General features: G+C 38.5%; 1 protein-coding gene across 1 annotated transcript; it reads left to right on the plus strand.

Moving 5' to 3' along the window:
* Positions 1-2,845: 2,845 nt before the first annotated feature.
* Positions 2,846-55,458, plus strand: GCLC (glutamate-cysteine ligase catalytic subunit). The gene is made up of 16 exons (XM_049776852.1): positions 2,846-3,017; positions 28,688-28,800; positions 29,751-29,933; positions 36,092-36,205; positions 37,734-37,792; positions 37,902-38,035; positions 46,183-46,257; positions 47,148-47,264; positions 48,492-48,630; positions 49,062-49,174; positions 50,030-50,122; positions 50,380-50,484; positions 53,282-53,363; positions 53,446-53,549; positions 53,630-53,750; positions 54,928-55,458. The coding sequence occupies exons 1-16, from the start codon at positions 2,868-2,870 to the stop codon at positions 55,137-55,139; spliced, it is 1,914 nt and encodes a 637-aa protein (XP_049632809.1). The 5' UTR covers positions 2,846-2,867; the 3' UTR covers positions 55,140-55,458.
* Positions 55,459-72,089: the final 16,631 nt, after the last annotated feature.

The following is a 72,089-nucleotide window of genomic DNA, read 5'->3' on the forward strand; positions in this document are numbered from 1 at the left end:
ACTTAGTCTTTTAAGCGTCCTCGCCCCTTTTCTCTTATTAAAACCAACCTCTTCTAAGAAAGATCAGCTCCTGGTATTAGGAAGAAGTGCAACAAGAGCAGGAGAAAGTATGTGCTTCATTATACTTAATTTAGGGTAAAGCACTGTTTCACTCAAGAAATGTAAAGAGAGACAAATGTGAAGTATTAAATTTACTATTAATTCTTAGTATATACAAAAAATAAAATAAGCATGCACTTTCAGATTGTATCTTAACACATTCCAAATAACAAGTATATCAACATGCAATGAACATAAAATTAAGCTGCTTACATTTTTACTAGTCTGAATTTTGAGTGAATATCATACACAGTACATCTCCGAGATCACTTAAATATTATTAAGAATAGTCCATTTGTATATAGATTATATAAAATCAACAACTAAAAAAAGTACATTTTTCAAACCTGTTCTTAATTCCTTCTTTTCCAGTAACTGAATGGAATATAAAATTGTAAGTATATATTAAGTAATAAAAAGTTCTCATAATTATCCATTATGTAAAGTGTCTCAAATTATCCATATTGAAGATGCTCAGTAGTCATGATGACTGCTATGAACAAGTAGATGCAAATATGACATTAAGACAGAAGAATAAAGGGCTGAAGAGGTGGCATAAGTGGTAGGATTTTTGCCTTGCGCGTGGCTAACTTAGGACAGAACATGATTCGATCCCCAGGCATCCCCCATGGTCCTACAACACAGGAGAGATTTCTAAGCGTTTATAGGAGTAACCCCTAAGCATCACTGGGTGTGGCCCAAAAAGCAAAAAAAAAAAAAGACAGGAGAATAATAAATAATCTTCTGGATTTGTCACTTGCATGTAAAAAATTATCAACACTTTCATCACCTTTTTCCTTCAACTTGTCATTCACACTAAGCTAACATTTGTATGTAGCACTTTCTAAAATTACAAATACAAAATGCATGAATTTTATTCCAGAATAAGTCACTAACGTGGAGATTTTCTTAAAAAAATTTTTATCTAATGTAGAAATAGAGGCACATAGCAGATCGACAAAAATTAACAAATTCAAGGTACGAAAGAAAAAAATCAGATAGAAAATTGCAAGGAGGAAAAGAGACAAAAACAAAAACAAAGAAACAAACAAACAAGAGAAAACCAAGTTCTGATGAAAGTGGCCAGGAGGGTCAAAGAATAGGTCCAGTTGCTGGGTTTGTTAATCAGCTCTGGACAAATTAGAATGCGACACAGTATTTATTTTACTTGTGTACTGAGACTTGAAATAGATTCTGAACTTCCACCATTTCTTCTCCTGTATTCAACTCTCACCTTCTTATGGAAATCAAATATGAGATCTTATGTATTCATGTCTCCAAATCCTGAAATGAACATATCTTGTGTGAACATATCTTGTATGAAGGGTACAGGAGAAGGGATTCCAGCTATTATGCCCCTACATAGTAGCTGAGTGCTTAAAAGCACTATAAAACTATGTGATGTGAGGAAAGCAGGCAGAGTGAAACATGCCTGATGTTCGAACATCTACTTTGTGCATAACATTGAAACATAATCCAGTTATATGCTCCTGTGGAAATCAACAAATGATTAAAAAATAGAATTGGACAAAATGTCATCTGAATTAATATTAATCTTATCACTCTGCGTTTCTCACCCTATTTATCATAAATTTGAGACCCTTCTCATGTGAAAAATAAGATGGTGGGCTCTTCATTAACTCAAATAACCAATTAGCTTCCTGAATTCACTCTTTGAATTAAGAAAAAATGATTTCGGGTTAAGAGCGATAGTACAGCATATCTGTTCTGATATCTATTCTGAATATAGAATTCAAGTCCCATGTCCAGCACCTCCCTCCAGGAGTGATCTCTGAGCCCAGAGCCTGGAAGTAAGCCTGAGCATCAGTGGTCGGAGCAAGGAAAACAAAAAGAAACAAAACGGATTTCTGGGACAGGTGAGATAGTGCAAGAGTGCAAGCCGTAAGTCCTAAGTCATGAGCACAGCTTGTTGTGGTCCGAATGTGTAAGTGTAAGCAAGCCAAAATGAAAAGAAAAACGTCTTGCATGCGGCCAACCCTGGACAGACCCGGGTTTGATTTCCGACATCCCATAAGGACCCCTGAGTCCGACAGGAGTGACTTTTGAGCGCAGAGTCGGGACTAACCTCTGTGCGTCGCCGAGTGTGGCCAAAGAAAAAAGAAAACCGGGTTTCTGTACTATTGTGCTTGCTTAAAACTAGGCCCTAGTCCCGTCCCCGAAGCCCCACCCACTCTCCTCCAAGCCGAACCGCGTTTGCCCGCGCCTCTCCGCGGCTCCCAGCCACGCCCCCGCCCTGCACCGCCTCCTTTCTCCGCCCCCGCCCTGGCCGTGGTCTATAAAGCCCGGAGCGGCGGATCTCGCCCGGAGCAGCTGGGGAGGAGCGGGTCTGCGCTTGCGCGGTGCGTCGCGGGTTTGGTTCCCAAGTAGGAAGAAGCCGGAGCGCGACCCCGCGGAGAAGCTAGAGCCGCGCCGCCTTCTCGCAGGTCTGGAGCCGGAGTGAACGAGGGCCGAGGTCCCGCGCCCCGGCCCGCTCCGTCTGCCCTCCTCGTCCTCTGCCTCAGACCCGCGTCCGCGCGGCTTGCGGGAGCCGAGCTCCGCGTCCTGGGAGCGACGACCCGTCGCTGAGTCGGCGCGACGCGGGCCCGTCCTCCTCCCTCCGCGGTCCCGGCCCGAGGGCGACCCCGCCCGGGTGAGCGGCCCCGCTCCGCCGCCGCCCCGCCGCCGGCGCTCTCCCGACAGTCCGGTCGCGCCCCGCGCCTGCAGCGAGCGGCCGCCGGCAGCGCGGGCAGCGCCGAGCCGGGGCGGCCATGGGGCTGCTGTCGCAGGGCTCGCCGCTGAGCTGGGAGGAGACCCAGCGCCACGCCGACCACGTCCGTCGCCACGGCATCCTCCAGTTCCTGCACATCTACCACGCCGTCAAGGACCGGCAGAAGGACGTGCTCAAGTGGGGCGACGAGGTGAGCGCCCTCGCTCGGGCCGTCGCCGCCTCCCCGGGCTCCGCTCCCACTCCGCCCCCGGGCGCTGCGGGCTCCGCGCCCGCTCCCGCCCCCGCGCCCGCGCCCCGACCCGACCCGACCCGACCCGGCCCGGCCCGGCGTCCGGCCCGGTCACGCGCGCATTTCATTTCGGGCGCTGTTTGGTGCTTCTGGGAGTTAGTTCTCGGTGGGGTGTCGCTGCCGGCCGCCCCGACCCTCTGGTTTCCGCGTCTTTGCCGTCCGTGCCAGGGGAAGCAGTTGCCCTGCAATGGTTTGTATTAGGAACCAGGGCGTCGGAAGAGGGTCACTCTAAAGTGGTTTAACTTGACGCTCCCGATGTTTACTCGCCTCCCTCAAGCTCCACCAGCACAGGTCAGGGCCATATCGAATCGAATTCAAGTTCTTTTCATACAGGGACGGACTTTTCCTGTCCGGCTTAGTTTTTGTTTTTCTTGTGCTGGAAATCTAACCCAGCTTGGTGCTCTCACCTTTGGTGGGTAGGATTTCTGCGCTTTTTTGCGACCTAGAGAAGATGTGATCTTTTAGGGTGGATCTTCACACCTAACCTACTGACTTCCTTTCTCTGGGACAATTCAAAGGAATATTAGGTTATAAGTGTCACGTGATATTAACAAGTTTCGGAAGTCTGAACTTTGTTTTGGAAATTTTATATATTCATTACTGTCTGTATTCCAGAAATTTTTCTCTCCAGGATTAAAAAAATAATGAAGACTATCAGTTTCTCATACTTCGTAAAATTATGTCACATTTTTATATTAAGTTGTGTGATATGTGTGTGGGTTGATTGGGTCACATGTAAATGACACATGTTAAAGGAGGCTAAAAGCCACCCAACTTTGAAATCTATCATGGAAGCTTTTGTTGAGATGAGTCTTCGAAAACTTAAAACTACTTCAGGAGCCAAAGAGATAATTGAGCTAAGCTAATAGGGCATTTGTCTTGCACAGTCTATCCAGGCACCCATTGCAGTTCCCCTACCCCATTAGGAGTCATTTCTGTGTACCCAGCTGGGAATAAGCCCTGAACACTGCTGGGTATGGCCCCCAAACAAACAGATACCCAAAAAACCACTCCATTATTCACATTATTGTTCCTTGCATGTATAGGATCTCACTTTTCTAACTGTCTACTGAATAGAACCTTCTACCCTAAGTCAGGTAGCTTTTGAGCTTATTTGCATTCAAGAAGCCTTGGGGAAGAACTGAAACAGACTACGCAGATAAACTGAGGGAAGGGTGTGGTGGGGAGTGTGGCCCTGGAGATGATGGCCTTGCCAGAAAGTGTTTTTGTATATGATATGTTGAAATGTGTTGGTGTGATACCAAAATACTGCTCTTTGTGGGGAATTTTGGTGAGTACTTAAAGAGCTATGAAATTGAATTTAAAGGGGAGCCTTCGAACCTAGGTATGGAAATTTGGTTGGAAGAAGAGTGTGGCACTGTAGAAATAATCAACCCTAATTAGATATAATTCCTAGATCAGAAAGAAACCTTTCTGATACATTTGAAGTTCTACTGTGTTATATATATTAGGACTGCCAAACTGCCTGCAAAATCATGATCCTCAATTTCTTTTAAAAATGGAAGTATTGGACTTTGTGCTCTTAGATCGCTTACAACTTGAATTAGGATTTGAATGAGATCTTTTAATGTACACGTTACAAAAACCAGAATATTGCTGTGGTAAATGAATATTCATCTCCACATAGTTTGCTTGCTACTATAATCGCAACACAAAATGGGTTGTATTGTAAAAGTTTAATAAGAGTACTGGTTTGGGGGAACTCAAAAACCTTATAAGTGGGTAGGTTCCTAAATTAGCTTATAGATGTGTATTTTACCATTAGTGTGCAAATTTTAATCTTAGCTACCACTATTTATGCTATTTTGTGAGAAATAAGTTATAATTCTTAGGAGCCAGGAAAAATTTTCTTTTGTCTCATGATGGGTCCCAAGCAGGAAGAGTGTGGAGAGAAGTAAGTTGGATATTGGAGATGCAGTAAATAAGCACTTTTCCCTTCACAGCTCACATGCAAGTTTTCAGGTACAGATTTTATTTATAGTTTGAGACAACTTTAGGAAGTGCATGCAGAAAAGGCAATAGCTCTTCCTTTGGTATTTTCCTAATAATCACTCTTTTTTACCAAACCTCCCAGGCCTTCTCAGGTAGTTAGTGACAGAGACATTATTGGATTTAAAAATCTGTGATTTCAGGGTCCATTTCTTAAACACATTATATGAGATTTTGTAGTATTCACAGTGCATAAGTTTTCACCAACTCTTCTATTAAAGAGTTTAAATTGGATACAACAGTTCCATATGCAACATGGCAGAAAACAGTAGTTGAAAGCAAACACATTTTTTCTAACTTTATTTTAACACAGTGTTGTGGCTCTTAAAGCCAAAAGGTAGCTTGTCTGCTTATTAGTAAAAATCAATGTAAAGTTTGAAAGGAAATAGAACGTTTTCAGTATTTATGAGTGTGTTATTATGCAGAAAACAGATTAAATTTATTGAAGGATGGTGTAGTTGGCATATTAATCATTGAGTGTGAAGTATATATATGTGTGTGTGTGTGTGTGTGTGTGTGTGTGTGTGTGTGTGTGTGTGTGTGTCTGTGGTTAAGAAGTCCTAAATCACTACATTTGGGTCATAAGGGTCAGAAGTCCTAAGTTCAATGCAGAACAACCCCTGAGCAATACTGGTTGTGAGACCCCCAAGCCTCCCAAACAAAACCCCTAAAATAAAACTGCCTAAGTGACTGCTTGAAATGTGTGGTTTATTAGAATCCTGTGACCAAAATATTATAGTTCTGAACCATATATATATGTGTGTGTGTGTGTGTGCATATATATACACAACACACACAATGAATACTAGCATAGTTAAATCTAATTGAAGAATCTATAACGAGGCAAATTGTTAAATCTTTTAGTTTAGTCATCTACTTAATGAGAACAGTGTCCCTTTTAAGTTCAAATAGTGTTTGTGAAATGGTTTTACAAACATCTTTTTAAAGCTTAGGCATAAATGAGAGCTTAAAATGTTAATATCAGTCTATCTTTTAAATAATCACGGTTTTGCAGGGGTCCTCAAACTTTTTAAACAGGGGCCAGTTCACTGTCCTTCAGACTGTTGGAGGACCAGATTATAGTAAAAACAAAAAATGAACAAATTTCTATGCACACTGCATATATCTTACTTAGAAGTGAAGAAACAAAATGGGAATAAATACAATATGTAGCCCACAGGCCGTAGTTTGAGGACCATTGTTTTAGAGGAAAGAAGCATTTCACAAATGTGTGTAAGAAACACAGCACTGCAGGTAACTTGGGCAGATTCTTTTTATTGATTTGAGAACCACAATCTGGTACTTAGCTGCCAGGGACTAAACCTAGGAGGACTGTGTGCAGGGCTCTATCCTGGTACTATCTATCCAGTCCCAAGAAGTTTTTTTTAAAGAATACATGGTTTTGCATCTGGGCCAACCTTCAGCCATATTGTCAGTCTGTTTAGATAAGTAACAAATCTAGGAGTTTCCCCAATTTTTGGATTAGCAGACCTGTGCTAAAATCTGTTGCTTTCCAGTTAAATATAAAATATGTGGTTTTTCTATATTAGGTAATGTCAAAAGTGGAGCAGAAATGAAATGGTCTTTACATTTCTGAAATGCCATTTGGTAGCAGTTCTTACTCTAGGGACTCTACAGAAACTGGTCATTCTCTAAAGATTCCTTAGTTGCCTTTAACCTTGAGGTGCTCTGAGTTGTGGTAATGGCTTCTTAGGTAAGTGAATGGCCAGTGATTGGCAGTCACAGTGTGAGGAACAAGCTCTGGGTCTCACCCTCTGAAAGCTTAGAAAACACATGGAAGCCTGCATCAGTATTTTGGAGATGGTGGGTTCTAAATGGTGGAATAATTGCTGGAGAGGCTATACTTCCTGCTTGTGACCCATTATGGGACAAATGAAAATTTTTTTCTAGGCTTCTAAGAATTATAACTTATTCCCACAAAATAGCATAATTAGAGATGGTTAAGATTAAAATTTGCACACTAATGGCAAAATACACATATGTAAGCTAATTTAGGAGCCTACCCATGTATAAGTAGACAGACCTGGAAAAGCTTGTGTATGAGCTTGCTGTGAGTGTGACTGGACAACCTAGTGCCTACAGATAGCATGTGGTGGATGGGAACGATAGCACAGTGGGTAGGGTATTTGCCTTGCATGCAGCCGACCTGGATTCAGTCTCTGGCGTCCCACATTTTCCCCTGAGTACTTCCAGGAATGACCCCTGAGCTCAGAGCCAGGAGTAACTCCTGAGCACCACTATCTATGGGCCCATAACCAAAAATTAAAAAAGAAAAAAGGTAGTACTTGGATCTTAGGTAGAGAGTGAGATAGTACAGAGAAGGAAACATTGTTGCTCAAAAGCCCTTGATGAGTAGGGGAATAAACATAGAGTGGGACCCGAGAAAAACTGGTGTAGGTGGTAATGTAAGCAGAAAGAATGGCATATTTTTGAGAGGTGACAACTGTGGCTCTGCCAGCACCTCTTTCTTGTACTTAAGGGCAAAAATTGATTTCTGGCCAAAGTAAACCGGTTGAAGTCCATTTGAGAATTTTCACAGTTCATTAGGTTCTTGGTTATAATTTTCAACAATTGAATTGGGAAAGCAAATGAGTTTGGATCACTACTAAGTAGTATCTTTGTGCCTACTAAGTTACTAAATTTTTGTTTTTAGAAACTGATTTTAGTGGAGTGACTGTCATAAAGTGATGACCCTTAAAGATTACCTTTCTTGGACAGAGGGAAACATGAATAAGTCTCAGGCTTCTTAACAGATGAACTCATTTGGACACATCTTTGTTACTGGAAATTTTTGTCATCTAAATTGGTACATACTTGGAGAATTCATACAGCGATAGCTCTGTTTTGTTAGTTTTTAGAGAGCTTATATACACTTTTTCCCCCTTTAATGTTTAATTTCAGGTTTTGTTGGTTAAATTTATTTCTACAAGATAACCAGAGAACTCCAAAATCTCAAAAACCCGTTGTCTTAAACTTTTTGAAGTTCCTTCTTGAACTGGATACTGATTTAGTAGAACTTAAAACCCAGAAGCCATGGAGATAGCTCAAAGTGCTCTCTGGCTCATTGTGTCCCTGCCAAATACCACTGGAGTAGCCTTGATGTCCCAGCACTGCTGGGCCCAAGCAATGAATCATCAGGCCTGCACAGCAAAGCCAGGGATCCCCAGCCCCTCCTGCAAGGGAGGGCTTTCAAATTAAAAAATATTTTTTAATTTAAAAAACAATTTTCTAACCAGGAAATTTTTTTTTTTTTTTTTTGGTTTTTGGGCCACACCCGGCATTGCTCAGGGGTTACTCCTGGCTGTCTGCTCAGAAATAGCTCCTGGCAGGCACGGGGGACCATATGGGATACCGGGATTCGAACCAACCACCTTTGGTTCTGGATCAGCTGCTTGCAAGGCAAATGCCGCTGTGCTATCTCTCCGGGCCCTAACCAGGAAATCTTTAAGGTCTGGGCTTTGATGATTCCTTTTGATGATTCCTTCTCACCCCTCTGCCCCCCAATTCATGATGAATCACACATTGATATTAACTTAAGAGTTAGCACTTTTCACCAGATAGTCTGATGTGAAGGGTGGGTGGGTGGGGTTTGAAGGATGACTGAGTTTGGAAGCCAGATTGGCTGGATAAGAAATTTTCTATTTAAATATATATGTATGTATGTATATATAAATGAATATATGTGTGCATGTATATATGTATAGAGCATGTATATGTATACACACATGTGTATATATATTAATGAGCTGGGGTACACAGATTCATATATTTTAGCATCTGGAGAGATATAGTTATTAAGGTCTCTGTGTAAGGTACCTGATAGTTCTCTGAAACCTTTTTGAGTTATGGATTTTGGTAGTGTACTTAATAAATTCTAGAAAGTTAAAAATTTTATCTTGTAATGAAGTCCGTGCTCTGAGATCTGGAAGTTTCAGATGATACTTTACTTGGGGGTCATTCTCTCCATTTCTCTCTGTAGGCTCACAATTTACAAAATTGGCTTCCTGGAAATATGTTTTCTCTTCCACACAGGTGGTTGTACCTGTGCTGTAATGGTGGTCTGCCTGTGCTGTTGTGGTAGTCTGCCTTCTTTACCTCATTGCTGCCATTACCGTGTTAAATTGTATCCAGAGTCATGATCTGTTGGCTCCACTACTCAGATAAAGCCAGAATGAGGAAGTAAACAAAATTCCTCTATGTACAAAGTTCTTGCACTTTACTCCCATAAGTGTGTCTCAGGCCCTTGCCCAGAGATCATTCATGTTGTACAAAGTTCCTGCATACTTGGTCATTAAGTTTCTCAGCTCAGGATGAACTACCAAGAAAATCAATAAGGCTATCTGAAGTGAAACTGGTTCTTTTAGTCTCTTTGTATTGCTTACTCATTTATATGTGAAATGTTTTAAAAGAAATCATGGGGCCAAAAGGGATAAATGTTGGGTGAAAAGTCAGTGCATTTAAATAAAAAAAGTTTTGGTGGTGTACTGTAATATGTTTGAGAGTTAAAGAAAATTTGTCTATTTTTCTGGATTTCTGGAAGAATTCAATTACATTAATAGTAGTTGTGATTTATGAGGGATATTTTCCCCTTTATAGTCCAGAGGATGAAATGAAGGCACAGAAACTAAACACATTTCAGTTGTCTGTTAACAGCAGGATATTTGTGGAATGAGAAGAGAAATGAAGACTGCCTTGAGTAGGTTAACTGTCTTGTGTAATTTCTTGGAGTTCCTAGTGTAAGTGTTAACTCTTAAGGAAGAAACAAAGTGCAAAATGTGCCACTAAGCTGGCTTTGAGCAAAGATTTATTCTGAAAAGAGTATTTGACGTGAGGGAGACCTATGGGAGCTAGGTCTTCCTCCCAGACTGGTGCTGGGGATCAAACTCAGGTCTGCACACATGCAAGTCAAGTGTTCAACCACTGAACTATGTGGTTGACCCAAAAAATAGCTATTTCGAAAAAAACTTCCCAGAGACAGAAAGTGCTGTGCAGGCCTCAAGCCATAGGTTGAATGCAAAGTAAGGCTAATAGGCAGCAGTGTCCCTGGAAGGAGGATTTAAAGGGGAAGGCCTTGGGAGTTCTTGGAGAGAAAGGTGCTCTTGGAACTTCTGGTGTTCTTGGAGAGGGAGGAGTTTCAAAGAAGGAATGGCTTGATTTTCTTGGCCTAGGAACCAGGTCTGAATTGCAAGGTATTTTATTATGGTCACTTTCACTTTTGATTACAAGGAGTACCAGAAACAAACCGCAGGGGAAGCAGTATTTTCATGTTATAGTACTCCCTTCCTGTGAACAACTGATGTTTGCATATTGACATTGTAGTTAGCCACTTTGCTGTATTGGTTTATTATTTTTTTTTTTTTTTAGGAGCTTTTTTGTGGAACCTAGGGTCCTCAGTGTGTATAGGGTCATCTGCAAATAGAGATAATTTGACTTCCTCTTTTCCAATGTGTATCCTTTTGACTTCTCTTGCTTAATTGCTGTTGCTAGAACTTTTAATACTCTGTTGAATAAGAGTGGAGATATTGGAAATCCTTGCTTTGTGCCTGAGCTCAGTGGGAATGCTTTCAGTTTTTTTTTTTCTTTTTTTTTTTTTTTCTTTTTGGGCCACACCCAGCGGTGCTCAGGGGTTACTCCTGGCTGTCTGCTCAGAAATAGCTCCTGGCAGGCACAGGGGACCATATGGGACACTGGAATTCGAACCAACCACCTTTGGTCCTGGATCGGCTGCTTGCAAGGCAAACACCGCTGTGCTATCTCTCCAGGCCCGCTTTCAGTTTTTCTAAACTGCTGATGGGGCCTATGTTTTGTTGGTGGCCACAGCAAACTTCACCACAGGTTACATGAAGATCTACCTTCTCTGAGAAGACTGTTTGGGCTCAGAATCAACCTCAAATGCCCTCGTTAAAAGTCAGCTGATGGGGGCCGGAGAGATAGCATGGAGGTAAAGCGTTTGCCTTTCATGCAGAAGGTCATCGGTTCGAATCCCGGCATCCCATATGGTCCCCTGTGCCTGCCAGGAGCAATTTCTGAGCATGGAGCCAGGAGTAACCCCTGAGCACTGCCGGGTGTGACCCAAAAACCACAAAAAAAAAAAAAAAAAAAAAGTCAGCTGATGGGTCTCAGAGCAGTAGCACAACTGGTAAGGTGTCTGCCTTGCCTCTGATAGCCTAGGATGGACCGAGGTTTGATCCCCCACATCCCAGATGGTCCCCCAAGCCAGGAGCGTTTTTTTTTTTTTGTTTTTTTGTTTTTTTTTGGGTCACACCGGCAGCACTCAGGGGTTACTCCTGGCTCTATGCTCAGAAATCGCTCCTGGCAGGCTCAGGGGACCATATGGGATGCCAGGATTTGAACCACTGACCTTCTGCATGAAAGGCAAACGCCTTACCTCCATGCTATCTCTCCGGCCCCCAGGAGCGATTTCTGAGTGTATAGCCAGGAGTAACCCTGAGCGTCACTCAGTGTGGTCCAAACAACACCCCAAAAGTCAGCTGATGTAAATGCTGAGCCCCAGAATTTCTAATGACATGACCTGCCGTGTTTTCTTCCTAGACTAAATTCTCTTCCCCTACTCTCCTCCACCTGACCCCCTAGATGCCACCTAAGGAGGGAAGGGAATGTTGGCTTCAGTGTCCTGTTTCATCAAGGACTTGCTGCTAGATTACTTTTCACTTTTTCTGGTAGAGTTCCTTAAATTTTGTTTATATGGAAATTGACAAAGGAACTTCATAAAATCCTTTCTTCTATAATGAGTCCCCTGAAAACCTTGTAGCAGAAATGTGAGCTTGTAACCATTGTAAATGCCATTTAAAGATTAAATATTAAATTGTTAGGATTTATATTAATCGTTATCTTAAACTTCAAATGACTCAACTATTCCTCTATATGTTTAGTATTGCACTAGCTACTTACATCATTCCTAATTAAGATGCTTTATTTTTATTGGCCTGATTTCAAATGAATATAAAGCATTTTGTAAAATCGCCCCCCCCCCCCCGCAGTATCTCCAACCCCAGGGGAACGAGTCCGAATCAGTTCGTGCATGAAATAATCCTAACCAGACTGAGGGTGAAATGTGTTGTCTGGCAGTCTTCTACCTTGTATGGAAAGCCAGCTGTCTGCCAGAACTGTCATTTTTATTAAGTACAGAGACCACTGCTGGGTGGGGCAATAAAAACAAATAGCTCAGGCTATCATGAGCCAATTCCACTCAGGTTTACAAATAAGACAATCTCTGTTTGGGGGTGGGGGTAAATCCAAGTTGTAAACAAACGTACAAAGGAACCAGTCATGATCTTTATTTTAGGTAAAATAAGGTGTAACCTAACAACTGTTCCTCCTTTGTTCAAAAAATTGAGAGGGGTCTATAAGTTGTGTTCTGTTCTCCACAAGAGGCAGGAACCGCAGATCAGAACTTAGAGAAGTGGTTATTATTTTGCACAGGCACTGTAAAAGTTGGCTCTAATAACATCAAAGCTTAAACTGTATACATCATTCTCAAAACCATCTTTTTTCATCTTTGTCATATATCTCACAACACTTTTTTTATAGACTCCTCTGAACATAAACATTCTGCAGATACACTTAATTTGAAAATTCTTAAACAGTAAACATTTGAGTACTGTGTATATGAGTTTAGAACATCTGGATTCCTTTTCCATAAACTTCCCTAAAAATTCATAAGAACATTTCTGCAAATATATATAATTTGAAAATAAATCTGCTAAAACATTCTTATAATGAGCACTGTTAATAAGAGTCTGTAGTATCCAAATTTCTTTTTCCATCTATTTCTGTGAACAAAGAGATTAGAACATTTTTGCAGACATGATTTGAGAATAAATTGCTACATACTAAACACAATCAAACATGAAGCAATTGGAAAATATTCACTAGGATAGTTGAGAAATTTTAAAACAATTAACTATACCATATACATTTCCCAGGAATTATGCAAGCTGATATTAAACAACTAAAATTGGATACAAAATTTTCTGTCTGCAGTGGGGCATAGAACAAAACAATAGCTCTAAAATATAATACAAGTAGAACACACATTTAACCAGCAATATAGTGACTGATACAAATAGGGACAAGAGATTAGCCCAGAAGAAAGTTAATTTTTTGGATGTAACCCAGGTATAGGAGGTTCTGAAAGCATCTTCTCTTCAGCTGAGCTTGGATCCTCTATCTTCTCCAGCATTTCACATTTGTGCAAACCTGCATTAAATAATTGAAGGGTTGTGTCCAGATAATTCCTAGTAATGCTATGTGACACTTATTGGCTATATAGTAGTCTTTTGAATGTGCTTCTGACTTTGATATTAATGACTGGTATTCTAGTAGGATTAAATTTTAACTGTGTATTTTGAAAGAATGCTAATTTTGATTTGTAGGAAAAGTAGTACATATTTTAAATACTTTACATGTCTTATAAAATGATTGGTTATTTTTATCTGGTGTGTTCTTTCCATACTTAAAGTAATAGCTAATAGCATATAGCAGTGTCTCTAGTCTATTACATATAGGGAGTTATAATTTGTGTACTAAGAATAGAGCCCTGTGCTGAGTGTTCCACAGTCCCCGGAGGGAAAGGAGAATTCCATGCCCCCTATCAGGGTAGGAGATGCTGGTTGGGTAGCAATTCCCCAAAATAAATAATCCACACAGATATAAAGGTTTTTACAACCAAGAAACTCACAGTGCAAGCTGTTCACCCACAAGCCAGTTGCTTCACAACATGGAACCACAAGCCTAAATGGCAGCTCAGAATTTGTTGAGATCAAAAACAAAGCCCCACTCCCCAAGAGGAGGGGGGAAAAGCCATATGAAAAGGCAATGAGGAAACAAAACCAACAGAGACCAATTAAGATATGAGGACTAATTTAAAGGAAACCAATGGAGATACATATCAGGACTGATCCAAAGGTCTACATCTCCCCCTTTTTAAATTTTTTTTTTTAATTTTTATTGTGGCCAAAGTGAGTTACAAATCTTTCACGGTAATATTTAGGGCCCGGAGAGATAGCACAGCAGCTTTTGCCTTGCAAGCAGCCGATCCAGGACCAAAAGTGGTTGGTTTGAATCCCGTGTCCTATAAGGTCCCTGTGCCTGCCAGGAGCTATTTCTGAGCAGACAGCCAGGAGTAACCCCTGAGCACCGCTGGGTGTGGCCCAAAATAACCACAAAAAAAAAATATATATATATATATATATATATATATATATTTAAGGTACTTAGTGATAATGATTAAGGGGAATTTCCACCACCAGTGTTGTCTTCCCTCCATCCCTTTTCCCAGCATACATCCCACTTTTTCCTCCTTTACCCCCCAGGATATTACTGTAACTGGTCCCCACTTGTACAGCTTGTTGTAGATTGGGTATTGATTCTGTTGTCTTTGACTTTGGGTTTGCTGTTCAAGTCTGATCATTTTTTTTATTTCACTAAATGTTCATATGACTGTCTAGTCCTGCTACAGTCCATTTTTCCTCCTCAAATTATGAGGCTGAGCAAGATAATTTCAGTAATGTAGTTCTGTTCGAAGTATAAGAAATGAAAAGGGGAAGGGAAAACAAAAACCTTAGAAGGAATCGTCTAGGTATTATAAATATCAAGTTAGAAGAAGAAAGGGGAAAAGGTAATAAAACAACACGAGGAAAAAAAATCAACGAAGCCGTAACAACAAAAATAATAGTAAGCTAGGACCTTTCTTATGGATCCCACGATAGGTTCTGCCCAGACCTTGTTTGTCTAAGTCAGTCTTCTGTCGTTGGCAATTTTGGTTTTTGCATAGAGCAAAGACTGACATGTCTTCTAACTTTATCCCCCATCGTTTTATTTTTTTATTTTTTGTGTGTTTTTGGGCCACAGCCATTAGATGCTCAAGGGTTACTCCTGGCTAAGTGCTCAGAAATTGCCCCTGGCTTGTGGGGACCATATGGGACACCGGAGGTTCGAACCGTGGGCCTTCCTTGGCTAGCGCTTGCAAGGCAGACACCTTACCTCTCGCAGTGGTCCTCAAACTATGGCCCGCGGGCGACATATTGTATTTGTATCTGTTTTGTTTCTTCGTTGCAAAATAAGATATATGCAGTGTGCATAAGAATTCGTTCATAAGTTTTGTTTTTACTATAGTCAGACCCTCCAATGGTCTGAGGGACAGTGTACTGGCCCCCTGTTTAAAAAGTTCGAGGACCCCTGGGTCTAGCGCCACCTCACTGGTCCCTCATCCCCCTTCTTAATTCTTATAGAAATATAAAACAAAATGGAAATAAGTACTGTATATACTTGAGTATAAGCCAAAAATTGTGCTGAAAAACCCGAACTTGGCGTATACTCGGGAGCGTATTCGGGTTATACTGCATCAAATGCATGTAGTCGTCTTCTGTCTTCTGCTGGAGAGTACGGTGCTTCAGCTCAGTCCACAAGTCGCAGCTGAACTGAACTGTATGCTACTGAACTATTTAACCCACATTATTCTGCGCTTTGTATTAAATCGACAGCAGTGATAATGATATCTGCAAACTCAGTGATGATGACCCTCAAATCAGATACAGTTGAAGATCTGTTTGGATATACAGATGAGGAAGAATCCAGTTTTGAAGGATTTTAATCTTTGTGATTTAGCTTGATTATGCTACACTTTAAAGTTTTAAAGTTATTGTTGCTAGTTACCATTTTTTTTAGCAATAAATATTGAAAAACATTTAAACCTACTGATTACCCAATTATTGTAATTGTTTTGGGTATATATTTTTATTTTTGAAATTTACCAGTGGCTCCTGCATTTTTCACCTCGGCCTATACTCGAGTCACTAAGTTTTCCCAGTTTTTAGGGTAAAATTAGAGGGGGTCAGCTTATACTCAAGTATCTACGGTAGTAGGCCCTGAAAAGGCAATGGAAAAACTAAAACTAAATAAATAGCTATACTTTTCATAAGCACATGCATAGGAAAAATGAAAAGAAAAAACTTCAGGCTTAAAAACAGGTGTCCTTACCCAAAAACATAAGTCAAGGAACGAAATACAGGTTCCAGACAAGAAATTTTACAGCCCCCAAAGTTTTTACTTAAAGTTCCCAAATAGTTTTCCTTTAGATGATAAAGCCAGGATTTAGAGATCAAAGTTCCAGTAGATTATGTAGATCTTATGAAGCAATGGAAGTGTCACAAGGTAATTTCCAAATAGAGATCTCAGGAGGTGATGTAAGGAAGACAAGATGAAGTAGATTTCCAAGTCAAAATCAGGATGGCAAGAAAGCATGTTAGGGCAAGAATATGCCACAGTTCTGAGCTCGTTCCTGGAAGATGGTTGATTCCTGGAGGAAGTGCAGAAAACTATGACAGTTCCGAAAATAAGGTACAAGGTTCAGGGGAGTTTGGTTCAGGGGAGTTTGGCCAATATCCGAGTGGTGGGAGCTTAAGTCAAAATACCAAGACAAGATGTTTCAGGTGGAGAACCTTGTTCTTTCAAGAAAAATTTGAAGTCCAGTGAGAGCAGGTTCCAGTCTCTCATATTCTGCACTGAGGTTTGGGGACTGGTCATTAACAGTCTTCAGTCAGATTGTAAGGCATTCGATGTCTCTTGTTACCTTTTGAGGCTTCAGCAATTTTACTGTTGCCTTCATTCTCTTGTGGTCTGTGTTAGATCTGAGGGAGGGTTTGCAGTGACAGGTGTCTGAGTTTTCTCATTTCTGAGTACCTGATTCTTTTTTTTTTTTTTTTTTTGGTTTTTGGGTCACACCAGGCAGTGCTCAGGGGTTATTCCTGGCTCCAGGCTCAGAAATTGCTCCTGGCAGGCACGGGGGACCATATGGGACGCCGGGATTCGAACCGATGACCTCCTGCATGAAAGGCAAACGCTTTACCTCCATGCTATCTCTCCAGCCCCTGAGTACCTGATTCTTAACAAGGCATAGTGAAACCCAGAATTTCTTGGCAGAGTTGTCATCTATGGAAACATAATCATATCCTCTTCCTATAATGAGATTACAAGCAATCATTTATCATCAACTTAAATCCAAATAGGAGTGTGAAATGGTTTTTGCACCTGAGCATTCTCTTTAAAATGTCTCTCAGGAGCTGTGTAAGATTCTCTGTGGGGTAAATTCAAGTAATTTAATGAAACTAAAGTTAATAATGAAAGGTCTATCCATGGCAAGCTTCTTTTACTGTATTTTAATATTTGGGTTTTTAGAGTCCTGTGTGTCCTTTCTACTATGTCTAGTCCAAAATAAATATGGGGAATGCCTTTGATGTACTTAATTTGCCACTCTTTACAAAAGAACCCAAAAGTTTTACTGGGGCCATTAATGATTAATGGCGGGGCCATTATCTGTCTTAATGCAATATGGAATCCCTATCACAGAAAAACACTGCTGTAAAAAGGTACAAACTACTTTAGTTCTCTTTGAAGACATAAATCAAGACTATGTGTCCACAACCACCTGGAGTGGGATTTCTTCAGGGAAAAAGTCTGTATGAATAACACCCATTTTCAAAGTTCATTAGTCTGTAAACCTCGAGGGTTTGCTCCAGCTACATGATTTTCTTTTTATTTAAAGGTGCACAAATGGTACATTCCTCTACTATTTGCCTGGCTTGCCTCCATGGAATATGATAGTTCACAAGGTAGGCAGCAGGCATTTGTATGAAGTACAATGAAGGAGTTTGAAATATAGCCATTGCTAATCTGCAGTTTTATTCTCCTGACATTGGTCCTGGAAGACCTAACTGGGCTCCTGTGTGAGTGATCAAGATGAGCTCACATCGTTTCTGAAGAATATACTGCTATTGCTTGAGTAAATCCTGTATTAACTGGTTATTGGCATTGAGGGAGGCTATAAGTATACCCAACTACTTAAGCACTTACAATGTTACATGGTCCTATTATGTGGGAGTGCAAATCAATCAGGGTGGCAAATTCCACCTGTTGAGCAGACTTGTAATTTGTAAAAATCATTGTTTTTAGTGAAGATCTAGATATACGCCCTTTTCCGGTGATGATCCATGGATATAAAACACTGGGGCATCAGGTATTGGTGAGGACCGAATACATTTTAAAAAATCAAAAAATGAGTTTTCCTGAAAACATCCCATGCCTTTACTGTGGGGTAATGGGAAGAAATTTCTCCTGAAACGTCTTAAAAAGCCCTTTGAAGAGGTTCCCTGAGAGGTAAAATTGATTCAGTTTCTTTTTTAGGTATTGGCAGTACTATAGTGTCCGGATCAAAACCCAATAAAGAAACTGTTCTGAGTCTTGCTTTGATGATATGGGCAAATATTAGTTCTAAATTGAACACCACAGTATGAGATTGCTTATTATGTAAATAAACCCATTCCAAAGGCCTAGACGGCTGAATGATAGCAGCTGTAGGAGAGTCAGGAGTTGAAAATGCCAGAAGCCAAACCTTCTCTCCAGGTATAAACCTCAAAAGATAGGATTTTTGAAGTCTGTCCAAGAAAATATTTAATTTTTTCTGAGCTTCTGGATTCAAGTACCTTTGGCTATTCAAGGTGGGTCTCCTCCCAGGGTTTGGAAAAGATAAGTCATCTCAAAATTTGAGATACCAAGGGATGGACAATCCCAATTCAAGTCCCCCAGGAGTTTCTGAAAATCAAGAGTTCTGAGGGTTTTCTGATATATGGAGATCTTTTGAGGGCATACTGAAGTTTGACCTAATATTGACCCAGATATTGGAATGGTGGCATGGTCTGGATTTTTTTCTATTGCTATTTTTAATCCTGAAGCCTGTAAACAGTAACAAATGTATACAAGTTTTGGGAGTCGCTGAATAGATAGGGCTAACAAGATGTCATCAGTGTAATGACTTATTAGTGACTTAGGATCTTTTCACAAGCAGGGCTGAAGATCTTATCCACACAAAACTGACACATCGTTGTGGAATTTCTCATCCCCTGAGGGAGCACTTTCCATTTGTAACAGCGAGTTGGGGCCTGACTATTGTAAGATAGAACAGAAAAGGCAAAACTGGATTTAATTTAAATCTGGATTTTAAAGCAGTCTTTTTAATCTTTTATTATCAAGTGACAATCCTTTGGGATGACTGCAGGTCGGTAGGCCAGTCTGCAGTTTACCCATGGGGATCATGGATAAGTTCACAGCTCTAAGGCCCATTAAAAGTCGCCATCTCCCTGATTTTTTTATATTACAAACATAGGCGAGTTTCACTGAGAAAAGGAGGTTGCAGTATGTCCCAATTTTAACTGTTTATTCACTAATTTATTCAGCACCTCTAATTTATTAGCTTTTCGGGGCCACTGACCTGTCCATACCGGTCATTAGATCTCCATTCTGTCTTTACCGGTGCTATATCTGTAATGCAGTGGCCTCTAGTAAAAATTTTGAGTGTCTAAATTAAAAGGGTAGATTGGGATTTGCTGGAGAAAGAGGAATATGAAATTCTGCACATAGCTGCTTATGCAGGTCATGTCCCCATAAGGTTAAAGGAACTGGGCCCACATGTGGTTTGATTATAGCCCGATGTTCCTCAGGACCTTTGCATACCATGAACCTTGCACTTTGCTGTGAAGAGTTCAGAATTTGCCTACTCCCTCCAAAGAATATGTGATTTCTTGAAAGAAGCCAGTTTTGGGGCCAATCTTTTAGAGAAATTACGGTAACCTGTGCTCATGAATCTAGAAGACCATTGGATTTCTTGCCCTGAAGTTCAAGGGTTGGCATAGGATTCTTATCCTTTAGCTTAGTAATTAATCCTAATAAGGAATTTGTCGATTCTCTGGGGTTGGTACTGCCAAAAGTGCCAGTTTGTTTTCTGTTTTTCCAGGCAACAATAATAACTGGGCAATTGCTTACCCCTTTTTGAAAGTCCAAGTTACTGGCACTGTTAAAACCACAATAATCTCTCCAAGAGAATCCGAGTTTATTATTCCTAGATGAACAATAATGCCTTTAAAGTTAGACTACTCCTATAATCAAACCAACTGTGTCTGGGGGATGGGTCCTGTTATTCCTGTTTTCAACTTATAAGGACATTGGCCCAGAATGACAGTTATATCTTCAGTGTAAATAATTTCAAGGGCACCACTATTGGAAGTCGTAGGGTTGAGATCATTTATGCAATAGTGTTTTCTTGGGCTGGTCTGGGAGGCATAATCGTTAATGGGAGGGGGTCCCTTATTTTGAGGGGCCTGGGACTGGCCCCTTTTTCATTTTTCCTGCATAGGTTTCAACGGAGACAGTGAATCTGATTCCAAGAGGCTTTGTTTTGACCTTTCCCTGGGTAATTTGCATAACGATTTACAGGTGAAAAAACAATCTTTGGCCCAGTGGAATCCTCTAAGAACACATTTGGGGCAAAGTCCAGGTTTCTTCACTTTCACCTAGTTCCCTGATGGCTTGCTTTGTTGTTGCAATAGTCGTCACAGGGGTTTTAAGATAGGGGATTGAGTTATTCCTACAAACCTCCAGGAAGCCCAGTACTGTCTTCTGTCTCCCTGCTGTGCTGCAAAATCTCCGGACAGGTTTCGTTTGCATTTTCAAAAGCTAGAGACTTTTTGGAAACTTTCCTAGTAGCCTGATCCTTCATTTGTATTTTAAGAGCATCCTGAAGCCTCCTTATAAATTCTGTATAAAGCTCAAAATTACCCTGGGTTATTTTGATGTAACGTCCTATTCTTTTACTGTATCTATTATTCTCAAGTCATTAATGCAATGTTCTTTATAATATCCAAAACAGCATCGGGTAATACTGCCTGATTTTGTGCAGTAGAGAACTCATTTTCCCCTTCAGCATCTTATAATATAGTCACTCCTGATACCTTCTTTTTTAGTATTATCCGGGATAAAGAGCTTGGCTTTAACCCCATCCACATAAGTCTTTTTTCCATTGAACATGCTGAGGTGTTGTCAAACATAAATTGACAACTGTCTGAAAATCATGGAGAGTCCAAGCTGCTTTTTTCACACCAAAACTGAAGAAGCTGAATGCAATTACGCTGAAATTGGGCCATAATCAGAACATGCCTTTTTAAATTGGGTTTCTTGATCCATATCTAGAGGTATATAATAGATTGGTTCATTTTCCTTAAGGAAGGGAACTGAGTCCAGGTTATCAATATTACTCCTGCGAGGGCTCTGTGGGTGCAGGGAGGATGGGGGTGTTAATTCATCCTCTAGTCAGCCCCAGAATGTAAGGCAATAACTAACCTGTGGGCTTGATAATGGTGGTTGTAGAAATCGAAGCTGAGTTTCTATTTTCTAAACCTTTGACGTGGGCCCTTGTTTTACAGGATCAATATCTTTATTTCCCAAAATGAGGTGTTTCAGAACTCTTATGCTTTTTATCCTTTAACTCTTAGCCTATACATGTGCCTAACAGGACAATGCTCACAAATATTGAAATTCCAGCAATGATTATGAGCATATTCGGGAAGGAAAAAGTAGTATTGTAATAGTATAATTTCATTGGTATTTCAGACCACAGCCAACTTAAAGCCAAACCAAACAGAACCAGTCTTTCTACAAAAAGGTGGAATTATCCACATCATTCATCCAAAAAGAACAGACAGGATTTTCCAGAGAGACATTTCACTTTCAGATGATGAAGTTCCTATTCTCAGCAACAGTTGTTGTATAATAGGTTGAGCATTCCACAGTTTCCAGAGGGGAAAGGGGAATCCCATGCCTCCTATCTGGGTAGGATAGGAGAAGCTGGTCGGGTAGCAATTCCCCGCTATAAATAATCCACACAGATATGTTTTTGCAGGGAAGAAACTCACACTGCAAGCTGTTCACTTACACCACATGGAATCACAAGCTTAGACAGCAGCCCACAACTCAGGCCTCCTGACTACTAGCATTTGCTGAGTTCAAAAAGAAAGCCCAACCCGAAGGGGAGGGGGAAAAGCCAGATGAAAAGGCAGTGGAGAAACAAAACCAACAGACACCAATTGAGATTCATATGAAGACTAATTTAAAGGCCTCTATTTACAGAGCTCCAGTGTTTATTTCTGCTACTTCCAAATGGTATGTTAATTACATTAATTTGAATTAGTCATTATTCAACTAATTTATAATGCTCTTTGGGTATATGTCTTTAGAGAGGAGTATGTGTATGTGTAAGTATGCAGAAATGTTGGCTAGAGAAAATTGTTGCCTGTAATTGGCATGTAGCCTAGATGCTATTCAGTTAGGAAAACAGTTGAAATCATTGGATTCTGGTGTGTCGTCTTAGACTCTGGTTTTTGTCATTTCTTATGACTATAATAAAGTTTAGGTTAGGAAAATAATCTAAAATAGTTAATGTGTCTTGGTTTTTATTTATTATTTGGGAATTTTTTATCTTGATAATTTATTACTTGATTGTCATTGCACAACTACTATCATTGCATGAACTTCATTTCAGTTCTGGTTTGATACACAAAAGTTGAATAATATTTGAGTGCTTGTATGAATTAAGATTGGAGATCAGTAAAATAAACTGAGGTGGGGGAAGTAAAAAGCTAAGAGGTTAAAGAACCATTTTGAGGGCTTAGAGTGAGAATACAGCAGATAGGTCACTTGCCTTGCACTTGACCAGCTCAGGTTTGATCTCCAGCATTCAGTGTGGTACCCAAAGCCTACCAGGAGTAAGTCCTAAGTACTGATGAGTGTCACCCTAAAACCATGGAGTGAAAGAGAGCACAGATGCAGAAAGATCAACATAGAGAATGATTACTTCAAAGCACTTTAGTTTGTATTATTAGTGCTGGGGATTTAACCTAGTCCCTCATATATGCAAAATCAGTTCTTTACCATTGCGCTACATCCCCAGTCCAGTTTGGGGATGGAGTGAGAGGTGGGCCATACCTGGCTATGTAAATAGGAGTAAACCCCTGTGGTATTTGGGGAGCCATGTTATGCTATGGATTTGAATTTGGTCTGCAAGGCAGAAATGCCTTACACACAAAGTGGACTAAAGTGTGTATGTACTATCTCCCTGGCTTCCCAGCCCAATTAAGTTTCTAACTGAACTTACATTTTATCAAGAGGAACTTTTTGTTTCTCTTTATATTAAAATATATAAAATGAGGAAATGATTTTATGGAATAATTTTTTTCTTTAAGGCGTTTGGTTTGTTAGCATTTTAAAAAATATTCATTTGATATACTCACACTAAGTTTAAGGTAATCTTTTGCTACCCATGTTTTAAACTAGAGATTTTGAAAACTGAAGATTTTAATTATTTCAAAAGTAGGGTATTAACAAGTTATTGTAACTTTGCTTTTTTGATTGCTACTAATATTCCTCATATTGCCCATTTTGATGGAGTATGCTAAGTAGAATCTTAGTCTTTCTTTTGTAACCCTGTTATCTAGATAAGAAAACTTAACCTCATCATAGATGATGCCAGACAGATGTCTTGAAACTGGTGATTCAGGAGGAAGTACCTTCTCTGACTGGGACTTCTACTGTTACTGTCCTTGGTATAAGGGTTGTGCCTCACTTTCTATTGAAATCTAAACTGTATAGCTAATACATTTCACCTTTTGGGGTAGGTGGTCGTGGGTGGGAGAGATTTTGGTCTTCTCCTAGTGCTCGGGATTATGCTGTGAAAGGGATCCCAGGTTTACCTCCACCACCACCACCACCACCATAGGAAGCATTGACTCTAGCCTTGTTACCTCTAATGCTTTTTTGATGTATTTCAGTTTTTATAATATATTGTAAGATCCTCTCCATAAAATGGAGGTATAATCACTCCATTGTCAATCAGTGCTAGAATTTATCTCTTCCTCATATAGATTATGATAGTTGGTTTGGTCCTCCCACCCCTTTTAATTGTATGCTGTATACTGTAGTTCTAGCTGTATACTGTAGTCCTACACTGTGAGACTATCGGGAGTAGGTTCAAATCACTGCTCCAACACTGTGATCTTGGGCAGCTTACTCAGTCTCTCTGAGCATCTGTAACCTTCCCTAAAATGATAGGGGATATGCTATTTTGCTGATAGATTTAGGACTATTGTGTGAAAAGTTCATGACATACGCATTTTCATTATACTCATTTAAAGTAAATTTCTCGTGCATGATCTTTTTTTATATATGCATACTGAAATTTCACAAAGGCTTTTGTTCAGTATTTCCTCTTCAGGTGACAAGAATATATGGATGCTATCTGAAAATATATCCTTAAAGTTAAAAGCATGTCCCAGACTCTGCACTTATTGGCATTAATATTTGGGGGGTGGCATACATTGCAGCTCTCAGGGGTTACTTCTAATTATTTGCTCAGAAATTGCTCCTGGCAAGCTCGGGGGATCATATGAGATGCTGGGAATCGAACCCAGGTCCTTCTGGGTTGGTTGCATGCAAGGCAAATCCCCCGGCCCCCTTGAAATTAATTTTAATTGTATAGATCTAACATTTCTGGCTCATGTATGAAAATCAAGCTGTCTTACCTGTTTCTCTCAGAATTTGGGGCCAAGCCCCAAAGCATCATATATATTCAGTGCAGCTCCTATAAAGATACCCATGATATTTTTAAAAGAAATAGATAAAACACTCCTGAATGGGGCCAAGCAATAGCGCAACTGTAGGGCATTTGCCTTGCAGTCTGCTGATCCAGGACGGACCTCGGTTCCATCCCCAGTGTCCCATATGGTCCCCTAAGCCAGGAGCGATTTCTGAGTGCACAGCCAGAATAACCCTGAGCATCACTGGGTATGGCCCAAAAACAAACAAACAAACTCATGAAATTCATATGGAACAATAAATCTCCACAAATAGCTAAAGCAATCCTTATGAAAAATAAAATGAGAGGCATTATTTTCCCAAATTTCTAACTCTGCTACAAAGTGCTACTAAAACTGAATGGCACTGGAATAAAGACTGGCCTTCAGATCAGTTAAATAGAATGTCCTGGAACAGATCCAAACAGTAACAAATTGTGCTGGGAAAACAGATCAGCTATGTGCAAAAAATCAACTCAGACATTTTTCTGTCACCATGAACAAAAGTCAAGTTAAAATGGATTAAAGACCTTGATATCTGACCTGAAACCATAGGTACATAGAGGAAGACATAGGAAGAACTCTCTGAGATACTGAAGCTAATTGTAAAGAATTCACCTCCCACCTGTTGCTTCACAGGAACACCTCGGGCCAGACAGGTGGTTTTTTTTGTTTGTTTATTTTGTTTTTCAGATTGGGTTTAATAGAGAAAACTGGCAGGAAGAAGGTCAGTGTTCTTAGAGCAAAGCCTTTGGAAAATCTAGCCAGGTCCCAACCAACAAGGACCAACACAACTACCAATAACAACCACAATAATACCAGTTAACCCTCACACCCTCTAGCTATGGTTTTTATTTCCCCAGGCAATTGATTCTCAATTAGAGACTAGTGTCTGAGAGATTTTTTTTCACTGTTAAAAGGATAAACCCCTTTTTTGGGAGTGATATCCAAGAGCTAAAGGCATCTTCAGTGCTGTGGAAGTGGAAGCAAAGATAAAGAAATGGACTGCATTAAATTAAGAAATTTCTGCATGACAAAGTAAATGATGACTAAGATACTAAGACTGCCCATGGATTGGGAAAAACTGGTTACCCAAAACCTATCTGATAAAGAGATGACAACTAACATGTATAAAGCACTGGTAGAACTTAACAAGAAAAAGTCATCTAACCCTATCCAAAAATGGGGATATGAGATGAACAGAAACTTTCTCAAAGGAAGGTTGAGGGCCAAAAAGGCACATGAAGAAATGCTCCATTTCATATCTATCGCGGGGATGCAAACCAAAATAGCAGTGAGATATTCTCTTACACCACAGTCTGGCACACATCACAAAGACAACACATCACAAAGACCAGCCAGTGCTGGTATGGATGTTGGGAGAAAGGAAATCTCACTGCTGATGGAATTCCAATCTTCTTGAAAAATAATAATGACATTCCTCAAAAAACTAGAAATTGAGTATCCATATGACTCAGCAGTACTGCTCCTGGAAAAATACCCTAAGGGCCCAGAAACACAGTACAGGAAAAACCATTTTATAATGCACTCTTATGTTCATGGCAGCACTGTTTACAGTTGTCAGAATCTGGAAACAGCTCAAGAACCTGAAAACAGTTGAGTGATTAAAGAAACAGTGGTACATCTATACCAGGGGTCTTCAAACTTTTTAAAGTGGGGGCTGGATTACGGTCCCTTAGAGAGCTGGAGGGCTGGACTATATGAGCTACTAATTCCTACTCACACTGCACATATCTTATATAAATAAAATGAAAACCATTTATAAATAAACAGATCACGCACCAGTATTTCAATGGGAACTGTGGGCCTGCTTTTGGCTAAAGAGATGGTCAATGTCCGGTTCCATATTTGTCACTGCCAGCTGTAACTAGTAATGCTAGTGGGCATCAGTTAATCTTGATTTGGTTGGAGATTTCAGATGTTTCATTCTTGAAAAAGTCTGTTCACAGGCATAAGTGCTACCAAAGATGGTTACCATTTTGAGTGCATGGTTCCTGATATTTGGATATACACTGAGTGTATATGCTGGCAGGTATCTTAGCAACCAAACAGTGCTCACTGCTGGCCGGCCGGATCAGATTCCTCTGTGGGCCGCACGTGGCCCGCAGGCCGTAGTTTGAAGACCCCTGATCTATACAATAGAATACTATGCAGTTGTTAGGGAAAAATGAAGTCATGAAACTTGCTTTTAGATGGTTAGACATGAATATTATTATGCATCTCCTAGATATATTAAAAATATGAGAATAATACCCAAAGACAATGGAAGTTATGGGGATCATGCAGTTAGGGAAGAGAAGGGACCACTATGAAAATGATAGTTGGAAATGACCACTCTGGACAGGAATTGGGAACTAACTGGAAGTAAAGTGATAGGCATGATACCCCTTCAGTAACAGTATTGCAAACCATTCAACTCAAAGGGCACAAATCCCATTTTAAGGGCTTTGCTTTCTTCACCTGATACTATTCACTCAAAGGCCTCTTTTCTACCAACACAATGGAAAATTAGGACTTCAGTAGTGAATGGGAGGCAGGACCCAAAGATTTAATCCTAAGTAGCAGCTAATTCACTGTGTTCAATAGTTGAAGTTTATGCCTTATTTGCAGGAGGCCAAGGTTTCATTCTGTTACTGTGACAGTGGAAGCTGTGATCCTAAATCAAAACAAATAAGTTAGTTGAAAAAAATTCTGTTGCATGTAAACCCACTGTTACATTTCCTATGATTACTAACATTTTCCCCCTTTAATAAAAATACATCTTATTTCTGAAATACAAAACATCTCTATGTTTATATGAACATTGAACCTATTTCTGTGATAGGGATGGTGAACTCAGATGCCTGACTAAAACACACAGGTACATATGTATTAAGGAATTGGCCATTGTAAATAAAAAAAATCAACCCTTAGAAAAAAAGGGTCCCTTGTCAAATCCCACAGAACTGGAGCCTAATTTCTGGTTTCTTGCCCAGGCTTGCTTTTAAGACAGAGAAAATGGGTTTACATGTGAAATATGTAGATAGTGGATGTATTATTAGACTTAAAATATGTATACATTTTATGTACTGTGTGTAGAACATACATGCATATATATTATAGTAAGCCAAGCAAAAATATGCTGTCTTCGTGGGGAACCAGTTTGCCACTTCTTTGTCTTGGTATTTTATTGCAGAGAACATTTGCCTGAATGATCGAGATCCACATTTTTATGTGGATAATGTATGTTTTATTTAAGTCATACATACATACTTAATGTTTTATTTGAGTCATACATACATACATGCATACATACTTACATTCTTATGTTTACACCAACTATCATTCAGAGCATGTAATTTGGGGTAAAAATAAAAGGTGCAGATTCTACTTGTATTTTGCCTAGAAAAGTCTTCTTTTAATATTTAACTCTTGATTTTTATCCATATTCCACCAGGTGTTATAAAAGGATCCTGCATCCTACATTTTATATGGCTATAGTCTGGGGAACTAGTTCTAAATTATCCTTGACAGAGCGAAAACAAATTGTTGAGCTACCTAAAATAACTCATTAGCATTGGTGTGTTCATGTGTATGATTTAATATGTAGTAGGAATTATAGTGAGATTATTAAATAAGCTACCAACAGGTATAAATCTGTCTTGTTTAGAATGCCCAGATAATTGCTTTTGTAAACTAATATAGTAAGCCAACTAAGGATATTAATTTTAAAATGTAACTTCTTCTAAGTGTAGTCTTAGCTTGTAAGTCTTAGCTGAGATAACTTTGTAAACAAAAATTACAAATGGACATCTTGGCATTTCCATGGAATATTAACAGAGGAGATAGAAGGCATTGTGGAACTGAGTCAATATTGCCATTATTGACTTTACTATTTTCTTTAGTTTTTTATAGTATGTAAACAAACTTGTCTAACATACTGTAGGGTAACCAAATGTGATTATGTCTCAAGTTACTATGTTCCTTTTCAAACTCCACATTCTCCCAAAGGTTACAGTGATCTTGAGTTTAGAAGTTTAAGGTTTTTTTCTTTATTTTCAATAGGTGGAATACATGTTGGTATCTTTTGATCATGAAAATCAGAAAGTCCAGTTGGTCTTGTCTGGAGAGGAAGTTCTTGAAACTCTGCAAGAAAAGGGAGAAAGGACAAACCCAAAGTAAGTCAATTTTTAAATTCTAGTGTGTATTAAAGTACTTAGAATTATTTAAACTTAATATAGAACCCATACTACTGAAATCACAGGCCATGGTGCCAGATAAAAGAATTTGACTGGCTGGATGTCTTTAAAAATATTCCTTAAGTAGACAAAGAGATGAAGGGAATAAGTACTCTGCAGTTTATTTTTCTTCTCACTAGAAAGTTTTTAAGACTGCATTTGAGTTTGGAGCCCAACACCAAGCTAAAAAGAGCTCTTTTTAAAAAGTTTTTTTTAACTTAGTTACTGTGAAATTATAGTTATATATTTATGATGTATTTTAGGCATAAAATGTTTCAACACTGATCTACCCACACCTATACCTCACACCCACCAATATGTTTTTTTTTAAACATTACTGTTGCTGGTAGGTTTTCTAACACTAAAAGAATTCTAAGGCTTAATCTCCTTTCCCTCATATAGGACTTGCTTGCTTTGCTTGAGCAGTAGTAGTATTTTAGGGTTTTTTGTTTTGTTTGTTTTTGGGTCACACCCTGCAGTGCTCAGGGGTTACTCCTGGCTCAGTGCTCAGAAATCGCTCCTGGCAAGCACTGGGGACAATATATGCCGGGATTCGAACCACCTTTCATCCTGGATTGGCTGCATGCAAGGCAAACACCCTATGGCTGTGCTATCTCTCCAGCCCTATTTTTTTTATTTATTTATTTATTTATTTATTTATTTATTTATTTATTTATTTATTTATTTTTAAGTATTTGGGACCTAGGACTTTTACCCAGATGAATACCTACAGAAAAGCAAACTATCTCTGCCTGAAATATAAAGAGATTCTTCCATTATATTTATAACTAGTGGGTTCTAAAAAGGCTTAAATGAGCTTTTAAAAAAAGCTAAAAATGGAGTAGATTACAGCAAAAGAAATAGGGAATGACATTTTATGTTTTTTATAGCCATCCTACCCTTTGGAGGCCCGAGTATGGAAGTTACATGATCGAAGGGACACCTGGACAGCCATATGGTGGAACGATGTCTGAGTTCAACACAGTTGAAGACAACATGAGGAAACGCCGAAAGGAAGCAACCTCTTTATTAAAAGAAAATCAGGCACTTTGTACAATAACATCATTTCCAAGGTTAGTTCCTATAAAGTATGATCCTGCAGACATTTCAGAGTTTATGACTTTAAAGAGAGCAAAATCATGACCACCAATTCCCATATAATGCATATACTTTATAAGCTGTAGGTGATAGAATCTGTGAAGGTAAATGAGGCCAAAATTGCACCCACTTCTCTTTGGATGGTGACCTGGAGCACTGTGGTGAGAATATTGATCTGACTTGGTGGGAAAGACCAAAGGGACCATCATATCTGGAGAAGTACGGTGATGCTTCTAGTTATAGCGATGGTGAAGGAAGCAGAAACATCTGATAACAGTTTCAACTTTGGAAGAAGGAGCTGTGTTGAACTGTCATAGGCTGCTTTTATCACTTGAGTACAGTAGTTGCTTCCTTATGCATACTTGCAAAAGATGTATTGGTAGCAAATCTGAAGGTCGCTTGTTGGAGAGCTAACACTTTGAGACCATCTCCAGTAAACAAAAAGTGACAGACACATTTGGATTGTATCCTGAAAAAAAAAAAAACTAGTAAAAAATATTGTGAAATTATGTATGTAGCTTTAGTGAGTCATATTATCATAAAATTATACCTGGGATCTGTATGTAGATAGATAGTTTTACCAAATAAACATAACTTTCTCAACATTCAAAGCCTCCTTAGAGATTGGTATTCTATTATAACAATTTTTATATTATTTCCTCTGGTATCTGTAATAAACACCAACCACTCAGAGTTCTACCATTAAAACTGGGAATGATTTTAAAAATTTAATTAAAAATATGATCAACAACGTTATTTATAGTTAAGAATTAGACTTATAATGTTCAAGCACCAATACCACCAGCAGTGTCAATTTCCTTGCACCACTGTTCCCAAGTACTCACACCCTCAACTTTCAACTTAATATTACATATTTAAAAGCTTGGTGGTTGTATTTTGGATCTCATGTTTTTCAGTTCCCTTATTACTTCCCTTCCTCATTTTCTTCCTTTCACTTTCAATTTATTTCCTTCTCCCCGTACTCTGGTCAAGAGTGATCTAGGTATTCCTTTACTACATTACATTTTCTATTCTAAGTCATAGATAAATGAGATCATTCTGTGATTGCCTCTCTTTTGGCTTACTTCACTCAACATAACTTCTAGTTCTGTTTGGTTGCATGATTCCTTCATTCCTTGTAGTACCACATAATAATCCATTTATCTGCTAATCTGTTAGTGATTGTAATAAGTGCTACACTCAAAATGGTCTGTCATCATATTCAAAATGGCGTAAAAATTTTGAGTGAACATTTTTGTGTCTTTGGAGTAGATATCCAGAAATGGAATTGTTGGATATATGGCATCTCAATTCTAAATTTACACTGGGGGACGGAGGGCTGTAATATTTCAATATTTGCAACTTTTTTCTTGTAATGTATCAAACATGCAGAGAAGCCTCATTTTATGATTTCCTTCCTTCCTTTTGTGAAATCCTCTTCTCCCTTTCTGATCAAGAGAAAAACCCAGCTGGCTGAGTTGAACACTTGGGTTGGAAGAGAGTTGGTGTGTTCCTTTGCTCTGATTTTTTTTTTTTTTTTTTTTTTTTTTGGTTTTTGGGTCACACCTGGCAGTGCTCAGGGGTTACTCCTGGCTCTATGCTCAGAAATTGCTCCTGGCAGGCTCGGAGTACCATATGGGATGCCGGGATTCGAACTGCCATCCTTTTGCATGCAAGGCAAACACTCTACCTCCATGCTATCTCTCCGGCCCCTTACTCTGATATTTTAAGGAAGAAATAAAACTCAGGATTCTGATGTTCACTCAGTCTAGCATGCCTTCTTCACACCAGACCCATGTGTCATGAGGGAAAAAATAGTACATTATCTTCTTGGACCTAATGATAAAGAGGAATCAAATACCTATATACTCGAGTATAAGCCGAGTTTTTCTGGCACAAAATTTGTGCCAGGTTATTTGATTCAGTGCACGCACACACACTGAATCAAATACACAGTTTCCAGTCATCTGCCTTCTGCTGGAGGGGATGGTGCTTCAGTTCACTTGAACTATTTAACCCAAAATATTCAATGGCACATTTAATTAAGTGAAAAACCCACTTAAGGCAGTAAAGTCATATAAATAAATGTTTATAAATCCTGAATCCTTAAAATCAGGGATTTTGGAGTATAAGGAGTCAGGATTTTTAACCATACAGTGCTTTATTGTCTAAAATGGCTTATTTACTTCATTAAAGTTGCCATTGAATAGTATGGGTTATTGTGGTATGTTAATGGTATACAGTATATTAAACAATCATGTACTGTAAATGTAATCATGTATTTACTTTTTATTTATTTATTTACTGATTCCTCAATTATTGTAATTGTTTTTGGGTATTTTTATTTTTGAAATTTATCAGTGGCTGCTGAATTTTTCACCTCGGCTTATACTTGCATCACTAAGTTTTCCTAGTTTTAAGGGTAAAATTAGGGGGTTCGCTTATACTCGGGTCAGCTTATTACTCGAGTATATATGGTAGCTACAGACTCAGTTTCTGAATTTAGGGGCAGTGCTGTGAGGCTGAGATACAGAGCAGAGACAGTGGGCTCTGGATAGACCTTTTGTGTGATAGAAACAGTCTTTTAGGAAAGATATAATAGAAGTTAAACTTTGGATCATAAAGGATATGGGAGAAGGAAGAGTGTAGGCAGAGGTCCTGTCTGCCAGTCTTCTGAGAAGTAGATGAAAGATGGCCAGTGTGATTGAGAATGAAATGGAAGTATGGGATAAGGTGAAATAGGGCAGTTAGTTGGGGGGCCAGATCATCTTAACTAAGAACTTCAGTTGCTCTCCTAAAAGTAGTAGGAAGCTTAAGATGATAAGTTTGGGGGCCGGGAAGGTGGCGCTAGAGATAAGGTGTCTGCCTTGTAAGCGCTAGCCAAGGAACGGACCGCGGTTCGATCCCCCGGCGTCCCATATGGTCCCCCCAAGCCAGGGGCAATTTCTGAGCACTTAGCCAGGAGTAACCCCTGAGCGTCAAACGGGTGTGGCCCAAAAAAAAAAAAAAAAAAGATGATAAGTTTGTACTAGTAGCATCAGATTTTAGTCCATCACTTTTCACCAGTGTGACCACTGTGATTATAAAATGAGTACTGAGGCTTATTTGCTCCTAGTGTGTATGTTCCCTTGGGTAGATGATTGGCAGATTGGAGGAAGATGGGTGATGGAGGAGGCACCAAGAGACAAAATGATCAGACCTGGGATGGAAAGAAGAGACATCGGGTTCTTGCCGTAGGCAATGATTATCAAGGCTCAGAATCTTAAGTCAAGAAGTAGGTTACATATGTTATTTGAAAACTTCCTTTGAACTGGAAAGTACAGTATCTTAACATCTTTTTTCCTCTTCAGATTAAGAAAGGTATTTTGAAAAAAACATTTGTAACAAAGACCAGAAATGTTTTATCTTACTAATTTAAAGTTCAGAATATAGGGCTAGAGAAATAGTACAGTGGACAGAATGCATAAATTGTGGGAGACAACCAGGTTCATCCTTGCACCATAAATGGTCCCCTAAGCCCCAACTGGAGTGAGTTCAGAGCCTTGAGTAAGCCCTGAACACCACTATGTGTGTTCCCAAAACAAAAAGTAAAAAAATAATAAAAAAGGTCAGGAATATATGTTATTGTTTGCTGGTGGGAACTGCAAAGGAATGGTTCGGTTAAACTAAGTGTAAGTAAAAAATTTTTTTTTTTTTTTTTTTTTTTTTACTGTGAGAAAGATTCCTTCCAGAATAGATGACTTTTTAAAATCTTAATATTTAACTTCTTAGAAAATTCTGGAGAGTTGAGAAAAGTAGAGGATTAGTTGTTTGTTTTTTCTTCTCAGTGCTAGAGAACTTTATCAGGGAACTGAACTCCATGGCTGAGGTAAACACTTGGTTTAGAAGAGAATTGGAGCTTTTATTTGCCCTAATATTTTAAGGAAGAAATCTGTAGATTTAAGTATGCATGGATTCGATACCTGAGCCAGATCTAGCCTCTCAAAAATAATAATTTTTAAAGAAATCTATTCTCTTTTATAAAGGGATGGCATTTTGGACTAGTAAACTGAACAAGAACAAATTTTATTCATTTATGTGAATCAACCTTATATACATACTAATTGATATGGAAAGTTTTATTTTGGAATCAAAGAGGAAAGAAGTTACACAGTTTAAGTACAGAATCTTGCTTTTGAAAAGTTCAGTTCCAATCATGTTAGCCTTAAAGTGCTGTTTGGTGACATAGTAACTACTATATTAGCCTGTTGGCCAACCCATAACTCAAAAATTTTCATAAACATTTTCTCACTACAGAAAGCTCTGTTTTATGGACTACATCTCAAAGAAAAACAGTCCTATACATTTCTCATAGGCGTTTCCCCCTAATTTTTATTATAACACTGTGATTTAACAAAGTTGTTCATAATACAGTTCAGCCATTAAATGTTCAAATTCCACCACTCGTGTGACCATCCATTTGCCGGTATCCTCAATCTTCCCATATCTACCATAGCCTGCTCCCATGCATACACAACAAAACTTCATTTTGCTTGTTATAGCAAAATGGCAAATGGAGTTATCAAAACTTAAAATGAACATGTCAATTTGATTGTTGTCACTCACTACAACCTCTGAAAGAAATGGCCTAGATCCTTGACTTAATCTTATCAAACTTCCAAACCACCAAATTTGTTTTAGATCTCTAAAACCTAGACCTTGTGGGATGGGAAAGTTACTAGTATTCTACCAACCTCAGTAACACAGAAAACTCAACTAGCACCAACTACAGCCCCTTAAATCCATGCCTGAATTTTCATCACATCATTGCCTAGAAAACACATTCTCATTCCCTACATCCAACCTGATTCTGATTAACTAAGAATTTTCCATATTTAAGTTCACCCTCCTCAAGGACTTTTAAGGTTATTGGTAAACTAAAAGTGAGGCATATAGCTATAAGAATTTCCAGGAACATTTAAAGCTGGGAACTGTTTTCTAGTTAAGATCAACAAACTCAGTTCACAGATAGATGTGGGCTTCCAAATATGTACTTTATTGTTAAAAAGGAAAGTGTTGAAATAAAGCTTGGGTTATTCTTGGCTTACAAGCCCCAAGTTTCCAACCACTGACAAGAACTCCCCTTGTTTTGCTTTTGCAAATTTGTTAGTCTTAGTCTCCCATGTAGCATAAGTAATAATGATCACAACGTTCTTAACTAAGGTTCCAAATGCTCTGGAATTTGAACTTGATATTTAGGTATGTGTACTGAGCTTCAGCTCTTCCTGTAGGCCAAATATAAGATAACAGTGTTTAGTTAAAAACTGAGGGAAATTTCAAATGGATGAGGACACCTACAGGGATGCTGCCTGCAAAAAGGAAAAAACAGATCTCTTTTAGATTAAAAATAAAAAAAGCTTTTAAGAAGGCTGGAAGGACAGGAGAGATAGCACATTGTGTATGGTACTTGCCTTATATATGGCTGACTTGGGTATGAGCTCCACCAGGAGTGATCCCTGAGTGCTGAGCTAGGAGTAAACTGTTACCTCTGTTGGGTATGGCCAAAAACAAACATGAAAAAAGAGATGGGAACAGTAGTGGTATGCAGAGGTTAAAAGTGAGAGTTTAGAGCTAGTAAAAGTTTTCTGGGGAAATTGTAACCCATGATGGGAACAGTAGTGGTATGCAGAGGTTAAAAGTGAGAGTTTAGAGCTAGTAAAAGTTTTCTGGGGAAATTGTAACACTGATATACCAAATAAAGAACTTCCATGCTATGCTGTTGCTTCTTATTAATGAAATGAGTAAGTAGAATGTTTAAGGTAGTGTTTAAGGTATGCTTAGGAGGTGTATGAGAAGTTCTCTGATAAAATTAATAAAGGACTGGAATCATAAAAGATATTTGTAAGGAAGGGTGATTGTGAAGGGTCAAAATAATCAGGAAACATTTCAATGGTAGAACCTAATTCCTAAAAGCATTTTCAATTTGTTTCAGATTAGGTTGTCCTATAAGGGTGATTGTGAAGGGTCAAAATAATCGGGAAACATTTCAATGGTAGAGCTTCTGAAGAGGGAATCATAGCCAAACTGTTCTTATGAGTTTTGTGTGTATACAATGAAGAACCTAATTCCTAAAAACATCTTCAATTTGTTTCAGATTAGGTTGTCCTGGGTTCACATTGCCTGAGTTTAAACCTAACCCAGTTGAAGGAGGTGCTTCCAAGTCTCTCTTCTTTCCTGATGAAGCAATAAACAAGCACCCCCGTTTCAGGTGAGTATGGTGGTGTGTTTAAATATAAAGATGTGCTACATTTCAACTTTCTGTCCAGGAGTCTTGATTGAGCATTCAGTGAACTTCATGGGTCCTTTGTAATCACCCAAAGAAGATAGCAGACATATATAATAGATACATATATCCTCAGTTACCTTGAGGCTGTTAGGTTTCTTGGTTTCTTTGGCAGAGATGAAGGTGACTAAGGTGAGAGATGTTGAGAGATGTTCTGGCCACACCTGATGATGCTCCAGGGTTGCTTCTGGCACAATATATTGGGGAACTGTGTTGTGTTGGAGTTAAAACTCAGGTTGTGTGTATGTAAAGCAACCACCTTAATCCTGAACTATGTCTCTGGACCCTGCTTATTGTTTCTTATCTCCCAAGTTTGATCTGCTCATTTTCCAAATCACCCTTAAGCCACATCCTTTCCTCTTTTATTTTTAGTTTTTAGGGCCACACATGGCAGGAAATGCTGTGCATGCTGTCATTTCCTGTGTTATCTTTCCAGACCTGCCTGTCTTTTAATACTGATTTTCAGACCTACTTTTGTAAACCCCCACCCCCCACAAAGTTACAACCAGTATCTGTGACCTTCTCATCCCAGTCTATAAGCCTCCTTATTATGAGGAACAGTTAGGAGCAGTTAACAATATTGCCCAATAGAATCTTAACACAAGCCAAAAATACAATTTAGTAGTCTAATCTAGTAGTCACATTTAAAAAGTTAAAAACTTAAATTTTAAAGTGATTTACTTAATCGTACTCTTAAATTTTATTTCAATAATTAATCAGTATTTTTTTAATTTTTAATAAGAAACTTTTAATTATAATATTTTAGAATCTGGTATTTTGGTTGAAGAGATAGAACAGGTTAATAAGTCACTTCCCTGATATGGACCCATTTGAGACTGAGTCCCTAGCACATGTGCTTATCTGACCAAGAATAGTTTTGAAGCACTGCCTGGTGTGGCCCAAGACCCTTCTCATTTTCCCAAAAACTTGGTATGTATTTTCTCCTTTCCAGGCATGGTAATTAGAATTAGCCACATTTCAAGTAAATGCTCAGTAGTTACAGTGTACTTGATAGCATTTAGATTGGATAGTTATCACCCTTTAGAGAGTAAATATTACTGCTGCAGGTTATGTACAGGGCAGGAGTAATATAGGTAGTGAGGCTAGAAATACCAAGAGAAGTAAATGCCAGAGTTGGACTTTGCCATTAACATGGAAATGTTACTAATGCGGGCGAAACTAGACAATAGCAGACCTCAGGCACCTGAACCTGGGTTTGGTGAATGACTAGAATCAGAGCTAGAGTAGAGAACAGCATTCTCAAGAGCTAAGCCCTCAGTATTAATAACGCAAAGACTTTTCAGGAGAATCCCTCATCTTTTCTGGATCCACATACACTCTCTATGGAGTGAGCTAGAAAATTATTTTGGAGAAGTATTCATGTATGTGATCAATTTCTTTTGCATGTTAGTTCTTAGGTAACCAATTTATGATGTTTGGTTGTCTGTTTTAGTACCTTAACAAGAAATATTCGACATAGGAGAGGAGAAAAGGTTGTTATCAATGTACCAAGTAAGTCTATCAGAGAGGTGGCAGGGTCGGTGGGGAGAGCTAACCTTTAGAAGTTTGATTGCTTTACTCTCACCCACTTCCTTTAACGTTTTTTTTTTTATTAATACAGTATTTAAGGACAAAAACACACCATCTCCATTTATAGAAACATTTCCAGAAGATGCTGAAGCAATGAAGGCTTCTAAACCTGATCACATTTACATGGATGCCATGGGATTCGGGATGGGCAATTGCTGTCTCCAGGTATTATTTCTAGTAGAGAGAGGCCCTGTGTCCTCCATTCCAATTGCCTAAATTTCCTTCATGTATTCATGTTTTCTTTCCTAAAAGTGATCTCATTTTCATCAGTAGCCATGCTGTTGACTGAATGGTGTTCATTGATATCACTGGTATATCTATTAGAAAACTAGTAAAGTCTTAAAATTAGAAGCACTCTCATGACAGAGGATTTACAGAATCTATTGTTCACTGCAAAAATATACAGTTGGTAATTAACTTAAAATATGAACTATTCTGTGGTTATGGCATCCGCTATTCTTATGCAAGGGATGCCTTGCTGTTTGGGCTGTGTGGTGCTTCGGATACCCAGGCTCTCCTGAGTAAAGTTCTGTGCGGAAATTAAACCTAGTTAGGCACCTGCCATATGTGTGTTCTGACTGTCCTGCCTCCCAGCCCCACCGTTCTCTTTCTATATGATGAATGTTTGCTGCCATCTAGTGACAGTGCAGCCTGGAGGTTGTAAACATTGCTCAAATCTCTCTCTCTCTTTGAAATTGAGCTGATGGATGCATTCCAGGATTCTTTAATCTACATTAAAATTTTACACTCATTAACATCTCTATCAAAAAATGAACACTTAGGGGGCCGGAGAGATAGCATGGAGGTAAGGCATTTATTTGCCTTGCATGCAGAAGGATGGTGGTTCGAATTCCAGCATCCCATATGGTCCCCCGAGGGTGCCAGGAGTGATTTCTGAGCGTAGAGCCAGGAGTAAGCCCAGAGCACTGCTGGGTGTGACCCAAAAATCAAAAATAAATAAACGAACACTTAGGGTCCAGAGCAATATTACACTGCTTAGAGCATTTTCCCAGGTCTCCCAAACACTACCAAGAAAAAATCCTGAACTGGAAATTCCACTGGGTGTGGCCCCAAACCCCAAAAATTTAAAAATTAAATAAACATGTAGTAGCTTGTATTTGCCTATTTCCCTGGCTAAGTTACATAGGAGATGGCATAGCCTTTCTCTTTTAAAACTGCCTGGCTCTAATCAGATGACAGTGGTTTTATCTGAGCTTACTGGGATACTGGAAGCCTTGGAAGGAGAGTGGAGCAGCACAATGGCTTGGGCCAGGGCTTGGATTCTTGCTGCTCTGGTATTTGGGTAACTTCCATCACTTCTTTTGGCCTCTTTTTCTCAGTAGTTGAAAAAGATTTATTTTTGATCCCCTGCCTGGTCTGATCCTAATCTAATATGTATTCAGTTGTTTTGTTTTTTAACAAGTAATTTGTTTAAAATTGTTAAAGCTAGCAATAGAGTAAGGACTGCTTAAAATAAAAATACCAAATAAAAAGCTAAAAGGGGGCCTCATGTGGGGTTGGAGACATAGTAGGGTGGGTAGGATACCTATCTTGCAAGCAACCAACCTAATTTTATCCCCAACATCACATGCTCCCCGAGCAACACCAGGATTTATCTCTGGATGTAGAGTCAGGAATAAGGCCAGAGCTCAGCTGGGGGTGATCCATTAAAAAAGGGAAGGGGGACTTTTGTTATTAACTCAAGAGCTTTAGCCAGTTCTCCCTTTCTTTGGCTTATTAAAAATCACAAGAAACGGTATAAAGCCTGACTCCCTCTATGGAAGGCTCCCTGGACCTTGACTTGGAACTCTTAAATAACAGCAACCCCGTCCAGTACATCATTTCCAACGGCATTCACACAGTATGTACATCTTGCATGTTACTATATATCAAGTGAATACCAGTCAAGTTTTCCATGCTAAAATATTTCAAACCATTTTAGCCATGACCAACAATATTTTTTCAGCTTTTCTTATTTGGTATTATAAAAAATATATCTCTCAAATAACTAGGCCAGCAAATGATCCTTAGAATTGGCCACATTTCATAAAAAAAAAAAGAAACCTTTAAACTTTTGACTGTATATCGGCTTACCTATCTTAATTGCAAATGTTTCTGAAGCAAACCATTAAGCTCTAGAACATTTGTACAATGCATGACTTTAAAATTATATCAGTGCTATTGGAGGATTGACTGCCCTTTGTGAGTTAAATATTAAGCCAGTCTTTGCCACAGATAGCAGAGTTGCTTCATTTTAGAGTGATTTATATAATAAAATAACATTTTATATAACATTTATATAAATAAATATGCCGAAATAGGTATCTCACCTATTGTTTATAGAGATATTTTGTTATCAAGTTTAGACTTTGTCATAGTTTTAGGAAAACATTGTTTTTTTTCTTGATGCCATGTCCTGCACCAAAACTAAGTTCAAAGTATAACTGTTAATTAAGTAGCCTTTACAGAAAATTAGAACTGTTTCCAGTGTGTAGTTATTATAAATGGCCTCTTAATACAAAAGACTATTATCCTTCCAACCCCCCAGCAAAAGAAGCTGTTTGTTTTGCTTTTATTTGGGAGGGCGGGGTGGATTAGTTTGTACAGTGCTCAGAGATTACTCGGGTAGTGCTGGGAAAGTACCATATATGGTGCCAGGGAACAAACTAGTGTTGGCCATATATGCAAGGCAATTGCCTTAACTCCTGGACTCTCTCCTGTTTTTGCTTCTTGTAAGTAGTTGTTTTTAGAATAGTTGTATTAAATATCTTATCTTTTTATCTGTTTAAAACTTAAAAAAAATTGGGGTTGTCACACTTGATGGTGCTCAGGGGTTACTCCTAACTCTGCTCTCAGAAATCAGTTATGGCAGACTTGGGGACCAGATGGGATGCTGAGGATCAAACCTTGGTGGGCCACAAAGCAAACTTTGGTGAATTTGCCTGGTGATCCCTTGGTGGTCTGCAAGAGGATCAAATCCTCGTGGGTACCAGATAAATACCTCCTGACCTGCTCTGCTATTGCTCTGGCCCTAAAACGTAACATTTTTTATCACTACTTTGTTTACATCTGCCCTCCATACATTCTCAGGTAGTCTCTGTTGTCTGTATGCCCTGGATTGTCTTTTTATTGTGTCTCATCATCAGCTTATGTGGGAGGTAGAAATAATCTCCTTTTGACTTCCTTTGCTTCACATTTTACTTGTTTCCCGCTAGTTCCTTCTATTTTGCTGCAAATGACAATTTTTCTTTTTCTTTTCATAGCTGAATCATAATTTGTTATACATGAGTAATCACATCTGTTTTAGCCAGTCATCTCTAAGCAGGGGCTAGAGCTTCTTCAATATTTTAGCTATTTTTTAAATATATTTCAGCTATTTTAATAACACTGCAATAAATCTAGGAGGGATGTATGTTTTTATTTGTTTTTGTTTTCTTCAAGTAGATCCTAGATACTCAGTAGTGAAAGTGCTGGATAATGCATAGTTTGAGTGCTAGCTTTATAGGGTTTTTTCCAAAAATGGTAGTACCACTTTCCATTCCCCCAACAGTACATGCTGTATTTTCCCCATACCTTCCCAGCAATTAAGTGGTGATGTTATTACTACTTTGGATAAACACCATTGTCACAAAAGTCTTAATTTGCATTTCCCTGATAAATCAGGGAGATTGTGTATATATTTAAAATATGCCTCCTAGATTCTTTAGAAAGCACACAAATTGCCCATTTTTTAAAATTCATTTTGTTTATGGGGGTTTGGCGTATTTTTTGTGTGTTTTTGTTTATGTTGCATGCATTTTTTAAATATACTTTGGGTGGTACTAGCAGTATTAGTCATCAGAATAAATTCCATTTGGTCATGGTATATGAATTAGTTTTTCTAATATTTGGTTGAAAATTTTGATATGTGTTCTTTGAGATAATTGGTTTGTAGTTTGCACTTAAGTTTGTAGTACCCTTTTCTGGGTTTGGTATCCAGGGTAATGCTGGCCTTAAACTATGCCTGGAAATATTTCAATATTTGGAGGGTAAGAATCTGAGAGTAAGAGGCCTATAGATTTTTGTTTCTGTTTTTGTTTGACGGCCACACCGTCGATCCTCAGAGTGCAGAGCCAAGAGTAACCCCTGAGCACAAATAGGTGGGCCCGGTGGGGGGGGGGGGGGGAAGGAAGAAAAGAAATCAGGACCAAAGCTCTAGTACAGTGGTAGGGCTCTTGCCTTGCATGCACCTAACATAGGTTTAATCCCCAGCTCCCCATTGGTTCCCTAAGCCCTGCTAACAATGATTCCTGAGCACTAATAGATGTGGTTCCCAAACAACAATAAAATTATCTCTAGATTACCAAATTTTTTTTCATCCTTTTCAAGTCATCCCTACCCTGGATAATTTTATTTAACATTACTTCTGATTTATTTAATATTACCTCTGATATTTCCTTCCCACTGTCTCTCTTTGAGGTAATTGCATTTCCAGCATCCTGGCCTATTCCAATTCACTTTGTTCATTATTTAGTTGAAAATAGTAATAAATTAGATGAGCCCCAGGAGATTTTTGAGCTCAAAGAGCTCAGAAATATGGTTTACCTAAGTGAGCCACTAAACAATAAAAAAAAAATGGGAGGAAGAGGAGAAGTGAGAGAGTCCAGTGTCATTACATCATTATGCCCCAAATCTGCCTAATTCTTTTGGTTTTTTGTTTTGTTTTGTTTTTGGCCCACACCCGGTGACACTCAGGAGTTACTCCTGGCTATTCGCTCAGAATCACTCCTGGCTTGGGGGACCACATGGGGTTTGAACCTAGGTCTGTCCTGGATCAGCCGTGTGAAAGGCAAATGCCCTACTGCTGCGCTATCACTCCGTCCCCAGATTTGCCTAATTCTTAGATATCTTACTTTCTGTACCTGTGGAGGCTTTCTGGGTTAGCATCCCATGTTCAGGACACAGTCTGAACCTTACTTGGAGATTATTTTTTCTGATTTGCATATACAATTTATTTTTATTTGTTAAAGAAAAATGCATCACATAGTTGACATAGTTGATCATAATACATTAGTTTTCAGATAAGTGAAAGCCAAGTTATTGAAAAAATGAAAGTAAAAATAAAAAATTAAGAAGATTTAAGAAAGAGAAAACAAAAAGCACAGTACAAGCACATTTGTAAAAATTTTATCTCCAGTTAAGTCATTAATACAATGGCAGGATTAGTAAGCTCTTGTTAGCTGTTCATTCTGTTAAATTGGTGTGTTCCTATAGGGATGACAGCGTCAAACAAATGAAGTTGTTCCAGAAATTTATAGCACTATTACTAATACTATGACTTTTAGGATTCTGTATTCTGGGTGAGGGAGGCAGCAAGCTTAGCTTTGGAGGGCAGGGTCTTGTCCCATACTCGACTCCCTAAGATGCCCAGCTTCCTGCTATGTGGGCCAGTATAGCCATAATCTTTCATAGTTCGATTTATATCTTGTTCAAGAAAAGAATAAGTCTTAAGGATCTGGCCAGTCTATGACACTTCCTTAGGTATTTTTTCCTCTGGACATTAGCCCTGAAATGCAGCCTGTTAGTTGGACTTTGTTGTTGTTGTTGTTTTTTTCTCATTGGCATAAGTTTATTGTTTTTGATCCTCAGAACAACCAAGCCAAATTAGTTTTTAATTGTTCTTATTTTTGATCCTGTGATTTACAATACTGATTGATATTTAATGATAGAGTGTCATTATAACAATCCAGCACTCACCTCTCTCAGAGTGTCCATTTCCAAACCACCATCTTTTTTAAAATAAATTATTTTTTAAGTAAATTATTTAATTTAAAATAAATTAAGTCTTTCACAGTTTTATTTAAGGTATATAATGACAGTGAATTATATATAAGGTATATAATGCCAGTGGGGCAATTCCCCACCACAGTGTTGACCTCCCACTACCCCTATTCCCAGCATGCATCCCATACTTCCACCCTTTGCCCCCTGGATTGCTCGTCTAACCGGTCCCCTTTGTATATAACATGTTGTACTGTAGGTCTTGATTCTTTTATCATCGACTTTGGGTTTGGTATTTAGGCCTGCTCATTATTTATTTCTACTCAATGTTCATGTAACTGTTCCTGCTACCATCTACTTTCTCTCCCACTCTCTTTCATTCTCTCTCTTTCCCTCTTCTACCCTCCCTCACTCTCTCTTGCCTTTTCTTGCTCTCTTGCTCTCTTCTTTTTTTCCTTTTAGACACTGTTAAAGCCAAAACCTTAAATTACAATCTTACTAAAAAAAAAAATTACAATCTTACTCTTTACTCCACTGGTCACCAGAGCACTGGTCACCAGAGAGAACTTTGGCTCTCTAGTTCTCCTCAGCTTCTTCTTGACAATTACAGTGGTTCAACTATCCACTTTTCTCCCATTCTTTTGTTGTTCAAACTATTATTCAATGTCATGCAGCTTGAAAACTCATTATTATCAATTCCTGTAAATGCAGCTGGTAATGTTAGATCCCAAGATGTTTAGTCACTGGTGAGGTCAGAGTCACTGGATGTAGAAGTCACTGCTGAGGTCAATCTTAGGCAAACAGAATACGTACTCACAAAGAAGCATCTCCCTTCCATTTCAGGAGAGTAGCTCAGTTTAGTACTAAAGTTTATTGTAGGTGGGAAAGAAATATTTATAGTAGGGAGAGTAACTTGGAGAGTAAGGTGTGGACTCCATGTCAGCCAATCTGTGTCAGTAGAATGTGAGGGGATTACAGCAGGGTGTATGCTTCTGTGTTAGGAAAGACAGGAAGGGGATAAGGGAAAGCAGGATGTGTGGTCTGGATGTTAAAACAGAGTGTATGCTTAAGGTGATTAGCTACATATCCCTTTTGTAAAAAAAAATATGAAGAGGAAACAACCTTTTTTAAGAAGTTGCTGGTCTGGTTGTTTTTTTTTCCTTTCCATAGTTTATGGTTTTGGTTTTTGGTTTATTCCTTTTTATTCTTTTTGTACTTTTGTTGCTACTCCCTTATTTTTTTATTTTGATTTTGTTTTGTTACCTTTTTCTTCTTTTTCCCTTCCTTCTTCTAAATGGATGTTTATAACACTTAGATGGACTTCTTGTTTTTATCTTTTTTGTTTGCCTTCCCTTTGCACCCCCCCAATAGTACCAAGACCAGATAGTCATATGTTCATTTGGTGGAAATAAAAAATGATCAAGACTTGAATACCAAATCCAAAGTCAACAACAGAATCAATACCTAATCTACAACAAGCTGTACAAGTGGGGAACAGTTCCACTAGCATTACGGGGAGTAAAGCAGGGAGATGTGGGATGCATGCTAGTAACAGGGATGGAGGGAGGACAATACTGGTAGGAAAGCCCCTCGTTTATTGTTACTATAATCCTTAAATATTACTATGAAAACTTTTTAATTCTCTTTTACCAAATAAAAATAAAAAAATAAGATTTCTAAGAACCTGTTAGCTTTCTGAAATAATAATCTGTACAAAGGAACTAAGCCAGTATAAGCCAGAGGCTTGCTGACCTCCATCATTTTTCTACTATTCCCCCTCAATTTCTTAATTAACTTAAATATATGGTTATTTGCTTAGGTAACATGGCTACTATAGTGCTAATGTTTATGGTGTTGATGGCCACTAATTTTCTCATAGCCCTCACTACTGTTCCAAATTACCTTTAATACAGTCCTCATTCTCCCATCCCACTTCCATTGCTTGACCATCAGTTTGTAGTTTTAAGTCAGAGGTTTGTCATTGTTTGATACGCTGTTCCTTATTTTATCTCTATTCCACAGATGAGTGAGATCATTAGTATTACTCTGATTTATTTAACATGATATCCTCCAGTTCCACGATACCATCTTTTCTTACAGCTGCGTAGTATTTCATTATGTATATATTAGCACAACTTTATTATCTGTTCATCCAGCTAAGTTTTTTCCTCCTTCCTTCCTTTCTTCCTCCCTCCAAGCTTTTTAAAAGTTTTTAAACCAAACTGCAAAGGAGGGGAATATGGGATGCATGCTGGGAACGGGTGGAGGGAGGACAACACTGGTGGTGAGAATGCCCCTGATTCACTGTTACTATGTACCTAAAATATTACTGTGAAAGATTTGTAATTCACTTTGGTCACAATAAAAATTATTTTTTAAAAAAAACCCTGCATTATTATCTTCAAGAGAATGAACATATATACCAGCACCCTCTCTTCTCTAGTCTCTCTTCCTTCTCAGTCTATCCTTGAGGAGGATGCTAATGAATTTGTGTTGTTTTAATAATTTGCAATTCTTAGGTAAAAGTTTTAATACTTTGTAATTTTAAATAGGTAACATTCCAAGCCTGTAGCATATCTGAGGCCAGATATCTGTATGATCAGTTGGCCACTATCTGCCCCATTGTTGTAAGTATAAATTATTTTTTAAAAAATATACTTGTTTTTATAAGGTCTGTGTGTACAAAATTTGCTGTGTGCTTAACTCTAGACCAGTATCTCTGAACCTTTTCCCAATCATAGCCCCTTTCTGACTTTGTTTTCTTCCAGTGCCACTCCCTACTGCATGTTGGGTTCCACCTTGTCTCATGCTTTGGGCCCTCCCCCCCCCCATATTTATATACTTCTCACTTGGAATCCCCTAAGGCCACAATGGCTAACCTATGGCACACGTGCCAGCAGTGGCACGTGAAGGCCTTGCAGCTGGCATGTGGGAAGGTCCACAATTAAGATATGTGGCGTGTGCAGCATAGTTTTTAGATACTAAAATCTTGTTATTAAGGTTTAATTGACGTGCTGGCACTTTTGAGGAAATTCTTTGGTCTTGTGCAGCAGTTTGGACACTCGGGCTCAAAAAGGTTAGCCATCACTGCCCTAGGGGTATCCTGTGATGCTTCAGAGGCCATATAGTCACAGTTGAGTAACACTGGCCTAGGCAAACCTTTGCTAAAAAATGAACTACCCCCTGTAGATCAGTTAGTATAGCATGAAGTGGATGGAAGAAACTATTGTGAGATTTGAATTTTGTCATCAAATAAATCAAAGCAATAGAAATTTAATGTTGCCAGTTTATTTCTGTATTTAAGTGTCAAATCTGAGTGTTTTTAACTATCGCAATGTGTTTTCACAGTATAGAGAGGATGTGTATTTTACCATGATGATCACAAGTACAATAGAAAGTAGAGCTCTGCATAAGTTGTAGAATTAATTCCTCTTAACCAAAAATAATTGCCAGGGACTTCTTTCATTATGTATAGTTATCACTTTGAACTTGTTGATGTGTTGACTTTTGTTTTTAGATGGCTTTGAGTGCTGCATCTCCTTTCTATAGAGGCTATGTTTCAGACATTGATTGTCGCTGGGGAGTGATTTCTGCATCTGTAGATGATAGAACTCGGGAAGAGAGAGGACTGGAGGTGGGAATAATTTTTTTAATAGCCTTTTTTAATCAAGAAGGTAAATGGGGTTAATGTGACTGATAATTTTGAAATTTTCCTTAAATTTTTATCTTTAGAGGGTTAGTCACATGTGGGAAGAGACTACCATGTTTTAAACCTGTATCTTTGTTTTCATAATGTTTGTTGAGAAGTATGTGGGGTATGTGATTTTATTTGAAAGGGGAGTTTGTGTAAATTTGTATTTGTTTTAATTTCTAAAGCATTTTCTACACTTTTATTTGTTTCTGATTTTTAACAAAAGATTTTTTTGTGTGCTATGTAAATTTTTTGTTTATGTTGCTCTCTACTGTGGGGAAAGTGTAATTTGTTTTTATATTCTTCACATATATAAAGGGTTAGATTATTGCCAGCTAACCTCCAGGGCTAGGATTTAGACAAAGCAACTTTTAAAAGCGTTCTCACAAGTGACTCTGGTGTTCTCAACCAGGACTATACTGCTACTGCTGAATATTAATCATTGTTGATTATACTATGAAAAAATTTATACAAATCATTTAGATAGTTTTACACTACCAGGTTTTTTTTGGTTTCCTTTATTTATTTATGTATTTATGTATTTATTTATTTATTTATTGGTTTTGGGGCCACATCCGGCGTTGCTCAGGGGTTACTCCTGGCTGTCTGCTCAGAAAGAGCTCCTGGCAGGCACGGGGGACCATATGGGACACCGGGATTCAAACCAACCACCTTTGGTCCTGGATCGGCTGCTTGCAAGGCAAACATCGCTGTGCTATCCATCCGGGCCCTTTTGGTTTCCTTTTTGCATTTTTTTTTTTTGCTTTGAATCATTGCATTTATTATTATAGCTTAATAATCGCTATGAGTGAAGAAAGACTTTTAAGTCATGCGAGAAAGTGATCTTCAATTATGGCCAGAGTTTTTTAAGAATTATTTTTGTTTTTTAACAAAGGCCATTCACCAGCAGTGGTGAGGGCCAGGAATACAGAGCTGGGGGTAGGTTCAGGGCTTGCATGGGATTGGTATGAATAACAATGTGCTCTGCCACCTAGCCAGTTCTTAGCCCTTCCAGGTATTTTAAAATTGTCATTTTCCTTAGAGATAACTATTTTGAAGGTTCTTATAGTAAATTTGAATAGCTTTATATAATTATTGTACATAAAGTCTTACAGCATTTTAATAGAATCACTATTTGCAGATCATTTTATATGGCTTTTTTTATTTTAGCCACTGAAGAAAAATAATTATAGGATTAGTAAATCCCGTTATGATTCAATAGATAGTTATTTATCAGCATGTGGTGAAAAATATAATGACATCGACTTAACTATCGACAAAGAAATTTATCAACAACTGTTGCAGCAAGGTAAGTGTCTATTTTTTTTTCTAGAGTTGATTTCGTGCCTATAATTTTCAAAACTTTTTGCTGACTCTTAATCTGGTTTCTGTTTTTAGTGTGAAGTGTCTAACTTTTCCTATGAGGCTGCTTGTTCCTAAAGTTTCAAGTTCCAAAACTTGTGAGTTCTACTTGACTTTTAGAAAAAGGAACTTACTTTGGAGGTGTCTAAATTCACATTAGTGCTCCAACAGGCATTTTGTAAGGAGTCAATACAGTTGGAACACCTAGTGTTCAGAGGATAAAATCCTGGGTAACATCAGAATTTTGAGTGAACCAGGCATTTCTAAGCGTTAGGTAACCTTGTTTCAAACTTCCTGAGCTGTCTTTTTCCTTACTGAACTTTGAGAACAGTAGACTCTAAAATTTGACATCACTCCTTGCATGCCTTCTCTTTGCAGGCATCGATCATCTACTGGCCCAGCATGTCGCGCATCTCTTTATTAGAGACCCACTGACTCTGTTTGAAGAGAAAATAAACCTTGATGATGCTAATGAATCTGACCATTTTGAGGTACCTTCTCAGTTTTAAATCCATTTTCACCCTCACCAAATCAGGCAGTTTTCTGCACCTGCAAACAATTAGCAGCAATAGAAGCCATACTGCTTTACATTACACAGTAAAAGGTAAGAAAAAAAGTTGTGTGTTGTTTTTTTTTTAACTACATCCGAAGATGCTCAGGATCACTGCTGGTGGTACAGAGAGGACCATATGGGATGGATGTCAGGTATCAAACCCAGATTGGCCATATTCAAGGCAAGCACCCTACCCACTGTACTATGACTCTAGCCCCAGAACTCAGAACGTTAAAATGGCCTAAAATACCTTTATATTTTATTTTAACTATGTTCTATATTTTTCTTTATTTTTTTCTGGTTCAATAGTGAAAATTTCAAACATTCTACACAAAAATAACATAAGTCATTTTATTGCTGTCCACATGTTACCCAACTTTTGTTCACACTTACTGTTTTGTTTTCCTAGCAAGTCACATGCCAAGAAAATCTTAAATTATTATTTTGTAACTTATAAATGAACAGTCCTCACTAATTAAATAGTAAATCTTAGTAAATCTTTTAGACACATAGGACATTGGTTTACAATAATCTTCAGTAACTATTTAACAAACTTTAATATTTTCTTAGGACACATAGAAAGTTGATTTTGTTTGTTTGGTTTTGGGTGACGTACTGCAGCACTCTGGTTACTTCTGGCTCTGTACTCAGAAATCACTCCTGGCAGGCTTTGTGGACCATATAGGAAGCCTGGTATTGAACCTGGATAGCCTGCATGCAAGGCAAACACCCTACCTGTTGTGCTATGGCTCCAACAACAAAGTTGATTTTATTCCCTGCTCTTCTATTGCAGAATATTCAGTCCACAAATTGGCAGACAATGAGATTTAAGCCCCCTCCTCCAAACTCAGATATTGGATGGAGAGTAGAATTCCGACCCATGGAGGTAAGACGCATACCATTGGCTGGAACTGGCTCAGGGGTAACCGACCTTACTTCCCATAAGCCTTCTGATGCTTTTACAATAACTCTTAGATTAACTGGAAGGCAATAACGAACTAAACTGTATGTGTTCAAAGCTGATGATTTGTTTTCTGAAAAAAGATTGTGAGTGGAAGACTTCCAGACCCAGGCTTACTAATTAATAGGATCCAGATAGTTTATATAGTTGATCAGTAACATCTCCCAACTTCTTGTGTCTAGGTTCAGTTAACAGATTTTGAGAACTCAGCGTATGTTGTGTTTGTGGTCCTGCTTACCAGAGTGATCCTTTCTTACAAATTGGATTTTCTCATTCCATTGTCAAAGGTAAGGATATGTTGCTATACTGATATAGATACCTATACTTACAGTTGCTCATGTGTATATAATACTTATTTTGAAATATGGCCTCATTTAGGATTTGTCATTCTTGAGAATAAAATATTTATCCCACCATCTTATTCTCTTTCCTTTTAAATCTAAGATAATGCCATAGATTTGGGTACTCTTTTTTTTTTTGTTTGTTTGTTTGTTTTTATTTTTGTTTTGGGCCACACCCGGCAGTGCTCAGGGGTTACTCCTGGCTATCTGCTCAGAAATAGCTCCTGGCAGGCATGGGGGACCATATGGGACACCGGGAGTCGAACCAACCACCTTTGGTCCTGGATCGGCTGCTTGCAAGGCAAATGCCGCTGTGCTATCTCTCCGGGCCCAGATTTGGGTACTCTATTGGCAGACTGCTACTGTCCTTATTCAGGCTCATTCAAAATGAGATTTAAAAATGCATTTGAAGTGTCACTATATTTCTAGAGTATTTCAATTCAAAATGGCTGGAGTAAGCTATATATATATTGATTTTTTTTCCTTCAAATAATTTTTTATTAAAATACCTGCAATTTTATACATTCAATACAGTAATATTAAAATTAGGATGAGAGGAAGGTACAGCTAGTAAAATGTAAGAAAAATTAGTGGAATGAAAATTCTTTCAAAAAAAGTTTTTTACTGTTGGACTGATTTGTTAATCATCCTCATCCCAATAAAAAGCCTTCAGTGAAATGCTGATAAGTAATTTATCAGATCAAGAGGTCAAATAATGGTTATAAGCATGTTCACCAAACTCAGACTTGATGAACCTCAGGAAAAAAAAATTTCTTGGTTCAGAAATGTAGGGAAAAAATCTTATTAGAAATGAAAACATATTGATGCCATGGTAGAATTTTATATGTATTTATGCTTCTAGAAATGTTGAGATCACTCCAAAAATCATGTCTCTTCCTGAGTATGGAAAAGAAGGACGGTACCACTTCAACATTAACCCTCTAAGATTCTTTATGTAATTTTTAAAATTTAAGCACTGTGAGATGCAGTTAGAAAGCTGTTCATAATTATCAGTCATACAATGTCTAGCACCTTTCATCAGAGATTTCCCACCACCAATGTCCCCAGTTTTCCTCCCACCATCCCTCCTGTCTGCCTCTATGGAAGACATTTTTCTTCTCTCCCTTTTTTTCTCCTTTTAGACACTGGAAATAATAAACTTCTAAGATTCTTAATAGGAACTTTAAGAGACTTTTGAAGTTTTAAAAGCTTTACTGGGGCTGGAATGATAGCACAGTGGTCGGGCATTTGCCTTAAGCGTCCAATTCAGGACAGACTCGGATTCAGTCCCCTACATTCCATATTGTTCCTGGAGCCTGCCAGGAGTATACCCTGAGTGCCTCCCGGTATGACCCAAACCTTTCCCCACCCCCAAATAAAGCTGTGCTTTGAGGGGATCATTGGAGAAATAGAAAATTCACAAAGGAGAGAAAAGGTTTGGGTTTTTTGTTTTGTTTTGATATCCACTGGTTGATAATATCCAGCGGTGCTCAAGGCTTATTCCTGGTTCTGCACTCAGGAATTACTCCTGGCAGGTTTTGATGGGGGTCATATAGGGTAATGAGGATTGATCTCAAGTCAGCCATGTACAGGACAAGTTCCCTTCCTCAGATACGAACTATACTGTGGCTCTACCCCTAAGGGGAAATTGTTTTGTTTTAATAAAGCACCATGATGTACAGTTATTCAGAATTGAATTTTAGACATTTCGTGATTTTATGTTTCAGTACCCATCCCACCACCAGTATCTTCTGTCCACCAATGTTCTCAGGTTTCATCCCATAACCCTTTTTCCCAGTCTGTCATCTTGAAAGTTACCTTTTTAAGTTCAGTTTGAGTCCATGATTTCAGTGTTGTTGACTGTGTCGTTTGGATATTTAGCTCTATCATTCCTTAGCACCCCATGACCCTTTCCTTCCCTTGCTTCTCATCTATCTCTTCTTCTCTTCCCCTCCACTCCACTCTTTTCTTTCCTTCTCTTACTCTAAGGTCAAGGGTGATCAAGGTGTCTCCTAATGGAGAGTTTTTGACTCATAAATGAATTGATTGCCAGAGCCACCAGGTGGGCGTAGCAGTATTGTCAATCCTCTGCAGTTGGGGGCTTCTCACCTGATCCCAGACCTAACAATCTGCTGACTCTTTCTTTCTTTAGCAGAGTGAGGCAGCAAAATCTAAGTTGCAGGGAGGGCAGTGAACTGCACAGAACTGCACAGAAACTAGCTCTCTACTCTGCATTTCCCTGAGATTTTGAGTTACTGTTGAGTAAGAGAACAACTCCCTGCTTCAGTTTGGTCACCAAAGTGCTTTGAATAGCAAGCCAAAAGAAACTTTTTATGTCCAAGCAGAGCTCAGGAGGGCAGGTCCTCAAAATCTAATGACGTGGTGCTGGAAAATATCCATCTCTATAATGCTCAGGAGCCTCCAGATTGCACCTGGCAGCGTTCAGAACCTTATGATTACCAGAGTCAAATCAGGCTCAGTATGTACCTCAACCCCTATTCTTTCTTCCCAGCCCATTTATTTTATTTTTTTAAGTTAAGCTGCTTTTTAGAGTCTCCCATTGTTATTAAAAAGGACATACTTGTGTGAGGTTGAGTAGATGTCATATAAAAGAAAGTCCTGTTCTTCCATCAAAAAGCATTGGGAAGAAAAGTAGAGTCCTTAAGGGCATGAATCCTTACTGAAAGTCATCTGTTTGGCCAAGAATGTTTTCACTTAGTTTTCTTTTTTTTCTGTCCCCTAGGTTGATGAAAACATGAAAGTAGCACAGAAACGGGATGCTGTCTTGCAGGGAATGTTTTATTTTCGGAAGGATATTTGCAAAGGTATTACATCCTCTTGATCTATAGAGCATCATTGTAAGCCTAACAAATCTCTAAAGTACCATTGTCCCCTTTAACTTGGTAGGTGGCAACAGTGTGGTGGATGGCTGCGGCAAGGCCCAGAACAGCACAGAGCAGGCTGTGGAGGAGTACACTCTCATGAGCATAGATACCATCATCAATGGAAAGGTAAAGGGGTGGGGTATGATAGAGTGTTCCCCAGACAGCCTTCAGGGTAGACTATTTGTTAATGTTCCCTGCTCTCACAGGAAGGCCTGTTTCCTGGGCTGATCCCCATTCTGAACTCTTACCTCGAGAACATGGAAGTGGATGTTGACACCCGATGTAGTATTTTGAACTACCTAAAGTTAATTAAGAAGAGAGCATCTGGTATGGTATCCTTTGCTTTCTTTTTTCGAAATATCTTAATTTCATAGACAAAGTCATCCTAAAAAATTTAGATTTGGAAAGTCATAGTTCAAGTGTACTTTATTTTTAATTAATGATTTTTCACATTTTGGCATTTACAATTAGGTGCATCTTTGTTCTGTTTAGTTTTTGGGCCCCAGTGCCTGTTGCTGAGAGCCTGTGTAGTACCAGGGATCAAACCTCAGCCTTTTCTGCAAGCAAATGCATGCTCAGTCCATTGAACTATCTCTGTACCTCCTTTTTTCTTAAATCGATGGTATCTGAGATGATGAAATACAAACTGCAATATCTGCATTGCTTGTGTATTGTTTTTTCATTCAGTGGTATATGGACATGATCACGGCCTCTTTTTTGTTACTAAATAACTTTATAGGTAAACAATCAACACAACTAGGATGCCTGGTCCTTCTATTTCCAGATAGTGGACACCCTAAGAATGCCCTTCTTTGTGAGCTTTGAGGAACTCACATTAGAGATGCCTAACAGGGGTTTGGCACAGGGAACTTCAAGCTGTGAATAACAGTAACAGTGGTTTAGAATCGATTTTACTTGGGCCTTCTATAATTTTATTCTCCACCCCCTGATCACTCAGAATGTAACTGCCTTTTGAGGTGTCTAACATACCAGCTCTGTGGTCTTAGGCCTCTAATGAGAGGGGAAAGCAAGCACTGCAATACATTGGAACTGGTTCCTTTTTCTCAAGAGTTGACAGTGGCAATGAGTGGGGTATGGTCTGTTTGTTTTGTTACCTGCCTGCAACCTAAATTTCCTCAGGAGAAATTCTTGAAGCACAACATAGATAATATTCTTTTGTTTGTTTGTTTGTTTTTGGTTTTTGGGTCACACCCAGCAGTGCTCAGGGGTTACTCCTGGCTCCATGCTCAGAAATTGCTCCTGGCAGGCACGGAGGACCATATGGGATGCCGGGATTCGAACCGATGACCTTCTGCATGAAAGGCAAATGCCTTACCTCCATGCTATCTCTCTGGCCCCGACAATATTTCTTCTAAAGTCCTGTCATTGATAATACCAGAAGGTTCTACTGTTTTTCTTCAAGATTGTGTTTATGTTGGCCACTAAATGTTCTTCTGTTGTTTTTAATTTTTAACTTCAATTGCTTAAAAATTCTTTTTTCCAGGAGAACTAATGACAGTTGCCAGGTGGATGAGGGAGTTTATTGCAAGTCATCCCAGCTACAAGCAAGACAGTGTAATAACTGATGAAATGAACTATAGTCTTATTTTAAAGTGTAACCAAATTGCAAATGAATTATGTGAATGCCCAGAGTTACTTGGACCAGCATTTCGAAGAGCTAAATATAGTGGAAGTAAAACTGACTCTTCGAACTAAATATCCTACAGAAGGAAAATTACATTACTGTCTAAGAACTTAGTGCCATTCTACAGAACTTACTCAGCCCATGAACATAGTGTGACGAACCTGCACTGTTTCTTGGGTCAGTGGGCCAAAAGTGTATTTTCTGCTTTTATTCATAGGTGAAGAGTTTATACAGTGTACATGTACATAGTATTTTTATGATTAACAGTGTATTTTAATAACATTGTATCTAAAGTAATTGTTAACTGACTTGTACATTTTTCAGTTATTAACTCTGGGGGAACTGCTATCTAAGCAGTTTTGTGTAAATGTAATGCACTGGTAATTGTAATATACTTGCATTCCAGAGTTTTACATGTTTACTGTACATTTTCTTTAAAAACTTTTCTCTGGGACCTGATTCACTGAAATTTAAAATTTATCTTATTACTTTTCTTTGAGTCATCGCTTTTGTTGTATATGTAAAGCCATTATTTAATCCATTGGCGTGTTTCCTGGGTAATCTTAGATTTCTTGCACTCTATATTTTTTTCTTACCAGAATAGTTAATCACTTGATCACCCTGTCCCAGCTGTCATCATGAAATAAGACCTACTGATCTGATTGCTTTTAGCAACAATATTTTCATTCTTTGTTTGAATTTTCTAATTCAAACATTTAGATTGTTCTGTAGAAATAGAGAAGCAGACTCTTACCCTGGATTCAAGTGTAGTGATTACTGGGAAATTGGAGTGGGAGTGTTGTTTTTTTTTGTTGTTGTTGTTGTTGGTTTGTTTGTTTGGTTTTTTTTGTTTTTTTTTTTTGTTTTGTTTTGTTTTGTTTTTTTGTGGTTTTTAGGTCAAACCCGGCAGTGCTCAGGGGTTACTCCTGGCTCCATGTTCAGAAATTGCTCCTGGCAGGCTCGGGTGACCATATGGGACGCTGGGATTCGAACCGATGACATTCTGCATGAAAGGCAAATGCCTTACCTCCATGCTATCTCTCCGGCCTTGTTTTGTTTGTTTTAAGGGCAAAAGAGGAAGAGTTCATTTTCTTCCTGAACATACCAGGATAATTCTTAGAAATGGACATCTGCCTGTTTTTTTCTGTCTGTGGCATACTGAAAATTTCAAAGCACATGCAGTTGCTTAAGTTCTTTTGTTCATTTTTTTCCATTTACATTAAGCATACTGACATTCTCTTACAAGCCACCTGAGAAATATTCTACAACTCTGACCCCTCTCTGAAACTCATAAATAAAATGTATAACTAAATCATGATAATGCACTAAGCTTTGTGAATCAGGCTCCTGAATGTTTTCATTGTAAATAATTTGTTTTACATGATTGTTAGCTTTTTTGTTGTCATCTCCCCTCCCACTGTAAAAGTCTTTAATAACTATGGATAGGAGACTATACAAACCTTTGCAGGCATATACGTATTTACATTCTCATGCTAATTTCAAGGGATCACTACAAAAGCTGCTTTGGCAGTTTGTGTATAAATACTGAGATTTTTATTCTATTACATACAATGCATTTCAGAGAATTAAAAGAATACTGTTTTTAATTTGCAGTTTGCTTGTGTAAATCAGTTTGTTAAAGGGCAAATAAGCTAAAATGCTTGTGTGAGGAAATAAATGTGAAATTAGCATTCTGAAAACTCTTGAGTGTGTGAGTTCTACCAACTAAAAGGATGGTGGGGCTCACTTTTTAATTAGTCTAGATACTGAATAAAATTGTTTTTTATTGGGATCTTTGAATGTTTTAGAAAGAAGCATGTCAAAAATAACTTCTTAGTGACTTAACTGCCAGCCCTTAGGAGAAAAGAGACTCAAGTGTGTAACCACTGGTCTTCAGAACTAATATTTTCTCTACTATAGGTGGCTGCTGTACGAGTCCTTGCCCATGTGGTACACACCAATCTGAGAATCTATCAGGCCTAAAGCTTGTAGAGAGAAAAATCCTTAAAAGATCCTTCGAGCATCCAGGGTCAGGGAAAGGGCTAAGAAGTGTGTCCTGGCTTCACAGTGTTTTGCTTCTCAGGGTTTCCAGAACTATCAATAAGTAGATTACTGTACTGCTAGGGCTTCAGAGATGCTATTAATAAGCTTCCATTTAGATTAAGCCTGTCCCCCTTCCCCATGAAGATAAGTTGCTGAGTGTTACCAGCTGTTCTCCCAACTCTACTCTTCTTTCATGTAAATATGCAACATTTTCTGTCAAAAGGAAAAATCCTTGCCAAGTAACATTTAGAAAGGTGCAGACTAAAAGGAGTCTGATGAGGTTGGACCTTAAGTTGGACAACTGTGGTGGGTGACATGACCTTGTCTGAGAAAATCTTAGAACTATTCTCATTTTTTGTTTTATTTGGGGCCACACTCAGCAATGCTCAGGGCTTATTCCTGGCTCTGCTCATTCCTAGTAACACTCAAAAAATAGCATAGGTGAATCAGAAATTAAACACGGGCCAGAGAGATAGAATGGGGGTAGGCATTTGCCTTGCATACAAAAGGACAGTGATTCGAATCCCGGCATTCCATATGGTCCCCCGTGCCTGCCAGGAGCAATTTCTGAGCATAGAGTCAGGAGTAACCCTCTGAGCGCTGCAGGTGTAAACCCCCCCCCCAAAAAAAAAGGAAATTGAACACAGATCAACTGCCTTAGATCAAGCGTCCCAACCATTGGGTTATGACTGGCTCCTATGCACCATTTTCTTAGCCAATGGAAAACAAAAAACCACACAACCCTTAAAGTACTCACATTGGACAAAGTTGAATGCAAAATGCAGTAAGAAAAAGCAATAGGGGGCCAGAGAGATAGCATAGAGGTAAGGCGTCTGCCTTCCATGCAGAAAGACAGTGGTTTGAATCCCGGCATCCCATATTGGTCCCCTGAGCCTGCCAGGAGCGATTTCTGAGCATAGAGCCAGGAGTAACCCCTGAGCACTGCCGGGTGTGACCCAAAAACAAAACAAAACAAAAAAGAAAAAAGCAATGGGCCGAATAACACAAAGACAACTGTATTCTGTCAAATTAAGGAGCCAGCTATATTGACATATCCACAGTAGCTGATACTGTGATTCTGCTTGGATATGCAGGAAGAGATTAAGTGACTATTAAAGGTGACAAACCCTGCAACTTTCTGTTCTCAATGGCCTCCTTTGAAATAATATGCCCTTCCAAGAATGCAGTGAAGAATGTATATTTTAAAGTTCTCAAGAAGCTAAATAGTAAGAGTGAGATCCTCAATGATATGCTTAACTAATGCATCTATGTGGCCCTGTTATCCCTGTTTCTGTTAAATATCTCAACATCCATTTTCAATCAAGAATGTGCAGTTATCGAGCATAATACACACACAAAAAAAGTTCTGTTTTTAATTCAATAGTAAGACATCTTGATGGTCACATTTCTTTTTTTTTTTTTTTTTTGGTTTTTGGGCCACACCTGGCGGTGCTCAGGGATGACTCCTAGCTGTCTGCTCAGAAATAGCTCCTGGCAGGCACGGGGGACCATATGGGACACCAGGATTTGAACCAACCACCTTTGGTCCTGGATCGGCTGCTTGCAAGGCAAACGCCACTGTGGTATCTCTCCTCTCTCCGGGCCAATGGTCACATTTCTAATAATTACATTTTTATCAATAATCAGGTGATCAATTGACTCCTTTGCATTCAACAATAACTTAGTTCACAATAGGCAAGATATGAAAACACTCAAATGCCCAACAACCTGTGAAGATGTGGTATGAGTTCTCATATGGGTCTGAAAGATATGCAGCAAGGTAGCAACAAAGGCAGCACGAAAAATTTCACAGAACTGAGTTTAGGAGAAGGTTTGAAAGGTGCTAGGATCCTTGAGGAGGGATGTGGATACACTTGAGATAGGATTCATGCTCAAAAGACGTACATGAAAAATCAATAACAATATTTAAATCACAGTACTTCTGTCAGGAATAAAATAAACAATAGTCACAGTTCATAGGCCATAAAGACATGATAGCCATATTTACAGACAATAATGTCATATTTAGCACATTTAGTCAGTCTTTCACATTCATACCTAGTATATAACTCAGCCTGGAAATGGCTACTATAATAATAAGCACTAATTATTGGTTGCCACTATGACACCAAATATTTAGCCTAATTTTTAATATATTAGTTCTTTAATTGAGTCACTGAGATACACAATTACAAAGTTGTTCATTGAGTTTGTCAATGTGCAAACCCTTCACCAGTGTGCATTTCCCATCAGCAGTTTCCCTCTCCTGCCCTCTCCCTTGCTTGCCACTATCTTAGCCTAATGCTTAATCCCCAAAGAACACCCCTCTCATTCATAGATAACTAATAGTTATCTAAACCCTTAACTAATTTATCCAGTCATTTTAGCTGAACAATTCACAGCTACGATTGCTGCTTCTCCTTATCTGATTGGAGAGAGAACATCATCTTTTAAACATTAGCTGATGGTCCCGAGGATGATTCAGTAGCCAAAGTTGAGGCCTCAAATTTGATCTCCAGTGCATCCCACATTCACAAAATGTGCTCCCAGAGCTTTGCTGTCTAGAACTAAGAGCACAACAGAAAGTGATCTTCCAACACACTGTAGCCAGGCATATGCAAGCACTGCAACTAAAGTGTGCAAACCCTGTGAGCATCACAACCAAATGTCCAGCATAGCAGTTATGTATGACCCCTGGTTATTACAACACAGCAATGAAGGAAAGGGAAACAAGTATTTGCCCAATAACAGTATTCATCTCACTAGTTTTATTTCACTCTTCTTTTTTGGTGGGGAGGGGTGGCATACCTGGCGGAACTCACTCAGGTTAGTCCTTGCACTGTCCCCTGAAATTACCCCCCTCCCCCCGTCAGGGTTGGGGGAATCATATGGAATGCTGGAGATTGTCTGCCGCATGCAAGGCAAACGCCCTAATTGTAGTGCTGTTGCTATAGTGAAAGATATTTTGCTGTTCTTTTGGGGCCACACCTGGTGATGTTCAGGGGTTACTCCTGGCTCTGTGCTCAGAAATCACTCCTGCGTTGGGGGACCATATGGGATGCCGGGCGATTGAACCGCGGGCTGTCCTGGGTCAGCTGCATACCCTACCACTGTGCCTTTGCTCCGGCCCTATTTTGCTGTTCAGTCAGCAAACCCTTCACCAGTGTGCATTTCCCATCAGCAGTTTCCCTCCTTCCTACCCTCTCCCTTGCTTGCCACTCTCTTAGCTTGATTTTTAATCCCCAAAGAACACCTCTCTCATTAGCTAAACCCTTAGCTAATTTATCCTCAAATGTGGTAACATACCTTTAAGTTATGCAGATGTGCGGAGAGATAGCACAGCGGCGTTTGCCTTGCAAGCAGCCAATCCAGGACCAAAGGTGGTTGGTTCGAATCCCCGTGTCCCATATGGTCCCCCGTGCCTGCCAGGAGCTATTTCTGAGCAGACAGCCAGGAGTAACCTCTGAGCATCGCCGGGTGTGGCCCAAAACCCCCCAAAAAAGTTATGCAGATGTGTTTATACTACTAGAAACCTATCATCTGATAATATCTAATCACTTAACAAGCTCATATATATTTTGGACAAATTCTAATACCTGACCATCAATAAAGTCCTTAGGGCATCTCTCAGTATGATTTCTAGAAATGTCCAATAATACTTCATTTAAATTCAGAAAATCTTATTTTATTTAGACCTATTGGTCAATAAGCTAACTTTATTCCAATATAGATGAGTTGTTTAAGAAGGCACATCCCATGTCCACCAATTTAAGGAAGCCCTGTGATTTCAATCTTTTTTTTTTTTTTTTTGAGTCACACCCAGCAGCGCTCAGGGATTCCTCCTGTCTCTACTCTCAGATATCACTCCTGGCAGGCTCAGGGGACCATATGGGATGCCAAGATTCGAACCACAGTCCTGCATGCAAGGCAAATGCCCTACCTCCATGCTATCACTCCGGCTCGAATTCCAATCATTTTATTTCAGATGTCCCCTCTACTGTCTTTAGGAATTTCTGCTGTCTTGGCCTCACCCCAATACCCAAATCAGGCTGATGCAGACCACCCACCAATACTCATTCCTTAAAAGTCTTTGAAATTCTACTTCTAAAAGCACCACATCACTAACTTCCAGAATTTCTGTTACTCTAACCCATCATAGGAAACCACAGCACATAATTCAAGCTTATGTATTACAGTGGATATAGAAATACTCTTGATTCCAACAAAATACTATTTAATTTCTTAGTGTTTGCAAGTCAACATTTCCTAGATAAACAAACTTTGTGGATTGCATATAATTATGGGTTCTATGGGTTCTAATTTCCTTTCTTTTTTTTTTTTTTTTTTTTGGTTTTTGGTTTTTGGGCCACACCCAGTGATGCTCAGGGGTTACTCCTGGCTATGCGCTCAGAAGTCGCTCCTGGCTTGGGGGACCATATGGGACACCGGGGGATCGAACCGTGGTCCGTCCAAGGCTAGCGCTGGCAAGGCAGGCACCTTACCTCTAGCGCCACCGCCCGGCCCCCTAATTTCCTTTCATTGCACATCCTAACTAGTTCCATTTCACATCTAAGTACCATTTTTAATTTGAAGCTGCCCCTCAGAACTGATTTTTAGAGACGTTATAGATTCTTTTGTCTATTAATAAGCATTCTCTTATTTTTATATTAAGTAGTAATGCTGACTTCCAATCAATCTCCTTAGAACCCCAAAATAATAAAGACAATATTGATACTATTTACTAATAAAGTTATCTTCACTACTGATCCTAATGCATTTCAACTGCCACAAATATTTACTGAGAAAATCAAGTCCATATGCATATGGTTTGGGCCTCAAAAGATCAGCAGGCTTCCCTTTGAAATATGTTGCTGTGTATCTATATTTGATCTAGATCTACTTGATCTAGAAATTTTATTTTTCCTGCTTTTCCCTAAATATCCCAAAAAAATCACCTACAAGCCATACTTAACAGAGCACTAGTCTTCATTTCTTTACTTACCAACAGCTGAATCGAAGGGAATTAGAATGGACTATATATGATAATTTGTTTAAATTAAAACAATGACTTCAATTAACGAACAATTAAATAACTATGGAATCAACTTAATCTATATAAATATCCTAGCATGTAAATGTTTTTCATGGGACTAAAATGCTACACAGGAACCACTAAATATCTTCACAGTTTGCTTACTTAGAAGCATGGAAATACTCTGCTCCTTATAAGAGTATCATATTTTTTGCTTGTTTGTGGAGTTTCACACAGTAGTTCTCTGCGGTTATTTCTATCTCTGAGCTTGCTCCTGGAACTGCAATACCAGGTTATGAATTGTGTGTAAAGTATACACGCAAGTCAAGTTCTCTCTGGCCCAGGCATAGAATAATTCTTTTTTCATTTCTTTTTGTTTTGGGACAAGGGAAATGACAACTTACTTGTACTCAGAATGTCATAGAAATGGTTTCTGTAGCCAAACACAGGAAATAGACCTGGCTTTCGGAGGTGAATAGTTCAAGATACACCTATACCCAAACTACTAGTAATAAAAAGAAAAAAGTTAGCAGGTAAGGCATTTGCTTTGCAAGTAGGCAACCCAGATTTGGTTCAATTCCTGAAACAATATGAGAATATTGTTGACCCACCAGGAATGATCCCTGAGCACAGCTGGATGTGGCTCCCAAACAACAACAAATGATTGACACAAACAGGGATCTAAATGGACCAGTGAATTCTGCTGAGTGAAAAGAAGTTCAATTTCAAGTAGTGGTTACTAGAATTTGGGGAGTGGGTGAAGGTGAAGAGAATTCTAGAGGTAATAAAAGGAGAGCAATACAGGATTTCTGAGGATAAGGGAACACAGTCATTTACACTGCAGTGATGGACACTAGAACCTGTACTTTCATCACCGTCGTGATGAAACTATATAACACACACATACACAAAAGTAACATTGGAAAAATTAATAAAATCAGTGTCTTGTAACACCAAGCTTTAGCTCTATAAACTCACTAGAGAAAATCAGGTAAACGTTACACTGGACCTTTCTCTAGTATCTTTTCACAACCATACGACACTCAATAATAATCTGGGCCCCTGGAAACTCCAGAACTACAGGGTGACCTTCTTAATGCTCATACTTGGGACCTTGCATTCAAGCACTTGGTTAGCCAGGAATTGCTGGAGGGACCTCAGTACTCCTAAACCATAATGCCCCTCAAATACATTATTTTTAAATCTCCTTACTCTCTTTTCTATTTTTGTTTTATTTTAATCTAGTTATTGTAAAATTACAGAGTTATTTATAATTGGGCATAGTATTTCAACATCTGCTTCACTAGTGTCCACCGTGCCTCCACCAGTGCCCCCTATATACATTTGCTTCCCATACACCCACCAATGTGCTTCTATGAGATGTGCCTTCTTTTTTTAATCGGTTTTGCACTGTGGTTTATAGTAGTAATGTTGGGTATGTTGTTTCATACTTTCCCACCTTTCACCACTTCTTCCTCCTCCCAGTTGAGTGCTTCTCTCCACTATAGTTACTGTCCCCTTCCTGTCTTATTCCCCAAACTTCTCAAGTGATTTGTTTCCTACTGAATAACAGTTCTTATGTTCTTTGTTTCTGTTGTCTTTGGTATTTGCTATTCTACCATCATACCTCTTTATATCCCACATATTTATATAATTATATAATACATAAATATAAATTATATGTAAATTATTATATAATATTTATTTATAATTATATAAATGTATATATTATAAAATATATATTCATAAATATAAATATGATATTTATATAACATATAAATATGAATAATATATAAATAATAAATATAAATTTATTATTATAGATTATTCTGTGTCCATCTCTCCCTCTAACCTAACTCTCCAGGTTTCTCTATGTAGCAGAAAATTGCACGACTATCCTTTCTTATTGACAGGTATGCGTCCATTGTGTACCATAGTTTCTTTATCCAGTTATCTCTCTTGGGCACTTGGGTTGTTTTCAGATTTTATCTATTGTGGCTATTGCTGCAAGAACATGGCACAGCAAATGTCTTTTCCCATTTTGTATCTGGGTCCTTGAGGAGTATTCCAAGAAGTTGAGCTTCTGGGTCAAAATGAACCTCAAGTGTAGATATTTTAGGAATGTCCATATTGTTTTCCAGAAAGGCTGAACTGGTCAACATTTTCACCAGTGATGAATTAGTCTTTTCTTCCCACATCCATGGCAACACTTCTTTTTAATATGTACCATTCACTGTGTTGACATTTTATTGTTGTTTAGACTTGAATCTTCATAATGATTAGTGATATGTAGCATTTTTATGTGCCTTTTGGCCATTTATATTTCCTCTTTGAGAAGATCCTGTTCATCTCTTCTTTCCATTTTTTGATGGGGCTGAATGATATTTAATTTCTATCAGTGCCTTATATATTTGATATTAACCCCTTATTAGGTGAATAGTTTCTCCCATTTCATGGGCTATCTATATTATCCTGGTCAACATTTCCTTTGAAGTGCAGGGAAAAAATAGTGAACTATTTCCTCTTTCTTTGCACAAAAGTCAAACCAAAATGGATTAAAGGCCTTGATAGTAGACCTGAATCCATAGGTACACAAAGGGAAACATAGGCAGAACTCTTCATAACATTGAAAATAAAGACCTCTTTAAGGACAAAACACCATTGGTCAAGAAAGTTGAAACAAAAATAAACAAATGGAATTACTTTCTTTTATATTTTATATATATATATATTTAAGTAGAAATATATATGTAATATATTTTATATTTCTTTTATGTTACTTTTTCTTTTATATTTTATATATATTTATATTTTATATATATAAATATATTATATTTTATATTATATATATTTTTATATTTAAATCTTTATGCAATCAATCTGTTAAATCCCTCCCAGCACTGTATATGGTCTCTTGAACATCCCCTAAGAAAAGAATAAGTCCTGAATATAGCCTGGTGTAGTTACAAATCAAAAACAAACTGAAAAGAAACCAGAAAAATATTTAATACAATTGTTGACAAATCTGAAAGAAGATATCAATAACAACACAATAATTGTGGGAAACCTCAGCACTGCCCTGTCACCCCTTGATAGGTCAACCAGACTGAAACCCATTAAAAATATACTAGCTCTGAAAAGAGAAATGGAAGAAAGAACTAGTAAATATATAGGGCACTCTATCCCCAGAAACTTGGATACACATTCTTTTCCAATGAACATTGGTCATTCTCCAGTATAGACCACATTCTGGCCCATAAACATACCTCCATAAACTCAAGAGGATAGAAATTGTGCAGACTACCTTAGCTAATCAGAGGCACTGAAATTAGACATGAAGTACAAAAGGGGCACAGAAGAAAATCTTTAATAACTGGAAATAAAACATCTTACTGAACAACCCGTGGTTCAGAGATAAAATCAAAGAGGAAATCGAAACATTTCTGGAAACAAATGACAATGAAGAGACAAATAGAATTTATGGGACACAGAAGGAGCAAGAGAAAAATTTATAAATTAGAAGCACACATCAGGAAGGAAGAAGGGGCTACATGAATAGCTTAGTGACACAGCTTATAAAATTAGAAAATGATCAACAAATGGAACCAAAACTAGGTAGGCAGAAGGAAATAACAAAGCTTAGAGCAGAAATCAATGAAGTTGAAATCCAAAAAAACAATCCAAAAGATCAATGAAAACAAAAGTTGGTTCATTGAAAAAATAAAGAAGATTGATGAACCACTGGCAAGGCTCACAAAGAGAGGGAGAGAAACTTGATAAACCAGATTAGAAATGAAAAGGGGGAGATCATTACAGATATTGCAGAGATTCAAAGGGTGATCAGAGACTACTTTCAGAAAATCTATGCTGTGAAACATGATAACCTGGAAGAAATGGATAAATTTCTGGACTCATAACTTTCCATGGTTGAATAAGGATGAGGTAGCATACCTAAAAAGTCCCATCACTGTTGAGAAAATTAAAATGATAATTAAAAGTCTTCCCAAAAACAAAAGCCCAGGCCCAGATGGGTTCACTAATGAATTATTTCAAACCTTTCAAGAGAAACTACTACCAATTCTTTTCAGGCTCTTTTCTAAAACTGAAGAAACAGGACACTTTCAGATAGATTTTATGAAGCTAACATCACCTTAATACCAAAACCAGACAGAGATGATGCCAAAAAAGAAAATTACAAATCAGTATCGGTGATGAACACAGATGCAATGATCCTCACAAAATTCTGGCAAATAGGATCCAAAGCCTCATCAAGAAGGTCATTCACCATGACCAAATAAGATTCATTCTAGGAATACAAGGATTGTTTAACATTCATAATTCAATCAACATAGTACATCATATCAACAAAAAGAAAAAGAAAAATCACATGATCATATCAATAGATGCAAAGAAAGCATTTGATAATCTCAAACACCCATTCTTGATAAAACTTTCATTCAAGATAGGAATGAAAGGAACTTTTTTTTTCTCAGTATCGTCAAGGCCATATACCACAAGCCAATGGCAAGTATTATTCTCAATGGAGATAAACTAAAAGCATTTCCTCTAAAATCTAGTACAAGACAAGGCTGTCCTCTCTGACCACTCCTATTGAACATAGTACTGGGAGTACTTACCATAGTGATTAGGCAAGAAAAAAATATCAAGTGCATCCAGATGGGAAAGGAAGAAGTCAAGTTCTCACTGTTTGCAGATGACATGATACTATATTAAGAAAAACCTGAATGACTCTACCAAAAAGCTTCTAGAAACAATAGCAAAGTGGCAGGCTACAAAATTAACATGCAAAAATCAGTGGCCTTCTTATACACTAATAATGACAGAGAAGAAATGGACATTAAAAAACAATCCCATTCAAAGTAGTGCCCCACAAACTCAAATATCTTGAAGTCAACTAAAGATATGAAGGACCTATAGAAAGAAAACTGCAAAAGTCTGCTTCAAGAAATAAGAGAAGACACAGAAAATGGAGACACATACTCTGCTCATAGATTGGCAGGATTAATATCATTAAAATTGCAATACTCCCCCAAAGCATTGTACAGATTTAATGCAATCCCTCTAAAGATACCCATGGCATTCTTCAAAGAAGTGGATCAAACACTCCTGAAATTTATTTGGAACAATAAATACACACGAATAGCTAAAGCAATCCTTGGGAAAAAGAATATGAGAGGCATCACTTTCCCCAATTTTAAATTGTATTACAAAGCAGTAGTTATTATAACAGCATGATATTGGAATAAAGACAGATCCTCAGATCAATGGAATAGACTTGAGTATTCTGAGAATTTCCCCAGACACAGAATCAATAAGACTTTGATAAAGGAGCAAGAAATCCAAAATGGAGCTACGAAAGCCTCTTCAACAAGTGGTGTTGGCACAACTAGTTAGCCACTTGCAAAAAAGCGAACTCGGACCACCAGCTAACATCATGCACAAAGATAAAATCCAAATGAATTAAAGACCTTGTTATCAGGCCTGAAACGGTAAGATATATAGAACTACAAATAGGTAAAACACTCTGTGACATTGAGACTAAAGATACCTTCAAGGAGAAAACAGCACTCTCCAAACAAGTGGAAGCAGATATAAACAGATGGAAATATGTTGAGCTGAGAAGCTTCTGCACCCCAAAGTAAATAGTGCCTAGGATACAAAAGACACCACTGAATGGGAGAAATTATTCACCCAAGGGGCTAATATCAAAAATATACAAGGTTCTGACAGAACTTAACAAGAAAAAAACATCAAACCCCATCAAAAAATGGGGAGAATAAATGAATAGACACTCCCTCAAAGAAGAAATACAAATGACCAAAAGACACAGGAAATGTTGTTCCACATCACGAATTATCAGGGAGATGCAAATCAAAACAACTATGAGGTACCATCTCATGCCACAGAGACTGGCACGCATAGCAAAGAACAAAAACAGTGTTGATGGTGATGTGGAGAGAAAGGGACTCTTATTCACTGCTGGTGGGAATGCCACCTAATCCAGCCTTTATGAACAACAATATGGAGATTTCTCAAAAAACTGAAAATTGAGCTCCCATATGATCCAGTTCTACCACTCCTAGGAATATACCTTAGGAACACAAAAATACAATTCAAATATCCCTTCCTCACACCTATATTCATTGCAGCTCTATTTACAATAGCCAGACTCTGGAAACAACCAAGATGCCCTTCAATGGATGAATAGCTAAAGAAACTGTGGTACATACACACAGTGGAATATTATACAGCTGCCAGGAGAAATGAAGTCATAAAATTTTCCTATAAATGGATGGACATGGTATCTGTTATGCTGAATGAAATAAGTCAGAGGGAGAGAGATAGACACAGAATAGTTTCACTCATCTATGGGTTTTAAGAAAAATTAAAGACAGCATAGTAGTAATGCCCAGAGACAATAGAGATGAGGCTGGAAGGACCAGCTCACAATATGAAGCTCACCACAAAGAGTGGTGAATGCAGTTAGGGAAAAAACTATGCTAGCAACTAGCATGACAATGTTAATGAGTTCTCACTCATTAGAAGTAGAATGCCTGTCTCGAATACAGGCACTTTGTGGGGCACTGGTGGTATAAATGTTGCACTGTTGGGGGTGATTCTGTTTATGACTGAAACTCAACTACAATCATGCTTGTAACCATGGTGCTTAAATAAAGATTTTATTTAAAAAAAACTAAAATAAAATCTACATATGCCCTGGAATTCCATCAGCTTCCTTGTAGTGGCAGTATAAGATTAATTAATCTATTTGCAGCTTCCAGAGTAAAGGAACAAAACTGTAATCTGTACATGGAACCAAACATTTGGCCCTGCTGGAGTTATATAAAATTAAAAGTTTAGGTTGTTCTTCAAATAGGGAGAGTAGAAAAAGTTGTGGGATCCAGGATATGGACCCAAAAGAGTAAAAATTCCAATAAACTTCCCAAAACAGAGAAAATAACTTCCTAGGGAAAACAAAGCCCTGCTTGTGTCTGACCACCCATTTAATGACTGGCCTTGGTAATCTTCCAGCAGCAAAGACAATGGCCCCAGGCACACATTTTTTCCCATTTTCTCTGTTCCCTTGAAACCAAGCCTCTGAGAATAGGTTTGAAATTTCTCCTTTTTAAATTTGTTCCATGGGTATAAACAAGAGGACAATTTGCACACCTGTGTCTGAATGTGTAGTGTATGTGTGTGTTTGTGTGTGGGAGGGGGGAGAGAGAGAGAGAGACAGAGACAGAGAAGAGGGGGGGAGAGAGAGTTGTGCTGGAAATTCCAACCCAGATCTCAGGGCTAGAAGGCATGCCTGGTCCACTTTGGATGGGGGAAAAGGGTGAAACCATATTACAAACCATTACCTGTGAATAAAATTTAAAAAAAAAAAAGAAAATATTTGGGGCCAAAGAAATAGTACAGCTTGCAAGGTGCTTGCCTTGCATGTCACTGACCCAGAGACAGAAACAGATTACTGAATTACCTCATCATAGAAGTTCAGAGAAAAAAAACTCAGGGCCCCCTGCTGCTTAGACTCTGGTTTTTAAACATCTTTTCCTTTTTAAAGTACTCAATAGTCCTCTCAATAAATTCACATTTTCACATAAGCTTATTTTGAGTGGGTTTCTGATACAAGTATTATGTATGGAAGATGGCAAATTTCAACAGAGTCTAAAGGTAATTCATAATTCTGCCACATGGGCACCAGTTGCCTTTCTTCTTTCTCAGTAGAAGAGTACCAACTCTGAAGTCATCCCATTTCCAGGGAATGTTTATTTCCTCTAAGCTTCATTTTCAGTAAACATGGAAATGATAACATACTCTTAGGACAATCATTTCCAAGAGGATGCCTCCATTTGGCAAGGTGCCCAGCACACAACAGATGCTCAATAAATGTTACCTTCACTTTGGCCTTGCAAGTGACTTTTGTTTGCTTCCAAAATCAACTGTTGGAACACCAAAGAAATTTTTGACAAACTTATCTACTATTTTGCTAGAGATATACAAAACAGAACTGAGGAGTAACTCAAGGCTAGAGCACAGATTTTGTATGTGTAAGGCCCTAGGTTCCTTTCTGAAACCTACCAAAAAGAAGAAAGGAAGAAAGCAGATGTAATGTTAACTGTCAGAACAGAATCAGAACAGAACCTTCTCTGGGCCTCAGAAAATGTGGAAAACAGGGCAGGTGTGCAGGTCAGTGATTTACCATTATTACTGAGGAAATGTTTTGGTAGTTCAGGGCCTCATACATATGCAAATTGTGTGCTTCATCACTGAATCACATGCCCAACCTTAGAGAAACTTGATCCCACATACCCATTGTAATATTGGAGGTAGGTAGATGTAATGGCTCAAATTGGGTATATACTTCCTCTTGCTGATGCTCTCTGCCCTGGATGACTGATTTATTCTCCTGAGAATTTCAAGACCACTAGGTTAGTGTCCACTGTTTTGTTAGTGTTTTGGGAAATCTCTTTTGATCTCTCTAATCTAGATGAAACATTAAATTGCCTCCTTCACTTAGAAAAGAGATTCTCAGCTCTAGTGTAACTGAAAAATTGTTCAAGTCCTGAAAGACTTGTTATAATGAATGGAAAGATACAGCTGCCAGCTGACACATATTTATTAAATGTCAATTCAGTGACTTAGACAGTTGAACTGGAAGTGCAGAATAACCAGTCAGACAGTTCCTGCCTGCCCACAGGACCCCAGATTCCACCCTTCACTCTTTCACCTCACCCCACCTGGCCCCAAACCCATCTCAGTCATTTTAACCCAGGGCCTCACAGAATTTAAGTGTGTGCTCTACCATTAAGCCATATCTTGGCCTTGAACCATTGGGGGGGGTCTCTGTGGTGGGGGATTATCAGTGCTAGGGGTTGAATTGAAGAATCATTGTAGTCCAGTCCTTTGAGCTCCTGAGGGTTTCTAGAACCCTCCTTCTGATTAGTGAATTCTAAATACTAAGCTCAAAGCTTCTGATTAGCAAATTTTTTTTCACAGTTTGTAGATATGCTAGATTTATGTAATTCTTCTGTGGAGAGCACAGAAGGGCTGATCCCTCACAGCGTAATAGAAAAGTGAGGCACCAGTATCTCTAATTTTTCCATTACTAAAAAACTAGAACTCCAAAAGCATGCAACAATGGTTCAGGTTCTGGAGTACCAAGTTGGGGCCCTGGGCATAGAGTTGGGTATGCCCTTGTCTCCACCCACAAAGAAAACTCAGAGGCAGAGCAGGATCTTTTCCTCCCTACATCTGAATGTTAATGGCTCTGCGGTCTCAAGGCTTCTGATAACTAGATCAGGTAGGAGCACTGCTTCTCATTTCTGGGCCACAGTTCAGCTGTTCAGATCAAAAACCTATGGGAAGCCACAAGTCTGATTGTGAACATTAGACAGTCACTGGGAACTGGCTAAAGAATGACCAGGACTTGGCAAAGGCCAATGAACCAGCACTTTTGCAATTTAATTGTGGAGCAATCTTTTTCTAAATAAAAGACTTTTGAATACAATACTCTCTGAAAAACAAGTGAGATATGAGGATCTCTGTTTACTTTGGTGACACTGTGTGGTCATTTTCATGGAAATCAAAATCTTGCAACTATTTTCTCCTCCCTTATAACAATGGTTCTTGCTGTCCTTCTGATAGGTGTATGTCCTTGATTACACAGATCAAAACTTGGAAAGTGTCATTATATTGAAAATACATGTAACACATTTCATGAATCCAACATCATAGCTTAGGATACCCTAGAGTGACCAGCTACAGTTGGTTGAAACCCTTTAACACAAGAGCAATTCTATAATAACTGACTATTTATCAGCTGGCAAGAAAGTGCATTGGAGAGTATCTATAACCTTCTTACTTACTAGTAAGCTATGTGTGTAATAATGTATTATATGTTATGATCCCTGAAAACACTAAA

This window comes from Suncus etruscus, chromosome 7, assembly GCF_024139225.1.
Source record: "Suncus etruscus isolate mSunEtr1 chromosome 7, mSunEtr1.pri.cur, whole genome shotgun sequence".
Taxonomy (NCBI): Eukaryota; Metazoa; Chordata; class Mammalia; order Eulipotyphla; family Soricidae; genus Suncus; species Suncus etruscus.

Coding starts and splice junctions, on each gene's coding strand:
- GCLC (XM_049776852.1), top strand. CDS start 2,868: ATGGGGCTGCTGTCGCAGGGCTCGCCGCTGAGCTGGGAGGAGACCCAG. Junction 36,206..37,733: donor AACAAGCACCCCCGTTTCAG/GTGAGTATGGTG, acceptor TGTCTGTTTTAG/TACCTTAACAAGAAATATTC. Junction 37,793..37,901: donor GGTTGTTATCAATGTACCAA/GTAAGTCTATCA, acceptor TTATTAATACAG/TATTTAAGGACAAAAACACA.